Consider the following 72,089-nt stretch of genomic DNA (forward strand, 5'->3'; position numbering starts at 1 on the left):
GGAGGAAGAATTGGGCTGCCCGGAGAAGGAGGAAAAGATTTCTATGTGTCCTCCGAAGGCCAAACCCCTCCACTATATATAGAGGGAGAGAGAAGGGGGTGCCCCCCTTAGGGTTCCCACCCCCAAGGGGTGCGGCAGCCCCATCTAGGGCTGGTGGTGGCGGCCAGGAAAGTAGGAGGGGGTGTGGCGCACCCCAGATGGGCCTTGGGCCCATCTGCTTTAGGGTTTCCCCCTTCTCTCTCTACCTGCGCCTTGGGCCTTGGTGGGCGGCGCACCAGCCCACTCTGGGCTGGTTCCCTTAACCTTCGGTTACCTCGTACACTATTCTCATATAACCCTCGCGTCATCGAACCTTAAGTGTGTAGACCCTACGGGTTCGGGAAGCATGCATACATGACCGAGACACTCTCCGGTCAATAACCAAAAACGGGGTTTGGATATCCATGTTGGTTCCCACATGTTCCACGATGATCTCATGGGATGAACCACGATGTCAAGGATTCACTTAATCCCGTATGCAATTCCCTTTGTCTATCGGTATGATACTTACCCGAGATTCGATCGTCGGTATCCCCTTACCTTGTTCAATAGCACATCATCCCGTGGCTAACTCCTTAGTCACACTGAGCTCATTACGATGATGTTCTACCGAGTGGGCCCAGAGATACCTCTCCGTTCACACGGAGTGACAAATCCCGGTCTCGATTCGTGCCAAACCAAGAGACACTTTTGGAGATACTCGTAGTGCACCTTTATGGTCACCCAGTTACATTGTGACGTATGATACACCGAAAGCACTTATATGGTATCCGGGAGTTGCACAATCTCACGGTCTAAGGAAAATATAATTGACATTAGAAAAGCTTTAGCATACGAACAACACTAATGATATGCTTAGGATTGGGTCTTGTCCATCACGTCATTCTCTTAATGATGTGAACCCGTTATCAATGGCATCCAATTTTCCATGATCAAGAAGCCATAATCATCCATTGATCAACGAGCTAGCCAACTAGAGGCTCACTGGGGACACATTGTGATCTATGTATTCAGACATGTATTACGGTTTCCGGTTAATACACTTATAGCATGAATTATAGACAATTATCATAAACTAAAAATATAATAATAGCCATTTTATTATTGCCTCTAGGGCACATTTCCAACAAAAGTTTTGTAGGACATTAGCAAGTTTACCTCAAATGGATGACCTATGGCTTATCAATCCACGAGAGGTGTAGGATGAAGGTGGTCTCTCTCAAAAAACCATTCAATCAAATACAAGAAATCTCTAGTGTTCCCAACACACCCAATACAATGGTAAATTGTATAGGTGCACTAGTTCAGCGAAGAGATGGTGATACAAGTGTATTATGGATATTACATATAGGTTTTTGTAATCTGAAATTATAAAAACAACAAGGTAACAAGTGACAAAAGTGAGCATAAACGGTATTGCAATGCTTAGGGACAAGGCTAACATAATTGAATCATATAACCATCGCTCAACATGCGATAAAGAATCACTTCAAAGTTCTCATCAATAGTAGAGAACATAAGAAGAAATTTTTGTAGGTAGCGAACTCCTCGAAGTTATCTTTCCGATCAATCTATTGAGTCATTCCTATATGTGTCACAAACATACCTAGAGTTGGTACTAAAACAACACCATATGATACGCATCAACCAACTCTAATGTCATCTAGATACTCCAATGTCACCACAAGTATCCGTGAGTTGATTATTCGACATGCATCAAACAATTTCAGATTTATAAGATTCGATCCAACACAAAGAACCTCAAAGAGTAAGGCTCAATTCATCACAAGATAGAGAGGGAAGAACACCATATGATCCAAATATATTAATAAAGCTCACGGTATAGCAAGATCGTGCAAATCAAGAACATGAGAGATGGAGAGAGAGAGAGAGAGAGATCAAACACATAACTAATGGTACATACCGTCAGCCAAGAGGGTGAACTACTCCCTCCTCTACATGGAGACTATCGGGATGATGAAGATGACCTTCGCCGATGATTTCCCTTCCGACAGGGTGTCGGAAAAGGGCTCCGGATGAGTTTGCTACGGAATATAGGCTTACGGTTGCGGCACATAAGTTCTAGGTTTATTTCTGGCAGTTTTAGAATATATAGGAATTTTTGGCGTCGGTTTCACATGTGGAGTATGTGCTCGAGGGGCCCACGAGCTCGGAGTGAGCACCATATGGGGGTGCCCCACAGGCTCGTGGCTCCGTCGGCCACTCCCTGATAAGATCTTCGGCAGTCCATGGGTCTTTTTTGTTGGGGAACGTCGCATGGGAAACAAAAATTTTCCTACGCGCACGAAGACCTATCATGGTGATGTCCATCTATGAGAGGGGATGAGTGATCTACATACCCTTGTAGACCGTACAGCAGAAGCGTTAGAGAACGCGGTTGATGTAGTGGAACGTCCTCACGTCCCTCGATCCGCCCCGCGAACAATCCCGCGATCAGTCCCACGATCTAGTACCGAACGGACGGCACCTCCGCGTTCAGCACACGTACAGCTCGACGATGATCTCGGCCTTCTTGATCCAGCAAGAGAGACGGAGAGGTAGAAGAGTTCTCCGGCAGCGTGACGGCGCTCCGGAGGTTGGTGATGACCTTGTCTCAGCAGGGCTCCGCCCGAGCTCCGCAGAAACGCGATCTAAAGGAAACACCGTGGAGGTATGTGGTCGGGCTGTTGTGGAAAAGTCGTCTCAAATCAGCCCTAAAACCTCCGTATATATAGGTGGGAGGGAGGGGGCCTTGCCTTGGGGTCCAAGGACCCTCAAGGGGGTCGGCCGAGCCAAGGGGGAGGACTCTCCCCCTCCAAACCGAGTTGGACTAGGTTTGGTGGGAGGGAGTCCTCCTCCCTTCCCACCTCCTCCCTTTTTTTTCCTCTTGATTTTTCTTCTCTTGGCGCATAGACCACTTGTGGGCTGTCCCACCAGCCCACTAAGGGCTGGTGTGTCTCCCCAAAGGCCTATGGGCTTCCCCGGGGTGGGTTGCCCCCCCCCCCGGTGAACTCCCGGAACCCATTCGTCATTCCCGGTACATTCCCGGTAACTCCGAAAACCTTCCGGTAATCAAATGAGGTCATCCTATATATCAATCTTCGTTTCCGGACCATTCCAGAAACCCTTGTGACGTCCGTGATCTCATCCGGGACTCCGAACAACATTCGGTAACCAACCATATAACTCAAATACGCATAAAACAACGTCGAACCTTAAGTGTGCAGACCCTGCGGGTTCGAGAACTATGTAGACATGACCCGAGAGACTCCTCGGTCAATATCCAATAGCGGGACCTGGATGCCCATATTGGATCCTACATATTCTACGAAGATCTTATCGTTTGAACCTCAGTGCCAAGGATTCGTATAATCCCGTATGTCATTCCCTTTGTCCTTCGGTATGTTACTTGCTCGAGATTCGATCGTCAGTATCCGCATACCTATTTCAATCTCGTTTACCGGCAAGTCTCTTTACTCGTTCCGTAATACAAGATCCCGCAACTTACACTAAGTTACGTTGCTTGCAAGGCTTGTGTGTGATGTTGTATTACCGAGTGGGCCCCGAGATACCTCTCCGTCACACAGAGTGACAAATCCCAGTCTTGATCCATACTAACTCAACTAACACCTTCGGAGATACCTGTAGAGCATCTTTATAGTCACCCAGTTACGTTGCGACGTTTGATACACACAAAGCATTCCTCCGGTGTCAGTGAGTTATATGATCGCATGGTCATAGGAATAAATACTTGACACACAGAAAACAGTAGCAACAAAATGACACGATCAACATGCTACGTCTATTAGTTTGGGTCTAGTCCATCACGTGATTCTCCTAATGACGTGATCCAGTTATCAAGCAACAACACCTTGTTCATAATCAGAAGACACTGACTATCATCGATCAACTGGCTAGCCAACTAGAGGCATGCTAGGGACGGTGTTTTGTCTATGTATCCACACATGTAAATGAGTCTTCATTCAATACAATTATAGCATGGATAATAAACTATTATCTTGATACAGGAATTATAATAATAACTATATATTTATTATTGCCTCTAGGGCATAATTCCAACAGTCTCCCACTTGCACTAGAGTCAATAATCTAGCCCTCACATCACCATGTGAATTACATTGTAATAAATCTAACACCCATACAGTTCTGGTGTCGATCATGTTTTGGCCGTGGAAGAGGTTTAGTCAGCGGGTCCGCTACATTCAGATCCGTGTGCACTTTGCATATATTTACGTCCTCTTCCTCGACGTAGTCGCGGATGAGGTTGAAGCGTCGTTTGATGTGTCTGGTCTTCTTGTGAAACCGTGGTTCCTTTGCTAAGGCAATGGCACTAGTGTTGTCACAGAACAAGGTTATTGGATTCAGTGCGCTTGGCACCACTCCAAGATCCGTCATGAACTGCTTCATCCAGACACCCTCCTTAGCCGCCTCCGAGGCAGCCATGTACTCTGCTTCACATGAAGAATCTGCTACGACGCTTTGCTTGGAACTGCACCAGCTTACTGCACCCCCATTAAGAATAAATACGTATCCGGTCTGCGACTTAGAGTCGTCCGGATCTGTGTCAAAGCTTGCATCGACGTAACATTTTACGGCGAGCTCTTCGTCACCTCCATATACGAGAAACATCTCCTTAGTCCTTTTCAGGTACTTCAGGATATTCTTGACCGCTGTCCAGTGATCCACTCCTGGATTACTCTGGAACCTACCTGCCATACTTATGGCCAGGCTAACATCCGGTCTAGTGCACAACATCGCATACATGATAGAACCTATGGCTGAAGCATAGGGGACGGAGCGCATATGCTCTCTATCTTCATCAGTTGCTGGGCACTGAGTCTTACTCAATCTTGTACCTTGTAAAACTGGCAAGAACCCTTTCTTGGACTGTTCCATTTTGAACCTTTTCAAAACTTTATCAAGGTATGTGCTTTGTGAAAGTCCTATCAGGCGTTTCGATCTATCCCTATAGATCTTAATGCCTAGAATGTAAGCAGCTTCTCCTAGGTCCTTCATAGAGAAACTTTTATTCAAGTAACCTTTTATGCTCTCCAAAAGCTCTATGTTGTTTCCAATCAGTAATATGTCATCCACATATAATATTAGAAACGCCACACAGCTCCCACTCACTTTCTTGTAAATACAAGATTCTCCAACCACTTGTATAAACCCAAATGCTTTGATCACCTCATCAAAGCGTTTGTTCCAACTCCGAGATGCTTGCACCAGTCCATAAATGGATCGCTGGAGCTTGCACACCTTGTCAGCATTTTTAGGATCGACAAAACCTTCGGGTTGCATCATATACAACTCTTCCTTAAGGAAACCGTTAAGGAACGCCGTTTTGACATCCATCTACCAGATTTCATAATCGAAAAATGCAGCTATTGCTAACATGATTCTGACGGACTTAAGCATCGCTACGGGTGAGAAAGTCTCATCGTAGTCAACTCCTGGAACTTGTGAAAAACCCTTTGCCACAAGTCGAGCTTTATAAACGGTCACATTACCGTCAGCGTCCGTCTTCTTCTTAAAGATCCATTTGTTCTGAATAGCCTTGCGGCCCTCAGGTAGTATCTCCAAAGTCCACACTTTGTTCTCATACATGGATCCTATCTCGGATTTCATGGCTTCCAGCCATTTGTTGGAATCTGGGCCCACCATTGCTTCTTCATAATTTGCAGGTTCATTGTTGTCTAACAACATGATTGATAAGACGGGATTACCGTACCACTCTGGAGCAGCGCGTGATCTCGTCGACTTCAACAGAAACTTGAACTGGGGTTCCATGATCATCATCATTAACTTCCTCCTCAACCGGCGTCGCAATGACAGAGGTTTCCCCTTGCCCTGCGCCACCATCCAGAGGGATGAGAGGTTCGACAACCTCGTCAAGTTCTATCTTCCTCCCACTCAATTCTCTCGAGAGAAACTCCTTCTCGAGAAAAGCTCCGTTTTTAGCAACAAACACTTTGCCCTCAGATTTGAGATAGAAGGTGTACCCAACTGTCTCTTTTGGGTAACCTATGAAGACGCACCTTTCCGCTTTGGGTTCCAGCTTTTCAGGCTGAAGCTTTTTGACATAAGCATCACATCCCCAAACTTTAAGAAACGACAACTTTGGCCTTTTGCCATACCACAGTTCGTATGGTGTCGTCTCAACGGATTTTGATGGTATCCTATTTAAAGTGAATGCAGCTGTTTCTAATGCATAACCCCAAAATGATAACGGCAAATCAGTAAGAGACATCATAGATCGCACCATCTATAACAAAGTACGATTACGACGTTCGGACACACCATTACGCTGTGGTGTTCCAGGCGGTGTTAACTGCGAAACAATTCCACATTGTCTTAAGTGAGCACCAAACTCGAAACTCAGATATTCACCCCCACGATCAGAACGTAGGAACTTGATCTTCTTGTTACGATGATTTTCCACTTCACTCTGAAATTGCTTGAACTTTTCAAATGTTTCAGACTTGTGCTTTATCAAGTAGACATAACCATATCTACTTAAATCGTCAGTGAAGGTGAGAAAATAATGATATCCGCCGCGTGCCTCTACGCTCATTGGACCACACACATCGGTATGTATGATTTCCAACAAGTCACTTGCACGCTCCATTGTTCCGGAGAACGGAGTGTTAGTCATCTTGCCCATGAGGCATGGTTCGCACGTGTCAAGTGAATCAAAGTCAAGTGACTCCAAAAGTCCATCAGCATGGAGTTTCTTCATGCGCTTTACACCAATATGACCCAAGCGGCAGTGCCACAAAAATATGGCGCTATCATTGTTTACTCTAACTCTTTTGGTCTCAATGTTATGTATATGCGTATCGCTATCAAGATTCAATATGAACAATCCTCTCACATTCGATGCATGACCATAAAAGATGTTACTCATAGAAATAGAAGAACCATTATTCTCAGACTTAAAAGAGTAACCGTCTCGCAATAAACAAGATCCAGATATAATGTTCATGCTCAACGCAGGCACTAAATAACAACGATTTAAGTTCATCACTAATCCCGATGGTAGCTGAAGTGACACTGTGCCGACGGCGATTGCATCAACCTTGGAACCATTTCCTACGCGCATCGTCACTTCGTCTTTTGCCAGCCTTCGTCTATTCCGCAGTTCCTGCTTCGAGTTGCAAATGTGAGCAACAGAACCGGTATCGAATACCCAGGCACTACTACGAGAGCCGGTTAAGTACACATCAATAACATGTATATCAAATATACCTGATTTTTCCTTGCCCGCCTTCTTATCTGCCAGATACTTGGGGCAATTGCGCTTCCAGTGACCCATACCCTTGCAATAGAAGCACTCTGTTTCAGGCTTAGGTCCAGCCTTGGGTTTCTTCGGCGGATTGGCAACAGGCTTGCCGCTCTTCTTCGAATTGCCCTTCTTGCCTTTGTCGTTTCTCTTGAAACTAGTGGTCTTGCTCACCATCAACACTTGATGCTCTTTACGGAGTTCAGACTCTGCGACTTTCAGCATCGCAAACAACTCGCCGGGAGACTTGTTCATCCCTTGCATGTTGTAATTCAACACAAAGCCTTTATAGCTTGGCGGCATCGATTGAAGGATTCTGTCAGTGATAGCTTCTTGCGGGAGTTCAATCCCCAACTCAGCTAGACGGTTTGAGTACCCAGACATTTTGAGCACATGTTCACTGACAGACGAGTTTTCCTCCATCTTGCAAGCATAGAATTTATCGGAGGTCTCATACCTCTCGATCCGGGCGTTCTTCTGAAAGATAAACTCTAACTCCTGGAACATCTCAAATGCTCCATGACGCTCAAAGCGACGTTGAAGTCCCGGTTCTAAGCCATACAAGACTGCACATTGAACTATTGAGTAGTCCTCCTTACGTGCTAGCCAAGCGTTCTTAACATCCTGATCAGCCGTAGCGGGTGGTTCATCTCCTAGCGCAGCATTAAGGACATAATCCTTCTTCCCAGCTTGTAAGATTAGTTTAAGATTACGAGCCCAGTCTACAAAGTTGCTTCCATCATCTTTCAACTTAGCTTTCTCTAGGAACGTATTAAAATTCAGGATGACTGTCGCGTGAGCCATGATCTACAACACAAATATATTCAAAGTGGGCTTAGACTATGTTCAAGATAATTAGAGTTCAACTTAATCAAATTATATGCTAAACTCCCACTCAAAAAGTACATCTCTCTAGTCATTTGAGTGGTTCATGATCCACTTACACTATCCCAAGTCCGATCATCACGTGAGTCGAGTATAGTTTCAGTGGTAAGCATCCCTATGCTAATCATATCAACTATATGATTCATGATCGACCTTTCGGTCTCATGTGTTCCGAGGCCATGTCTGCACATGCTAGGCTCGTCAAGCTTAACCCGAGTGTTCCGCGTGCGCAACTGTTTTGCACCCGTTGTATGTGAACGTTGAGTCTATCACACCCGATCATCACATGGTGTCTCGAAACGACGAACTGTAGCAACGGTGCACAGTCGGGGAGAACACAATTTCGTCTTGAAATTTTAGTGAGAGATCACCTCATAATGCTACCGTCGTTCTAAGCAAAATAAGGTGCATAAAAGGATTAACATCACATGCAATTCATAAGTGACATGATATGGCCATCATCACGTGCTTCTTGATCTCCATCACCTAAGCACCGGCACGATCTTCTTGTCACCGGCGCCACACCATGATCATCCATCAACGTGTTGCCATCGGGGTTGTCGTGCTACTTATGCTATTACTACTAAAGCTACATCCTAGCAAAATAGTAAACGCATCTGCAAGCACAAACGTTAGTATAAAGACAACCCTATGGCTCCTGCCGGTTGCCGTACCATCGACGTGCAAGTCGATATTTCTATTACAACATGATCATCTCATACATCCAATATATCACATCACATCGTTGGCCATATCACATCACAATCATACCCTGCAAAAACAAGTTAGACGTCCTCTAATTTTGTTGTTGCATGTTTTACGTGGTGACCAAGGGTATCTAGTAGGATCGCATCTTACTTACGCAAACACCACAACGGAGATATATGAGTTGCTATTTAACCTCATCCAAGGACCTCCTCGGTCAAATCCGATTCAACTAAAGTTGGAGAAACCGACACTTGCCAGTCATCTTTGAGCAAAGGGGGTTACTCGTAACGATGAAACCAGTCTCTCGTAAGCGTACGAGTAATGTCGGTCCAAGCCGCTTCAATCCAACAATACCGCGGAATCAAGAAAAGACTAAGGAGGGAAGCAAAACGCACATCACCGCCCAAAAAAACTTTTGTGTTCTACTCGAGAAGACATCTACGCATGAACCTAGCTCATGATGCCACTATTGGGGAACGTCGCATGGGAAACAAAAAATTTCCTACGCGCACGAAGACCTATCATGGTGATGTCCATCTATGAGAGGGGATGAGTGATCTACATACCCTTGTAGACCGTACAGCAGAAGCATTAGAGAACGCGGTTGATGTAGTGGAACGTCCTCACGTCCCTCGATCCGCCCCGCGAACAATCCCGCGATCAGTCCCACGATCTAGTACCGAACGGACGGCACCTCCGCGTTCAGCACACGTACAGCTCGACGATGATCTCGGCCTTCTTGATCCAGCAAGAGAGACGGAGAGGTAGAAGAGTTCTCCGGCAGCGTGACGGCGCTCCGGAGGTTGGTGATGACCTTGTCTCAGCAGGGCTCCGCCCGAGCTCCACAGAAACGCGATCTAGAGGAAACACCGTGGAGGTATGTGGTCGGGCTGCTGTGGAAAAGTCGTCTCAAATCAGCCCTAAAACCTCCGTATATATAGGTGGGAGGGAGGGGGCCTTGCCTTGGGGTCCAAGGACCCTCAAGGGGGTCGGCCGAGCCAAGGGGGAGGACTCTCCCCCCCCAAACCGAGTTGGACTAGGTTTGGTGGGAGGGAGTCCTCCTCCCTTCCCACCTCCTCCCCTTTTTTTTCTTTTCCTCTTGATTTTTCTTCTCTTGGCGCATAGACCACTTGTGGGCTGTCCCACCAGCCCACTAAGGGCTGGTGTGTCTCCCCAAAGGCCTATGGGCTTCCCCGGGGTGGGTTGCCCCCCCCCCCCCGGTGAACTCCCGGAACCCATTCGTCATTCCCGGTACATTCCCGGTAACTCCGAAAACCTTCCGGTAATCAAATGAGGTCATCCTATATATCAATCTTCGTTTCCGGACCATTCCGGAAACCCTCGTGACGTCCGTGATCTCATACGGGACTCCGAACAACATTCGGTAACCAACCATATAACTCAAATACGCATAAAACAACATCGAACCTTAAGTGTGCAGACCCTGCGGGTTCGAGAACTATGTAGACATGACCCGAGAGACTCCTCGGTCAATATCCAATAGCGGGACCTGGATGTCCATATTGGATCCTACATATTCTACGAAGATCTTATCGTTTGAACCTCAGTGCCAAGGATTCGTATAATCCCGTATGTCATTCGCTTTGTCCTTCGGTATGTTACTTGCTCGAGATTCGATCGTCAGTATCCGCATACCTATTTCAATCTCGTTTACCGGCAAGTCTCTTTACTCGTTTCGTAATACAAGATCCCGCAACTTACACTAAGTTACATTGCTTGCAAGGCTTGTGTGTGATGTTGTATTACCGAGTGGGCCCCGAGATACCTCTCCGTCACACGGAGTGACAAATCCCAGTCTTGATCCATACTAACTCAACTAACACCTTCGGAGATACCTGTAGAGCATCTTTATAGTCACCCAGTTACGTTGCGACGTTTGATACACACAAAGTATTCCTCCGGTGTCAGTGAGTTATATGATCTCATGGTCATAGGAATAAATACTTGACACGCAGAAAACAGTAGCAACAAAATGACACGATCAACATGCTACGTCTATTAGTTTGGGTCTAGTCCATCGCGTGATTCTCCTAATGACGTGATCCAGTTATCAAGCAACAACACCTTGTTCATAATCAGAAGACACTGACTATCATCGATCAACTGGCTAGCCAACTAGAGGCATGCTAGGGACGGTGTTTTGTCTATGTATCCACACATGTAAATGAGTCTTCATTCAATACAATTATAGCATGGATAATAAACTATTATCTTGATACAGGAATTATAATAATAACTATATATTTATTATTGCCTCTAGGGCATAATTCCAACATTTTTTGGTCCATAAAAATCACCGTAAATTTTTAACGCAATTCGAGAACTTTTGTTTCTGCATAAAAATAACATCATGTTTGTTCCACATAAGATAGTGATAACCCCCAAGTATAGAGGATCGTTTGTAGCCTTGTTCGATGAGTAAGAGTGTCGAACCCAACGAGGAGCTTAAGGTACAATTAATATTCATTTTAAGTTCTATCAAGCACCAATACAACTCTAGGCATACTTAACGTTCGCTCTACCTAGAACAAGTATGAAACTATTTTGTACGTGTAAGGATAAGTTTGCAAGAATAAAACTAGAAGTACTTACATAGAATAAAACTATGAATAATTTTACGAGATAATAAAAGTTAGTTATTTAGTAGAATTTTTTTGTAGAACAACGAGGAAGATTGTCCATAGGCAATTGAATATAACATGATAGATATTTATCATATGCAATGAGCGAGAAGCATATGCTAACACACTTTCCGTACTTGGATCATATGCACTTATGATTAGAAATCTAGAAAGCATCCGCAACTACTAAAGATCATTAAGGTAAAATCCAACCATAGCATTAATTAACAAGTCCTCTTTACTCCCATGCACAACAACCCCCTTACACGGGTGTAAGTTTCAGTCACTCTCGCCGTCTACTATAAGCGAATCATAAACGTATTACAAAACCCTACAACGGTAATCCCACACGGTTGTGTGACACGGAGGGTGCCATAGGACATCACCATATTAACATACAACTCATATCAATCACACCATACCATAATCAACCCGTAGGACAAAAGGATCTACTCAAACAATCATAGGGCAACCACACATCATTGGGTAATAATATATAACATTAAGCACCATGTTTAAATAGAGATTATAGCGGGGAAAAGAGGTGTTACACCGCCGCATACATGGAGAGAGAGTCGGTGTTGACAGCGGTGAAGTTGTTGGTGTAGATGGTCAACACGATGGTTCCCTCGGCGGCGTTCCGCGCCACCAGGAGAGAGGGGGATCCCCATCCTTCTTGCTTGACCTCCCCGTAGATGGAAGGAGAGTTTCCCCTTTGGTCCATGGCCGTCATGGCTCCTGGGGGGCAGCAACCCCTTTGAGATTGGATCTCTCTCTATGTTTCGCATTCAGCTTTCTCGCGTTTCGCCATTTCTTAAATATCCAGATATCCGTAACTCTGATTGCTGAAATTTTGAGGAGATTTTTATCGAGAAATTATCTTTCTTGAGTCAAAAAAGGGCTCCAACCGACTTACGAGGTATTCATAAGGCAACAGGACGCGCCTATACCCCTGGGCGCGCCGGGTTGCCTTCTAACCACCTCGGACGCCGTATTGCATTGATTCTTCTTCCTAAAAATCACATATATTACAAAATAATCTTTTGTAAATTTTATCGCATTTTGACTTTGTTGGATCTTCTGCAAAATATGCACGCAAAAAGCAGAACTCGCTCGGCACTTGATAAGTATGTTAATCCTAGAAAATCATATAAATTGTTGCCAAACGTATATAAAGTTGTAAAATAATGACATGAAACATTTAAAAATTATAGATACGACGGAGATGTATCAAACAACATCAATACGGATTAGTTTCATTCAAATCATATAAAAATGCACCGAAACCATATAAAATTGTTGTAAATACGGCATTGATACTTTAGAAATTATCGATACCTTGACCACGTATCAATAGAGCCGGTACAGATGTGTGCCTATTTGTGGCAGATGTGCATCACATACTCTACCACCGTTCTTCCGCACTCTGGTTATCAAATGGTGATTAAGGGGGAAAAGATCACTGTGGACTTTGTCTATAGGTAGTTTCCACCCCCCCCCCACCGCTACAACGATCTAGTATGAAGGGACGCCCTATCACGGATCCACCTTCATTACAAGCCGGTTCGCCATCATTAATAACCTTCCGTAAAAAATCAACATATGTTGGATGGTAAACTTCACCCAACATCAAGAATATTATTAACATAAATATGCAAAAAGATATTAAATCGTACTCCCCCGTTCCTCAATATAAGTCTTTTTAGAGGTTCCACTAGTGGACTACATGCGGATGTATATAGACATACTTTAGAGTGTAGATTCACTCATTTTGCTCCATGTGTAGACCCCGAGTGAAATCTCTTAAAAGACTTATATTTAGAAACGGAGGGGGTAATACCGAACGATCTATTACACAAAAGGATTCATCCATACCCCGGAGAACTAAAGGAATGACTCACACATCAAGGGTGACAAAGAGATACAATAGATCATGATGAACGGGGTAATCCCACACAAGTAACTCAAGATTGAATCCACTCCAACTAATATATTACAAATGGATGGGGTGCGATGATGATGGTGGAGATGAGGAAAATGATAAAGCTCTGTGGATGCAGAGTAGTGACGGACGAGTCATCGACCGGTTCTCCCTCCAGAATCCTCCGGGCTAGGGTTCACTCCTTTCGTTGTGCTTTCGTCCGTCTCTGCCTCTTTGGTCCCTGATCCAACTTCACGAGATGGAAGTAGTCGATGAGGCGGGCAGCTATAGCACCTCATACGATCGCTCATGCGAGCGGTCACACTCGCATGATGATCGTCTTTGGCTCTAGAAGCGTTGTGGCTTGTGGGAGCCCATCGTTTGGTTCATTTGCTTCATTATTTTATGGTAGTTGATTATCACATGATTCCACCTTCATTTTCAGGGTTCCTTCCATAAAACTTTAACTTTATTTGCTCCAAAAGATGTTACCTGTGGAATACCGACAAAACATAGTGCAAGAACGCGATCAAACTCCTCAAACCCTACCATGTAGGCACAAAATAACTATCAAAATTATCACATAATTTGGACTCGTTGGTTTTTATATTGATATTTTTAGATCTCGGGTGAGTGTGATGTATATACGCAAACTCTATGGAATGTTGTTGCTTCTTTTCTCTAGAAACCCTACTCTCGCAACCTTTGCTTCTTTTGACCATTCCTAGTGGAGAGAAAAAGGTGTGTCCAACCCAACTGTGTGGGCTCCTTCATCCTCCACCCATCGATACGACAATGTGAGGATGGAGGAGCCCCAGATCACGGCGTGAGGCGTGTAGGTCTAGCATAGGTTGGTCTGGCGGCGTTGCATCAATCGAGTCGGCAACGTCTAGTCGAACAAAGTTTCCTTGGCCTGGCTTCATCTTGGCAGCGTCTTTTCGAGTGGTGTCGAGGGGCTCGGGATCTATATTCTTGTCATACCTTTTGGTTGGCGAGTCTAGTGTGTGGGTGGTGTTGTTTTTGGCGGTGAGGACAACAACATATCCGAGAATAATGTTCGGGCTCCAGTCCCGTCTCGAGGACGTCCATGGCGGTGTTGAGGAGCTGGCGGGCTCAGTCTTTTGTCTATCTTTTCTAGTTGATGGTTTTTAGGTGTTTGGTTGGTGGTTGGCGTCATGCGTGGTGTCATTGGTGGGTGATTGAAAACGTTGGTTCCGGATTTGGGCTTGTGGATTGAAGGCAACGGATCTGGTGCATGGCCTCAATGTTGTCGATGGGTGACAGTGGCTTCGGGGTTCGAGAAGAATAGGGATGATCCCTGGTCGACACAACACAACGGCAAAGGCTTTGTCGATGGCAAGCTTCTTCATCGACTCAGAACGCCATCATGGGCTATGGTTCTCCTTCGAATCCGGCCATATTCAAAGGTGAGGACGGCTATTGCAGAATTAATAAACGACTTAGATGCATTTTCCTTTTCTTGGAAGGTTTTTCTCCAATTATCTGTGGATCTGTGTTTGCTCTCCACCCTTTTGTCCAGTTCGGCGTGCATGTGTTGTATTTATCATATTTGTGATCCATAAAACACATGGTTATCCTAAAAAACGATGTATTATATGTGTTTAAGTTACACTAGAATGTGAAAATTACAATATTATATACTTATTCTTTGCATGTTATAGAAAATGCAATTTTAGTGTAATATTCTGTGCATGTTTTTAAGGGAGAATTAATTATGTGCCCTTAGTTGTGTCCCCCTCGGCAGGTTTGCTCCTAGTTTTTAAAAACACTCGGTCCTGCCCAAGCCACTTTGCTCTTGTTATCGTTTTGCCCTTCTGTCACAGCTCCGTCCAGTTAGTGTTGTTTTACGGTGTGTTGACTATCTATGAACTTTTTGTTGGACCATTTTGCCCTTGCTTCTTCACTCTATGGTGAGACGCAGCCAACTGGGACCCATCTCTTTCTCTGAGTTTACCTTTTACTTTCCTCCCGTCAGTCAAACCCTAGTCCCAGATCCCCCCTCTCTCTCATCCCCTTCCCCGCGCTCGGTGCCCCACCACCAAGGTTCGTGTAGGGCCACGGCGCAACTAGCCACGGTTCCCGATAGTGGCGGCTCAACGGATCCCGTCAGTGGCCAACCTAGGCAGCGGCGCCATGGATCTAGTAGGTGGCCAACCTAGGTGGGGGTGCCACGGGTCCCGTCGCTCGCCAACCTAGGCGATGACGCCACAGATCCTGTCGGTGGCCAACCTATGCGGCGACAGCCCCATGGATCCCGTCGGTGGCCAAGCTAGCCGACGGCGGTGCCATGGATCCCGTCGATGGTCAACCTAGGCGGCGGCAGTGCCATCAATCTCGTCGGTGGCCAAGCTAGCCGATGGCGACACCATGGATCCCATCGGTTGCCAACCTAGGCGATGGCGGCGCCATGGATCCCGTCGGTGGCCAACCTAGGCGGCGGCGCCATGGATCCCGTCGGTGGCCAACCTAGGTGGCCGTTGCGCCATAGATCCTATCGATGGCCACTGGAAGGAGGCTAGCGGGGGCTACAACAGCGGTGGTCGGTGCCCAACCTTGGCGCCTGTCGTGTGGACAAGGTCGTGGTGGCCGCGGTCGCACCGAGGTCGCTGGATCGGACTCCAATGCCACAAACGAGCTCATCATCCTTCTCTCATTCGACGGCTCCGTTTCCATTTGCTCCGGCGAGCTCATCCTCTTTTTTTTATGATCCGGCGAGCTCATCTTCCTCCTAGAGAGTGCGGCTTCTAAGCATTGGCATGATGTAATTAGCTAGGGATTTAACTAGTGATTGTGGACTAATGTGTAATTAGTTGTACTCGTATGTGGGACTACCATGTTTTGTGTTAATGAATGCTATTTTGATTGATTAATATTGTGTTAATAATTGTATGAAAATGTTATGGGAAATAGATGTGGTGTTTAAAAAATGTCAGTGTCCATTAGATATTTGGTTTTGTTCATCACGGGCTCACACATGCTAGTGAGATGAGAGAGGGATGGTTTCCTCAATGATTGGTCCTACTTGGGAGTGCCTTGGCATAGTGTGAAGAAGCACGGGCAAAATGGTCTAAAGAAAAGTCCACAGATAGTCAACACACGGTCAAACGACACTAACCGGATGAAATTGAGATGGAAGGGCAAAAACATAATACTAGCAAAGTGGTTTGGACAGAAACGAGTGTTTTTGAAAACTAGGTGTAAAAATGTCGAGTGTGACCCAACTAAGGACATAAATTCAATTATCCCTTTTTAAGTTATTCATTTCATTTTCTTTCTTATTAAAGTGTAGTGCCAATGCCACTAATCCATTCTTACTTGGAAACCTTCATTATTTTGATTTTGATTTTGATTCCTTTTTATGGGTAATACCAACTCCACTAATTCATCCCTTCTTAAGAAACTTCTTTTTTGTGTGTGTGTGTGTGCAAAAATCCCAGGATGTATATATAGATCATTCATCACCAGTTTTGAGAGAGAGAGATTTGATGGAAAACTTGCCATCAGGAGTAAGCATCCATCTTACACGATCTTTAGACATTCGATCCAAGCATCTCAAAGCGCATGCTATACAAAACTTGGCACAAGAACACTTTGAAAGTCCCAAGAGAAAGTCTGACATATCTGAATATATCGAGTTCAGTACAGCTCACAGAAGAAGGGTCAATTTATTCTGCCCGAATCCTGTCTGATATATAGAGCACCAAGCCGCAAGCTCGGCGAGCAATCTCGAAACGAATGAAACACAATCCAGCAGGTCCATATTATAGGCTATAGATAGAGGATAATAATGTACTGTAGTTGCTTCGTTGCGTTTTCTGATCAGCCTCGACCGGTCAAGCCAGCAACCAGCTCCGAGCTCCGTTCACTCGTCGAACACCTTGCACTCCACGGCGTTGGGGTCGGTCTTGCAGTAGTCCTCCAGGGGGTCGCCGCTGCCGCCGGTCCCGGCGCCCGGCCACTTGGCCGCCACCAGGTGCGCCAGATCAACCACGCGCTGGCTGCACACGCACACACCAAAAACCACTCACAGGTTAACATCATGTTTACAGATGCATGCATGCATGTAATTTCGCCGTTAACGATCTCGCCGCCGGCCGGCCGTGGCTCACCTGTAGCCCCACTCGTTGTCGTACCAGGCGACGACCTTGACCATGTCGTCGCCCATGACCATGGTGAGGGAGGCGTCGATGCTGGTGGACACGTCTGAGCAGCGGAAGTCGACGGACACGAGCGGCTCGTCGCAGACGTCGAGGATGCCCTTGAGCGGCCCGTCGGCGGCCTTGCGGAACGCCGCGTTCACGTCGTCGGCGGTGATGCCGGTCTTGACGGTGTTGATGACGAGGTCCACCACGGAGACGTTGGGCGTGGGCACGCGGAGCGCGATGCCGTTGAGCTTGCCCTTGAGCTGTGGCAGCACCAGGGAGACGGCCTTGGCGGCTCCCGTGCTCGTCGGCACGATGTTCAGCGCCGCCGCCCTCGCCCTCCGCAGGTCGCGGTGGGACGCGTCCAGCAGCCTCTGGTCGCCCGTGTACGAGTGCGTCGTGGTCATGGTTCCCTTCACGATTCCTGCACGCGCGCAACCACGGAGCAGTCAGAACTTGTTCTGATCAAGGTGAAAAAAAGGGTGACAAACAGTCAGGTTCTTACCGAACTCCTCGTCCAGGACCTTGGCGAATGGCGCGAGGCAGTTGGTGGTGCAAGAAGCGTTGCTGCAAGGAACAACAGAGTTTGATCAATTTGCTCCATGATCACTCCATCTCCATGCATGAGTCGCTGACTGGAGTACAAAAAGTACCTGATGATGTTGGCAACATCATGGTCGTAGTCGCCCTCGTTGACACCGACGACGTAGGTGGGGATGTCGGCACCCTTGGCCGGAGCAGTGATGATGACCTTCTTGGCTCCGGCCTGGAGATGCTTCCCGGCGCCGGGGCCGTCAACGAAAACTCCGGTACCCTTCAACACAGGACACGAGCAGGACGCGTTCAGTTTTCGTTTGCCGTACGTGCGATGTTCATAGTAGCAATGGGGTTTAGTTTTACTACCTCGATGACGATGTCGATGCCGAGCTCGGCCCATGGCAGCTTGAGGGGGTCCCTGTTGGAGACGACCTGGATGTTCTTGCCGTCGACGCTGATGGTCTCGTTGTCCACGATCTTCACGTCCGCCTTGAAGGTGCCCAGCATCGAGTCGTACTTGAGCAGGTGAGACGCCTGCAACCAAACCACACGACCCGGCCGACCATGTTCATCATTTCGGAACTGCTGCCCTGCTCCTCTACAGTCTACAGTACGTTGTTACGAATATACTTACGTTCCTGACGCCTCCGCTGTCGTTGATGACGATGACCTCGAGCGGGGAGTTCTCGCGTCCGTGCCAGCACCGGAGGAAGTTGCGCCCGATGCGGCCGAACCCGTTGATGGCCACCTTCAGCTTCGCCTCCGCCGGCGCCCTCACGGCGTTCTCGCCGGAAGCCTGCCACGATCAACGACCTGTTAGGACGGACACCCTACATACACTACACACCGATCGATCTGCTGTAGCTGTGGACAAGGTACGTACCCTGGCGACGAGCTGCGCGCCGAGGACATCGGAGAAGGAGGCCTCCCTGGCGGCGGCGCTCACGGAGCACGACCCAGGCCTCAGACCGGAGAAGTCGGCGAAGTCGACCCTCTGCCTGGAGGCGGCCTTGCTGTGCAGACGGGCACTGGCGGGGATGCGGGTGGCGGCGAGAGCTGCATGGGCGGCCATTGTTGACGATGCTGCTGCTGCTGCTAGGCGGAAAGGAGCAGGTGGTGCGCCGGCTTATTTATGTGGCCGGCGATCGATCGGGGAAGGAGGCGGCGTGATCACTGCTTGGGTTTGTGGCGTTGGGACGGGCGGGGGATAAGGCGATTGCATGCGCCGCAGCCACCCGTTCGGGCCGGGCGATATCCTCACCGGTTTGCCTGTGGACTGTGATGCGAGTCGGCGAGAAGGTGGGGTGTCCACGACGTGCGTAGGGCTGGTGTTTCCCTTGGACCTTTTGATCGGGTTATCCAGCTTCTTTTGGAGCCGTCGGTATGCAGACAGCAGATATTATTTGATCCAGTGATCAACAACCACGGGACAAGGGGAATGGGACGGGTTAGTAGCACACCTATGCTCCCTCAGTGTTTCGAAGGTCCTCATAAAGATAGGAAGCTTTCGTCGTAGGCAGGGCCAAACATATATATGCCCTTCTCTTCATTGCTTTTCTGAAATGCGTAAGTAATCACCTTCGAAATGGTACCAAAAGGCCGGCTCAAATCGTCTATCACATCCTGATGGAACCTATTCTTCGACTATACTTCTTCCTTCGACTAGCGTGCTTAGATAAAATACAATGATACCTATATCGCTCTTTGTTGAAATTGTAGTTTAGGTGGACTATATGCCTTTACATCTTCTCTGGCCGATCGGGGTCTCCAAAGTAAGCAAAAAAAGGAGTATTGACAGCTATCTTATGTTGTTTGTCGAGATTCATAGTGTATGTGTGTGTATATGAACGTTTGCGTTTGTACTGTCTTAAAAAAACTTTCTGATTTTCAAGTCAAAACCTTTTATTTTATAGGACTGGATAACGTACGTGTTTTTCTTACTAAAATAAAAAAAATATAGGAAAAAAACTTTTAATCTATTCATCAAAGTAAAAAAACATCAAAAGTAAAAAATACATCCAAATCTATAGACCAATTAGAGACGACTACAAACACTAACATCTATGAGTACGACACAAACCTTAACAAAACTAAAAAAAATCAGAAAACAGAGCCCTTCCGTCGGCAAGGGTCGTGATCCACCGCGCATCCATGGTCCTGAGACCACAGGAGACGAGGTAGGCCGGCGCCGGCAGGAGGCAGGAGAAACCCTATCACAGGGTGCACGGTACAAACGGTCATGTGTGGTGTCCTTACGGTGTTACTAGTTGCTCCACAACGTATCTTAATTGTCAACCGGTATTTTTTTTCTTTTGAATTGTTTGTGTTGCTTACCATGTATTGTTGGAATTATGCCCTAGAGGCAATAATAAATATAGTTATTATTATAATTCATGTATCAAGATAATCGTTTATTATCCATGCTATAATTGTATTGAATGAAGACTTATATACATGTGTGGATACATAGACAAAACACTGTCCCTAGCAAGCCTCTAGTTGGCTAGCCAGTTGATCAAAGATAGTCAGTGTCTTCTGATTATAAACAAGGTGTTGTTGCTTGATAACTGGATCACGTCATTAGGAGAATCACGTGATGGACCAGACCCAAACTAATAGACGTAGCATGTTGATCGTGTCATTTTGTTGCTACTGTTTTCTGCGTGTCAAGTATTTGTTCCTATGACCATGAGATCATATAACTCACTGACACCGGAGGAATACTTTGTGTGTATCAAACGTCGCAACGTAACTGGGTGACTATAAAGATGCTCTACAGGTATCTCCGAAGGTGTTCGTTGAGTTAGTATGGATCGAGACTGGGATTTGTCACTCCGTGTGACGGAGAGGTATCTCGGGGCCCACTCGGTAATACAACATCACACACAAGCCTTGCAAGCAATGTGACTTAGTGTAAGTTGCGGGATCTTGTATTACGAAACGAGTAAAGAGACTTGCCGGTAAATGAGATTGAAATAGGTATGCGGATACTGACGATCGAATCTCGGGCAAGTAACATACCGAAGGACAAAGGGAATGACATACGGGATTATATGAATCCTTGGCACTGAGGTTCAAACGATAAGATCTTCGTAGAATATGAGGATCCAATATGGGCATCCAGGTCCCGCTATTGGATATTGACCGAGGAGTCTCTCGGGTCATGTCTACATAGTTCTCGAACCCGCAGGGTCTGCACACTTAAGGTTCGACGTTGTTTTATGCGTATTTGAGTTATATGGTTGGTTACCGAATGTTGTTCGGAGTCCCGGATGAGATCATGGACGTCACGAGGGTTTTTGGAATGGTCCGGAAACGAAGATTGATATATAGGATGACCTTGTTTGATTACCGGAAGGTTTTCGGAGTTACCGGGAATGTACCGGGAATGACGAATGGGTTCCGGGATCGAGTTCACCGGGGGGGCAACCCACCCCGGGGAAGCCCATAGGCCTTGGGGGTGGCGCACCAGCCCTTAGTGGGCTGGTGGGACAGCCCAAGAAGGCCCTATGCACCATAGGAAGAAAATCAAAGAGAGAAAAAAAAGAGGAGGTGGGAAAAGGGGGAAGGACTCCTCCTTCCAAACCTACTTGGACTCGGTTTGGAAGGGGAGGGTTGCCCCCCTTGGCTTGGCCGAAGCCCTTGAGGGTCCTTGGACCCCAAGGCAAGGCTTCCCCTCTTCCCCCTATATATACGGATGTTTTAGGGCTGATTTGGGACGACTTTTCCACGGCAGCCCGACCACATACCTCCACGGTTTTTTCTCTAGATCGCGTTTCTGCGGAGCAAGGGCGGAGCCCTGCTCAGATAAGATCACCACCAACCTCCGGAGCGCCGTCACGCTGCCGGAGAACTCTTCTACCTCTCCGTCTCTCTTGCTGGATCAAGAAGGCCGAGATCATCGTCGAGCTGTACGTGTGCTAAACGCGGAGGTGCCGTCCGTTCGGCACTAGATCGTGGGACTGATCGCGGGACGGTTCGTGGGGCGGATCGAGGGACGTGAGGACGTTCCACTACATCAACCGCGTTCACTAACGCTTCTGCTATACGGTCTACAAGGGTACGTAGATCACACATCCCCTCTCGTAGATGGACATCACCATGATAGGTCTTCGTGCGCGTAGGAAATTTTTTGTTTCCCATGCGACGTTCCCTAACAGTGGCATCATGAGCTAGGTTCATGCGTAGATGTCTTCTCGAGTAGAACACAAAAGTTTTTGTGGGCGGTGATGTGCGTTTTGCTGCCCTCCTTAGTCTTTTCTTGATTCCGCGGTATTGTTGGATCGAAGCGGCTCGGACCGACATTACTCGTACGCTTACGAGAGACTGGTTTCATCGCTACGAGTAACTCCGTTGCTCAAAGATGACTGGCGGGTGTCAGTTTCTCCAACTTTAGTTGAATCGGATTTGACCGAGGAGGTCCTTGGATGAGGTTAAATAGCAACTCATATATCTCCGCTGTGGTGTTTGCGTAAGTAAGATGCGATCCTACTAGATACCCATGGTCACCACGTAAAACATGCAACAACAAAATTAGAGGACGTCTAACTTGTTTTTGCAGGGTATGCTTGTGATGTGATATGGCCAACGATGTGATGTGATATATTGGATGTATGAGATGATCATGTTGTAATAGATAATATCGACTTGCACGTCGATGGTACGGCAACCGGCAGGAGCCATAGGGTTGTCTTTATACTAATGTTTGTGCTTGCAGATGCGTTTACTATTTTGCTAGGATGTAGCTTTAGTAGTAATAGCGTGAGTAGCACGACAACCTCGATGGCGACACGTTGATGGGGATCATGGTGTGGCGCCGGTGACAAGAAGATCGTGCCGGTGCTTTGGTGATGGAGATCAAGGAGCACGTGATGATGGCCATATCATGTCACTTATGAATTGCATGTGATGTTAATCCTTTTATGCACCTTATTTTTCTTAGAACGACGGTAGCATTATGAGGTGATCTCTCACTAAAATTTCAAGACGAAATTGTGTTCTCCCCGACTGTGCACCGTTGCTACAGTTCGTCGTTCGAGACACCACGTGATGATCGGGTGTGATAGACTCAACGTTCACATACAACGGGTGCAAAACAGTTGCGCACGCGGAACACTCGGGTTAAGCTTGACGAGCCTAGCATGTGCAGACATGGCCTCGGAACACATGAGACCGAAAGGTCGATCATGAATCATATAGATGATATGATTAGCATAGGGATGCTTACCACTGAAACTATACTCAACTCACGTGATGATCGGACTTGAGCTAGTGTAAGTGGATCATGAACCACTCAAATGACTAGAGAGATGTACTTTTTGAGTGGGAGTTTAGCGAGTAATTTGATTAAGTTAAACTCTAATTATCTTGAACATAGTCTAAGTCCACTTTGAATATATTTGTGTTGTAGATCATGGCTCACGCGACAGTCACCCTGAATTTTAATACGTTCCTAGAGAAAGCTAAGTTGAAAGATGATGGAAGCAACTTTGTAGACTGGGCTCGTAATCTTAAGCTAATCTTACAAGCTGGGAAGAAGGATTATGTCCTTAATGCTGCGCTAGGAGATGAACCACCCGCTACGGCTGATCAGGATGTTAAGAACGCTTGGTTAGCACGTAAGGAGGACTACTCAGTAGTTCAATGTGCAGTCTTGTATGGCTTAGAGCCGGGACTTCAACGTCGCTTTGAGCGTCATGGAGCATTTGAGATGTTCCAGGAGTTGAAGTTTATCTTTCAGAAGAACGCCCAGATCGAGAGGTATGAGACCTCCGATAAATTCTATGCTTGCAAGATGGAGGAGAACTCGTGTGTCAGTGAACATGTGCTCAAAATGTCTGGGTACTCAAACCGTCTAGCTAAGCTGGGGATTGAACTCCCGCAAGAAGCTATCACTGACAGAATTCTTCAATCACTGCCGCCAAGCTATAAAGGCTTTGTGTTGAACTACAACATGCAAGGGATGAACAAGTCTCCCGGCGAGTTGTTTGTGATGCTGAAAGTCGCGGAGTCTGAACTCCGTAAAGAGCATCAAGTGTTGATGGTGAATAAGACCACTAGTTTCAAGAGAAACGGCAAAGGCAAGAAGGGTAATTCAAAGAAGAGCGGCAAGCCTGTTGCCAATCCGACGAAGAAACCCAAAGCTGGACCTAAGCCTGAAACAGAGTGTTACTATTGCAAGGGTATGGGTCACTGGAAGCGCAATTGCCCCAAGTATCTGGCATATAAGAAGGCGGCCAAATAAAAATCAGGTATATTTGATATACATGTTATTGATGTGTACTTAACCGGCTCTCGTAATAGTGCCTGGGTATTCGATACCGGTTCTGTTGCTCATATTTGCAACTCGAAACAGGAACTGCGGAATAGACGAAGGCTGACGAAAGATGAAGTGACGATGCGCGTAGGAAATGGTTCCAAGGTTGATGCAATCGCCGTCGGCACAGTTTCACTTCAGTTACCATCAGATTAGTTATGAACTTGAATCATTGTTATTTAGTGCCTGCGTTGAGCATGAACATTATATCTGGATCTTGTTTATTGCGAGACGGCTACTCTTTTAAGTCAGAGAATAATGGTTATTCTATTTCTATGAGTAACATCTTTTATGGTCATGCACCCAATGTGAGAGGATTGTTCATATTGAATCTTGATAGTGATACACACATACATAACACTGAGACCAAAAGAGTTAGAGTTAACAATGATAACACCATATTTTTGTGGCACTGCCGCTTAGGTCATATTGGTGTAAAGCGCATGAAGAAACTCCATGTCGATGGACTTTTGGAGTCACTTGACTTTGATTCACTTGACACGTGCGAACCATGCCTCATGGGCAAGATGACTAAAACTCCGTTCTCCGGAACAATGGAGCGTGCAAGTGACTTGTTGGAAATCATACATCCCGATGTGTGTGGTTCGATGAGCGTAGAGGCACGTGGCAGATATCGTTATTTTCTCACCTTCACTGACGATTTGAATAGATATGGTTATGTCTGCTTAATGAAGCACAAGTCTGAAACATTTGAAAAGTTCAAGCAATTTCAGAGTGAAGTTGAAAATCATCGTAACAAGAAGATCAAGTTCCTACGGTCTGATCGTGGGGGTGAATATCTGAGTTTCGAGTTTGGTGCTCACTTAAGACAATGTGGAATTGTTTCACAGTTGACACCGCCTGGAACACCACAGCGTAATGGTGTGTCCGAACGTCGTAATCATACTTTATTAGAGATGGTGCGATCTATGATGTCTCTTACCGATTTGACGTTATCATTTTGGGGTTATGCATTAGAAACAGCTGCATTCACTTTAAATAGGGCACCATCAAAATCCATTGAGACGACACCATACGAACTGTGGTATGGCAAAAGGCCAAAGTTGTCGTTTCTTAAAGTTTGGGGATGTGATGTTTATGTCAAAAAACTTCAGCCTGAAAAGCTGGAACCCAAAGCGGAAAAGTACACCTTCTATCTCAAATCCGAGGGCAAAGTGTTTGTTGCTAAAAACGGAGCTTTTCTCGAGAAGGAGTTTCTCTCGAGAGAATTGAGTGGGAGGAAGATAGAACTTGATGAGGTTGTCGAACCTCTCATCCCTCTGGATGGTGGCGCAGGGCAAGGGGAAACCTCTGTCGTTGCGACGCCGGTTGAGGAGGAAGTTAATGATGATGATCATGAAACTCCGGTTCAAGTTTCTGTCGAACCACGCAGGTCGACGAGACCACGTGCTGCTCCAGAGTGGTACGGTAATCCCGTCTTGTCAATCATGTTGTTAGACAACAATGAACCTGCAAATTATGAAGAAGCAATGGTGGACCCAGATTCCAACAAATGGCTCGAAGCCATGAAGTCCGAGATAGGATCCATGTATGAGAACAAAGTGTGGACTTTGGAAGTACTACCTGAGGGCCGCAAGGCTATTCAGAACAAATGGATCTTTAAGAGGAAGACGGACGTTGACGGCAATGTGACCGTTTATAAAGCTCGACTTGTGGCAAAGGGTTTTTCACAAGTTCAAGGAGTTGACTACGATGAGACATTCTCACCCGTAGCGATGCTTAAGTCCGTCAGAATCATGTTAGCAATAGCTGCATTTTTCGATTATGAAATCTGGCAGATGGATGTCAAAACGGCGTTCCTTAACGGTTTTCTTAAGGAAGAGTTGTATATGATGCAACCCGAAGGTTTTGTCGATCCTAAGAATGCTAACAAGGTGTGCAAGCTCCAGCGATCCATTTATGGACTGGTGCAAGCATCTCGGAGTTGGAACAAACGCTTTGATGAGGTGATCAAAGCATTTGGGTTTATACAAGTGGTTGGAGAATCTTGTATTTACAAGAAAGTGAGTGGGAGATCTGTGGCGTTCCTAATATTATATGTGGATGACATATTGCTGATTGGAAACAACGTAGAGTTTTTGGAGAGCATAATGGATTACTTGAATAAAAGTTTCTCTATGAAGGACCTAGGAGAAGCTGCTTACATTCTAGGCATTAAGATCTATAGGGATAGATCAAAACGCCTGATAGGACTTTCACAAAGCACATACCTTGATAAAGTTTTGAAGAGGTTCAAAATGGAACAGTCCAAGAAGGGGTTCTTGCCAGTTTTACAAGGTACGAGATTGAGTAAGACTCATTGCCCAGCAACTGATGAGGATAGAGAGCATATGCGCTCCGTCCCCTATGCTTCAGCCATAGGCTCTATCATGTATGCAATGCTGTGCACTAGACCGGACGTTAGCCTGGCCATAAGTATGGCAGCTAGGTTCCAGAGTAATCCAGGAGTGGATCACTGGACAACGGTCAAGAATATCCTGAAGTACCTGAAAAGGACTAAGGAGATGTTTCTCGTGTATGGAGGTGACGAAGAGCTCGCCGTAAAAGGTTACGTCGATGCAAGCTTTGACACAGATCTGGACAACTCTAAGTCGCAAACCGGATACGTATTTATTCTTAATGGGGGTGCGGTAGGCTCGTGCAGTTCCAAGCAAAGCGTCGTAGCAGATTCTACATGTGAAGCGGAGTACATGGCTGCCTTGAAGGCGGCTAAGGAGGGTGTCTGGATGAAGCAGTTCATGACGGATCTTGGAGTGGTGCCAAGCGCACTGAATCCAATAACCTTGTTCTGTGACAACACGGGTGCCATTGCCTTAGCAAAGGAACCACGGTTTTACAAGAAGTCCAGACACATCAAACGACGCTTCAACCTCATCCGCGACTACGTCGAAGGAGAGGACGTAAATATATGCAAAGTGCACACGGATCTGAATGTAGCAGACCCGCTGACTAAACCTCTTCCACGGTCAAAGCATGATCAACACCAGAACTGTATGGGTATTAGATTTATTACAATGTAATTCGCATGATGATGTGAGGGCTAGATTATTGACTCTAGTGCAAGTGGGAGACTGTTGGAATTATGCCCTAGAGGCAATAATAAATATAGTTATTATTATAATTCCTGTATCAAGATAATCGTTTATTATCCATGCTATAATTGTATTGAATGAAGACTCATTTACATGTGTGGATACATAGACAAAACACTGTCCCTAGCAAGCCTCTAGTTGGCTAGCCAGTTGATCAAAGATAGTCGGTGTCTTCTGATTATGAACAAGGTGTTGTTGCTTGATAACTGGATCACGTCATTAGGAGAATCACGTGATGGACTAGACCCAAACTAATAGACGTAGCATGTTGATTGTGTCATTTTGTTGCTACTGTTTTCTGCGTGTCAAGTATTTGTTCCTATGACCATGAGATCATATAACTCACTGACACCGGAGGAATGCTTTGTGTGTATCAAACGTCGCAACGTAACATGGTGACTATAAAGATGCTCTACAGGTATCTCCGAAGGTGTTAGTTGAGTTAGTATGGATCAAGACTGGGATTTGTCACTCCGTGTGACGGAGAGGTATCTCGGGCCCACTCGGTAATGCAACATCAACACAAGCCTTGCAAGCAATGTGACTTAGTGTAAGTTGCGGGATCTTGTATTACGGAACGAGTAAAGAGACTTGCCGATAAACGAGATTGAAATAGGTATGCGGATACTGACGATCGAATCTCGGGCAAGTAACATACCGAAGGACAAAGGGAATGACATACGTGATTATATGAATCCTTGGCACTGAGGTTCAAACGATAAGATCTTCGTAGAATATGTAGGATCCAATATGGGCATCCAGGTCCCGCTATTGGATATTGACCGAGGAGTCTCTCGGGTCATGTCTACATAGTTCTCGAACCCGCAGGGTCTGCACACTTAAGGTTCGACGTTGTTTTATGCGTATTTGAGTTATATGGTTGGTTACCGAATGTTGTTCGGAGTCCCGGATGAGATCACAGACGTCACGAGGGTTTCCGGAATGGTCCGGAAACGAAGATTGATATATAGGATGACCTCATTTGATTACCGGAAGGTTTTCAGAGTTACCGGGAATGACGAATGGGTTCCGAGAGTTCACCGGGGGGGGGGGGGGCAACCCACCCCGGGGAAGCCCATAGGCCTTGAGGGTGGCGCACGAGCCCACCTCAAGGAAGGGAAGGAAGGACTCCCACCCACCAAACCAAGTCCAACTCGGTTTGGGGGGGGGAGGCCTTCCCCCCTTGGCTCGGCCGACCCCCTTGGGGCTCCTTGAGCCCCAAGGCAAGGCCCCCCCTCTCCCACCTATATATACGGAGGTTTTAGGGCTGATTTGAGACGTTTTTTCCACGGCAGCCCGACCACATACCTCCACGGTTTTTCCTCTAGATCGCGTTTCTGCGGAGCTCGGACGGAGCCGTGCTGAGACGAGATCATCACCAACCTCCGGAGCGCCGTCACGCTGCCGGAGAACTCTTCTACCTCTCCGTCTCTCTTGCTGGATCAAGAAGGCCGAGATCATCGTCGAGCTGTACGTGTGCTGAACGTGGAGGTGCCGTCCGTTCGATACTAGATCGTGGGACTGATCGCGGGATTGTTCGCGGGGCGGATCGAGGGACGTGAGGACGTTCCACTACATCAACCGCGTTCACTAACGCTTCTGCTGTACGGTCTACAAGGGTACGTAGATCACTCATCCCCTCTTGTAGATGGACATCACCATGATAGGTCTTCGTGCCCGTAGGAAAATTTTTGTTTCCCATGCGACGTTCCCCAACACTCGCCGCGCTAGGGTTTTCGGCGGCTGCGGCGGCGGGGGGCTCACGGCTGTACAGCGGGGTGAGCGGGGTGCCGGTCTGCGCGTCCATGGTGGCAGGGGCGCTGGCGCCGGCGCGCGGTGCGAAGGAGGAAGAAAGAGAGAGAGTTCGCGCGCGCGCTCGAGTCTGCCGCGCGCGGAAGTGTGCACTCCAAATTACCAGCGCGGGATGAGGCTATGGACAGCGCGCCCAACTTGTTTTAGCGCGCGCACGATTTTTACGCGCCCGCCGGAGCATCCCGCCGCGTCGCGCGCGCTAAAAGGGGATATTTTTGGACGCGACGCTTGTTTTGCGCTGCTGTTGGAGATGCTCTAAGTGCACACCAAAACACCATACTCTAACAATTGGCACCCGTAGTTTTTTTAAGACGGTGTTTGGTCCATGGACTACACAAAATTTCTATCTCTTCAAGACTATTTGAACACCAAGAAATGTGAAAAAGTACATGATTTTCAAACAGACGAATTCTACACTTTGCATTTGGTAGAAAACAAAACACATAACATCCGCATGATTGGGGAGTGAGACTAGACAAAGATAGAATGAAAGTGTGTTGTACTATCCATATTAATAATTACCATTATTTAGTATGAATTACTTCAGAAAAATAAATAAAAAAGGGGCTTGAACTTACTTAAGATTCCTATGAAATAGGGATGGATGTCTATTGTGTGAAGTACAGTAGTAATTTTATAGGATACCAAATCAAACTTTAGACAAAAAATCACTAACATCCACAACACCAAATCAATTCCACTGGAATCACCATTCAATATATTTTCATACCACGTATATTTTTTTATTGTGAAAGTTTAGATTTTTTTTGAGAAACTGGGCAAATTTTATAAAGTTTGACATAGAGCAAAACTAGTATGCGAAGTACATAAAAACGGAGCGAGTACTACTAGAAATCGACCGAGGCCGCCAGAAGCGAAGGACCTGAAAGGATGATCAAAAGTCCAAAATCACTCGTGAACCAACTTTTATTTAAATGGTTAGGAGAACAACGGTGTTCCGTATCCATTAAAATTAATTATTTTAGATATTTTATGTGCATCCAGATGTTTCTGTCAACTAAAAAATGTCCATGACAACTTTATCAATCTTAAAATAAAATGCTGGTTTAATTTTTGGAAGGCACTATATGGATAGAATGTACTTCATCTGTTCCTAAATATAAGTCTTTTTAGATATATCATTAGGGGACTACATACGAAACAAAATTAATCAATCTATATTTTAAAATATGTCTATATACATCCGTATGTAGCCCCTATAAAAACTTCTAAAAAGAATTATATTTAGGAACGGAGCGGGGTGCCGGTCCGCGCATCCATGGTGGCAGGGGCGCTGGCGCCGGCGCGCGGTGCGAAGGAGGAAGAAAGAGAGAGAGTTCGCGCGCGCGTTCGAGTATGCCGCGCGCGGAAGTGTGCGCTTCAAATTACCAGCGCGGGATGAGGCTATGAACAGCGCGTCCAACTTATTTTAACGCGCGCACGGTTTTTGCGCACCCGCTGGAGCATCCCGCCCCAGGTGAGAGTGAAGTCTAGAAACACTCCGCTCGGCTCGAATCAAAAACCCAAACCCAGACCCAGGTTAAGCTCAACCCGGTGCTAGACGACCACGGCACGCACCAAACCTATTAAACCGCTTCACTCCTTCACCGCCGCCGCCGCCATTCGCCGCCGAAGGTCTGCCCCCCACCCGTCTTCCTCGCGCCCCCCGCCGCCGCCGCTCCCCAGCGCCCGGCCGAGCTCGCCAAGATGCTGCAGAGCAAGTCGTTCGTCAAGAAGACGAAGCAGGGCCGCGTCGTCAAGGTCCGCCGCTCGGCACCGCAACCACCGCCTCGCCGAGGCCCCGCCGGAACCCTAGCTAACCCCCTCCCCCCGTCTGCGCAGGTGGTCCGGGAGCACTACCTCCGCGACGACATCCCCTGCGGCGCCTTCTCCTGCCCCTCCTGCGACGCGGCCGCCCGCCGCCTCAACGCCGACGCCGCCGCCATCCTCGTCGTCGACACCAACGTCGTGCTCCACCAGGTGCGTGCCCCTGCTCTCCCGCTCCCGCTCCCGCTCCCGCCTCTCGTATCTAGCGTGCCTTGTAGGGTCGGGGGTTCCGACTGCTGATGCTCTGAGAGGTTGCTGCAGATCGATTTGTTGGAGAATCCGGCGATTGAGGATGTCGTGGTGCTGTCGGTGGTGCTGGACGAAGTGAAGAACAAGAACCTCTCCGTGTACAACAGGCTCAAGACGCTGTGCACCAACACGGCTCGGAGGTTCTTCGTGTTCACCAACGAGCACCACAGGTACGCCTGAATTCCACCCTTGGTTCTCCGAATGGTCGTTTTGGTCGATCAGTAGGTGTGAGTTTAGGCTCTGGCATATTTGCTTGCTTCCTATCTGAAGCAGAACTCGTTGAGATTTCTAGTCGATGGAGTGGTGCAGATAAACGAAGTACTAGCTATGAAAGTATAATTCCTGCATCTGATGTGTGTTCTCTGGCCACATTTCTTAGAGTAACTAAGCTGACGTGCAGTAAATTCTTCGAAGTGGGCCAAGTTGATTTTGTCTTTCCTAAAACTGTGTTCAAGTGGTGTGCCCTCTCAACTGCATTTATCTTTGCCACGTATGGCACTTAGACCTGAACTTGACCACTATTAACAAGATTGTATCGGCAAAATTTCTCTGCACGAGTTGCACTACAAATGTGCAAGTACTTATCTGCAACTAATTAGTAATTCTGCTTTTGTTCTTTGAGACGTGCATAAGCTGCCCACATCAGAACTTGCATCTGCTTAGCATCAGCGATGTTATTCTTCCCTGTTCATATGATTAGGATTACTCATTTACTGAAAAACGTACAGGGATACTTATGTCAAGGAGATGGTTGGAGAGAGTCCAAATGATCGTAATGATAGAGGTACTGAGTTGCTTAGTTATATTTATGTACAGCATATCCCATTTCCAGGGATTCTATATACACTTAAATACTTAATGTATGCTCTGCTCTTTACTCGCCACTTCTTCTCTATTCAGCAATCCGTGTTGCTGCTCGTTGGTACCAGAGTCACCTTGGTGACAGTGCCAAAGTGTTGCTGGTCACAAATGATAGAGATAACAAACGGAAAGCTACTGAAGAAGGCCTAAATGCAGAGACAGGTGCTAGTTGGATAGTCTGTTGCATGAAATTCATAGCTGAATCTTTTACAATACTGCATGAATGATTGTATGGTTGCCTCACAAATTATTTCTGGTTCCAGTTGAGTCATATGTACGATCGCTTGCGCAGCCTGGTTTGCTCGATTTGGTGGTTGTCCCAAGTAGCGGAGATGTTGCCATGGAAGATGTAGAAGATCTTAGACCATCCAAAAGGAAAATAGTTTACAATGAGGTATACCAAGCTATTAACTATGCAATTTTCATCTGCACGTTCTTGTTACAATAACCATCTAGTGTCAAATATAATATATGCTACCTTGATATTATTGCAGCATAAACCTATGTCAGAAATTACATCTGGTCTGCGCTGTGGAATTTATCATCAAGGGAAGCTTCGAGTTAATCGTTACAATCCATTTGAAGCATATGTCGGAAGTGAGAGCATTGGTGATGAGATTATTATCCGTGGGCGTTCAAATATGAACAGGTCCTTCGATGGAGATATAGTTGCTGTAGAACTGTTGCCACAGGATCAGTGGCACGATTCAAAGTCATTTATTGCTGATGATGATGGTATGTTGTTCATTTCTTGATGCATCTCATTTTTCTTATCTGATGGATGTTTCTGTTATTTCAGAAGATGATAATGAAGAGGATGTCAGGTTGGTTCCAAATAGCGCTGATGATGCTCCACGAAACACCACTTCCACGCAATCAACAGCTGGATCATCAGCTGCTTCTGTCCCCAGTCGTCCAGTTGGACGTGTTGTTGGTATCATCAAGAGGAATTGGAACTCGTGAGTTCTATATGATCTGAATGATATTTATCTAATTATTGTCACCTGATATGGAAAGATGACATCAGAATATGCACAATTCATTCAGTCAATGTGAATTATTAACCCAGAAGGATATATCATGCTCGTGTTTTTACGTTTACGTGCCTGCATAATGTATGTTGACCGAGTATTTTGACAGCATTTCTGCCTTGCTACTCCACGCAAGTTTGTTTCAATATTTCATGCATCTCTTACAATCTTTGGTTGGTTAGACATGACATACTATTTGTATGTTGCCAATATGGATTATGCTCATACTTGCTCAGTCCAGCAAACTATTTAGTTTATATTGCAACTTCAGTTGTTTTTGTGTATTGATGCATAAAAATGAAATACTTGTATACTGCAGGTATTGTGGATCATTGGAGCCAATGCCCATGCCTGCTGGTAGCGGGGGTGTTGCTCATGCTCTTTTTGTGTCGAAAGATCGAAGAATTCCTAAGATTCGGATCCAAACTAGACAACTTGGTAATCTTTTAAATAAAAGGATTATCGTTGCAGTTGATTCATGGGATGTCATGTCTCGATACCCATCAGGACACTATGTGCGGACTATAGGAGATATTGGCGATAAGGAAACAGAAACAGAGGCAAGTTTGTATACCTAATTTTTATTACATCGCTTTGTAGGAGCTGCAGTCCAGCCTACATTATCCAATTAGTTGCTGCATGCTAAGATCATGCATTTGATGCTAGCATGCTAACTGATATACACATAACACAGGTTGTCCTAATAGAGAATGATATTAACACAAGACCTTTCTCTACACAAGTCCTTGCTTGTTTGCCACCTTTGCCTTGGACATTGTCACCTGAGGATGTGGCTAATCCTAATAGGCAAGATTTGCGGCATGTGAGAGTCTTTAGTGTGGATCCACCAGGTAAGTTAATCATGATAAGTGTACCCTATTCTTTTGTACTGCCCCCGGTCCTTTTTTGTCTGCATATTAGCTTTGTCTGAAGTCAAAGTATCTCTACTTTGACCAAAGTTACGGAAACATGTATCAACATTCATAATGCCAAATTAATATTGTTAGATTCATTACGAAATGTAGTTCATGGAATGTATATTTGGTGTTGTAGATGTTGATACTTTTCAATATATATTTGGTCAACCTTTGTAAAATTTGACTTGACACAAATCTAATATGCGGAGTAAAAAGGACTGGAGGGAGTACTTGAATTGCATTCTTACCATTAAACTGCTATTTAGGTTGTAGGGACATTGATGATGCACTACATTGCACACCGCTTCCAAATGGGAATTTTGAAGTTGGAGTACGTATCCTTTATCAGTTTACCTTCTAGTACGCAGTTCAAGTCTGCAATGGATGTTAATCTTGTTCTCTTCAGTTTTTGTACTTGTACTTTACATTTGAGTTAATATTTGTCATCCAATTCCTTTTGTACTCCACCATATCTTCATAAATTGTGAGTAGGATCTGTTGCATCTACCTGGGTTTGAGCTCATCACATAAGCTTGATTGTCTAGTTATAACGAAATAACTAAATCACGTGATTTTGTTCTATATGCTCTTGCTTGGAACAAACTCAATTTCTAAATCCTTTTGGTTGATAGATCATTACTCTTGGTCCGTGGATTGCTAAGTCGACAGGGATGCAATTTCCTATTTTTTTTTGCGAGGAATGTTAATTTCCAGGAATTTCTCATGAAAAATTGGTCTGGGGGCATTCACAGTGGTTCATGTGGAATTGGGATTAAAGATTAGGTGGTGGGGGAGTTAATGAAGAGAGAGATGCAGGTTGTATCTCATACTAGATGCCACTAATTTGAGAACAACAATGTTGATTTAATGCTGAAGTATATGGCCAATTTAGATACAACACATTTAAATTAGGATAGTTCTATCTATACATTCGTTTAATGCATTCTCTCACCAATAGATACAAACCATTGCGAGTGCACTGAGCACTATTTTTGCATTTTTTGTTATGCTAGTCCTTGTGTCCAGGGTTCAAACTATTTTATCTCTGATCTTGACCTTGGGTATCGAAAGCTATATGTTGTCAACAGGAGATATATGGGATGTGTTTCTTTCTGGAGATTTTGCAGTTCTTGACTTGGACTGACCAGATATTGCTGATGTCACTAATTTTGTCCATCCTGGTACCCCTCTTGACGAGGAGGCCTCTCAAAGGGCAACTTCTGTTTATCTTGTTGGACAACGAATTGACATGCTACCAAAGCCTCTAACTGAAGGTATTGGTTTCATTTATATGGCATGCACACTGAATTACTGATTACTGAATCAACTGCGCCGAAGCATTGCATTGAATTTGATAATAGTACACACCTTAATGTTAATATGTATGAGCAGAAGTGACTCGTTGTTTTTCCAAATTTTGTTGTTTTTTAGATGTTTGTTCTCTTCGTGCTGATGTTGAGAGGCTGGCGTTCTCCGTCATTTGGGTGAGTCTAATTGTGTTTTTGTGATGTCAATTTGTCTGATGTACGAGGAATATATAAATGTGATCATTAAGTTTTTGCTCTTATTGAAAAAGGTTTGTTGTGTGGAGGCTATCCATAGTCCCTGTGTCCTACTAGCTCTATGACGAGTCCATACTATATTCAAGCTCAAATGGAATGAATTATTTTGCACAACTTTCGCTAAGCTTTTTCACAAGTGATTTGGGTCATTTGTCAATGCACCCTAGCCTTTTGGTCATATATATAATTTATTCTTGCAAACTGCACTTTATACGTAATTTGCGGTAATGCCATTTTCCTCGAAGAAAAATCTCCTCTGAGACTCTTGAGTGCAGAGTGCGGTGTGCTTAGAAACTTACCAACTTGTTAGATCCAAGTCATACAATATGCCTACATGTTGGATTAGGGCAATAGCTTGACATTTTTTATCCCGTGGTATCACGAACAGAGAATTACCGTCATCTGCCTTTGGCATTTCTTCTGTTCATCCTCGTGCGTTTTGAAGTGATTACATCTGTCCCTTCAAATGAGTATGCTAATTCTTGTATCATGGTGCTTTGGAATTTTTGGAATGTTATGTGTACAGGAAATGACACCTGATGCTGATATCATATCCTCAAGATACACAAAGAGTGTTATCAAGTCTTGTGCTGCAATGTCTTATGTGGAAGCCCAAGCAAGAATGGATGACAGGTGCTTTCTGGCATTCAGCTCTCTCAGTTTCCATTACTTATATGCGGAGATACAATTTTGTGTTGGTCTAGCAGGCCAAAAACGTTGTCATAAAATTTATCGGTTCATTCCTTGAAATTTCCAGCCGTTTGGTTGATCCACTGACTGTAGACTTGCGGAACTTAAATTCATTAGCAAAGGTTTGTTCTTGTGTTACCATATCTCGGTCTGCAATAAATATTCTTGTCTGTTACCATGTACTACTGAGTATTATTATTAAGCTTATGTCTTCAATGCTTATGTAGATAATGAGAAATCGGCGTTGCGAAAGAGGGGCTCTGACTCTTGCTTCAGCAGAAGTCAAATTCGAAATTGACAGTGAAACTCATGATCCCCTTGACATAGGTATTCAGATTTGTAAACCTGTTTCCTGTCTACTTCTATACTTCTATAGATGAAATACTTACACTCAATTTCAACAGGAATATATCAAATTCGTGAGGCAAACCAAATGATTGAAGAGTTTATGTTGGCAGCAAATGTTTCTGTTGCTGAGAAGATTTTGCAGCACTACCCCTTGTGTTCATTGCTACGGTACACATTTGCTCTGTTCTTTTTTATTGTCACATTCAGATCAGATTAAGGTTACCACTCTGGTAGTGCATTCAAGTATATCTGAATTTCTAGGAGAACCCTTTGAAAATATTGAGCAGGTCTTATTCATAATTGAATACAAATTTTGACCTGTCGACCTGTTCATTCAATCATAAAATAACCAATAGGCAATAGCACAGAAGAGTTCAGTCCAATGAGGTAGGATGCCTAAATTATTATGTGCTCCCTCCGTCCCAAAATAAGTGACTAAACTTTGTACTAACTTTGTAGTCACTTATTTTGGACGGAGGGAGTATGTGATTGTGACGTCTCCTGATGTTACCAAGTTGCATTTATATGATTGCTCATAAACTCATTCTCGATATTTGATACTCCCTCCGTCCCATAATTCTTGTCTTAGGTTTGTCTAGAAATGCATGTATCTAAACACTAAAACATGACTAGATACATTCATATCTAGACAAATCTAAGACAAGAATTTTGGGATGGAGGGAGTACAATATTTTCCATTTTGCACATATTGGTAGCTGTGAACAAAATACATTCAGCTGTTGACTGTCCTTGTCTTGGAATGGTTTAAGAACTTATTTGTGACTGCCATCTTCTTACACTATTATGCAGCAATTTCAAAGAATGTACCAGTTCTTTCCTACAACTGCTGTATAATTTAAATTACCTTCTCTGAGCATGTTAATTTTTGTATAATTGGCATCAGGCGTCATCCTAGCCCAACAAAGGAGATGCTTGAGCCATTACTCCGTACTGCCTCCTCTGTTGGCCTAAGTCTGGACGTATCATCCTCAAAAGCATTAGCTGAATCACTTGATAATGCGAAGGTGAGAATGACCTGTATTATTTTACTCTACGGTGTATTCACATTTAGGTGACAGTCCTAGGTAGCTGGGTAATATTTGTGTGGAGCGTTATCTCACCTGCCGTTAATGCTTCACATGCAGAGAGATGACCCGTACTTCAACAAGCTTATCCGGATTTTGGCAACTAGATGCATGACACAAGTATGGTAGCAATTTATATTTTTACTTACTGTTTTCAACTATATCTATATAACTTTATTTTTGCAATACACAGGCAGTTTACTTTTGCAGTGGAGATTTGAGCTTGTCTGAGTATTACCATTATGGGCTTGCATCTGCTCTGTACACTCATTTCACTTCTCCTATTCGCAGATATGCAGGTTAGTTTTTTTTCACTGTTAGGTGCCTTGATGCTCAATGATATTACCTGAATTCGACTGATGATTCTTGGACATAGCAAGTATTTATCCATGTTACTTTCTCCGTCTATGAGCTAATTAGTTTAGTCGGGAAGTTTAATTGGAATAACTATTTTCATGCACCTTTTGTACAAAGTGAAAGTTGTTTGTAAGGCATCGTATTTTCTGTAGACTAAGTAGAAGAAAGAAGAGGAGGAAACCTATAAACTGTGAGATTGGTGTCTGATTGTACATCTTTTCCATTGCAGATGTTGTGGTGCATAGGTTGCTAGCTGCTGCTCTAGATATTGCGAAACTTCCACCAGTCTTCCAGGATGGTCCACAACTCACAGGCATCGCTGACAGTGAGTGATCCAATGTACTACTGAAGTGGGTCTTTATATGTTTTGCAACATTTGATACTGACATTATTATCATATCAGACTTGAATTATAGGCACCGAAATGCCCAAATGGCAAGCAGAGCATCGGTTGAGCTCCACACTCTCATATATTTCAGGACAAGGTACATTTTAATTGTCAATGGCTCTTTTATTTATAAGTTACATTAGATAGTATGTTCTTCAAGACGAGGGTAGTAAGAAATGGCTCAAGTCTGTTATCATCTGAGTGACCATAGTGATTATTAATACTGCTCTACACTTCTAACTGTGCAGGCCTGTGGATACTGAAGCTAGAATAGTAAAGATCAAGGCAAATGGTTTCATAGTCTTCGTACCGAAGTATGGATCTCTCTTCACAGCCCCCCCAACCCCATTTCTCCGCCTTCTCATTTATTTGCCAAGTTAGAGTAACAATGAACGTCCTGCTCAGAAGTCACAAGTATAAAAAATCACACCCCAGCAATGACCTGATCAGTCATCTTAAATTAAATTAGTACCAACTTACTGATGGATCTGAGGTAACCCAAACCAGGATCTGTCAATTGCTATTGCATGGATTCTGAGCTTCAATCTTGTTTCTGGCCACTATGTTCTTAGAAATATGAGATGACAGGTCTGCTTAAACAAATTAGTTGGCTGTTTGTAGTTTAATACGTATTGAGATATCCGAACATTTGGTTGACACACTATGGGGCATTTTGATTCCCTACCCTTCCTCAGGGAAGCCAAAAATTAGTAATGCTCATGGAGATTAGTTAGCACCCTATGATTTGCTTGCTTTCTGTATCTGGTAATGCACCCCAAAATGCCCTACGGAAGTTTCCCAGTTTCTAGGCGTGTAAAAACTGATACAAAATGTGGCGAGCATTTTTGCTGCATGCCAAGATGGTGTGGGAAATTATGGCTGGCACGTTGATTTGATTGATTAGGCATCCATCCTGCTTCATAATTGCAGTATCATCTAAACCTGGCGGGTGATTTGCAATCTGTTTGCACCTTCAGATTTCTGATGATAGGATAAATTAAGTCTGCAGGGAATGGAATCAAACATGCCCTGTGTCATTTCTTCTTGTTCTCAATCTGGAGAGTTTTAATTTTTCCAAATACTTCCAAACAATAGTAGTTACTTCAATTTCAGCATCATCTGCACCGGGTATGCATTAGGTAGTGCCTTTCTTGTTCTCATTTGGTACTTTTACGCAACAGGTTTGGCATAGAAGGCCCCATCTATCTTACGGCGAAGGGAGACAAAGGGGCTGACTGGGTAGTAGACGAGGTGCACCAGAAAGTAACCAAGCCTGGAACAAACATAAGCTATGCTGTGTTGCAGAGTGTTATGATCCATATGGAAGTGGTCGAGCCTCAGCCTCACCGCCCAAAGCTACAGCTCACCCTCATATGAACAACAAATGTACAAATGAATTGTAACATTAGTGCATTCACCCTTTTTCCGCTACGGCATTGTACCAGGGTCCATTCTTCAATTCAACAAATTTTGGTGATTTTATGATATTGTCAAATCAGCCTGGAATTCCTCTTTACAGAGCTGTGTAAAAATCTCTTTATTGATGCTAAAAATCTATCATGCTCTGCTGCTTTGTGTTCACCAGTCGCTCATCTCTGGGCACTCTTATAATGTGCTTGAAACACACTGTAAAAATGTGATGATGCAAAGTTTTCTTGCTGAAGAGAGCCTCAGGACACGAGTGACATGAACACTGTCGACCAGAGTGTTAGCGCCAGGGCTGCAACCAGGTGCGTCCAGAGGAAGATGATGGAGCACTCCTCCTCCCCAACATCAAACAGCTGGGCTATCGTCCCTGCAACATAGGAGAGGAGGAACCAACGCCTCAGAGCATAGCACCCCTATGTCCGAATAAGCTGTGGTGGTAAGCCGACAATACCGACGCTCATGGCAGGGGGAACCGTGGATTGCAGCAGGAGAACGTAGCGGTACAGGGGCGATCTTGGCAGGAACCCGAGCTTGCTGGCGGCCTTCACCACCCCGATTCCGCAGGCGGGGAGGATGACGAAGCGTATCGCGATGATCGACACGACCACCAGTGGCTTCAGCGTGGTCCTGCCTCTGCCTGGCCGTGCAATTTTTTGCAGACATGAGCATGGAGTGCTTCAACGGAGAACGCTGTGAGGAGGTCTGACATAGAATGAACTTCACCTTTTGTAAGGTTTCCGCCAAGTATGAGGACGGTGCATGGTATCGCGGCGTCTCTGCCCCCAAGTTAGTTTGGGTGTTATCATCCAACAGAAGGTCAGCAGCAGATGGATATAAAAGATGCAAGATCCAACACAAGTGCTGCAATATATATATATATATATATATATATATATATATATATATATATATATATATATAGGGTCGCCCTATTCGTCACCCTGGGCGAGGAATAGTTATTCTTCACCCCCCTCTATTTTAACATCAATGCACCGTAATTTTACATTTCGTAAATTTTATCTTATTTTACACGTAAAAAGAGACCGTAAAAAAAAATAATCAACGTAAAAATATTTTATGTCAAGTAAAATTACGAACATACAAAAATAGTGCAAAAATAACATTAAATTCAATTTTTTCTGGTCTTGTGACCTATATTTTTGTTTTTCTTTTGTTAAATTTTACGTAATGATTCAATATAAATGTAACTATTTGTATTTTGAATGTAATTTTTTTATAAATTGATCGTAAGATTATCTCGGATGAATAATAAACTATTCTACACCCTTGGTGATGAATAGAGTTTACCCAAGTAACTTACGATATATATATATATATATGGACTTACCCAAGTAACTTTGCGGTGTCTTGGACTACTCGGAGAGGGCCGTCTTCCTCCGTGACGAGTGGTCTCAGCTTGTCGATTGCACCGACGGTAAACCCTATGAGCTACAGAGCGGTAGCAGTTAGATGTGAGTGAAATCCAGAGCTCATCTGCGTTCTCACTGTGTGGTGCAAAGCAGAGTCACATACTGCGGCAACACTGGGAGGTGACCACAGTTCATTCAATATCTCTAACAGCAAATCCTTTGCTCTTCTTAAGCAGCGCATGGGGCTACCGTCAACGTCGTTGGAAGGCAAGGTACAATAATGGACCTACAACCGGAATGCCGAAAATGTGAGGAGGTTTGTTCATCACTCTCATTGTTCAAATCTTTCCAAAGCAATGAGAGAATGCGATACTGCTTACCGAGTCGCTCTCGAATTCCTCGTGAAATGCCCCTGATGAGAGGGGAAGAAAAGCAGCATGACTGCCATTTTCGGCTTCGGCTTCGGCTTGGGCTTCTCCTGGGTACTCCTCTTTCCTTATGTTTGTTGTAGGATCAGAGCATTTCTTGTACAGCTGAGCTGATCTCTTCATGACGCTGTAGCTATGAGTCCAGATAAAGAAATTCCCTAGCTGCACGAAACGTTTCTGAATCCAAAATGTACCCTGACAGAGGAGCTAATCAGGCGCGGCGACGAGCTTACGTACCGCCATGGACAGCGAGACGTAGGAGATGCCGAGAGATTTGCAGGTGTCGGCGTCACCGAAGGGGCTGTCCTCCTGGTTGCAAATCGCCGGAACAATCATCAAAGGTATGGTTCCCCAGTTACCTGAAAATGCACATGTAGATTATTAGCACATACATAAAAGGCTTGGTCAGAAAGGTTTGCTTTTAATAATTATCTGAAAACTGAAGAAATAGATTCGCCATTTATGTATGACTGGTGACTTGCCTGCTGAGCTGCAAGCGATGACAAGCCCCTGAAGATGTGCTCCTGGCCGGAGGGCCTTCACGGCCAGCCATCCGAGAGCTGCTCCGACGAGGAATATGATGCCCATGTTCACTGGCATGAACCACCTTAACTCATCACCAAGTTCCAGAAATGAGCGATCAAATAGCACGATTATCATTCATCCGTGTGAATGTTGTACTAGTAGCAGATGATTCGATCGAACCAGGAAACGACGTCCTTGAGCGTGACGGTGCCTGCCAAGCTCGAGAAGACGAGGGACGGGACGAACACGGTGTAAACAACCTGCAGAATCAAGCAAGCAAGCAAATGGATTGACATCACTTGTTATGCCTTGTAATATATGTAAACCTCTAGCTGATGCCACATGCGTGACGACGACCTTGTTTATGTGCCGCCGGGCGTCGGAGGTGAGGACGTCGAAACGGGCGGAGGCGAGGCAGGCCCCGAGGAGGCCGGCGAGGAGGACCTGGAGGACGGGCAGCCATGCCACGGCCAGCAGGGACCAGAACCTCACCATCTTGCAGTCGCAGGAGGCGACGAGCGAACGAGAGAGAGAGAGAGTTCCCGCGACCGATGCTTCTGGTGAGGAACTGGCCGAAGAAGAAGAAGCGAACCCAAGCCGCCGTGCTGACTGCTGCGTTGCCGCATGCATGCGTTGTTGGCTGCTGTGGGTGGCCGCACGCGTTGCTCGTCACGCACCGCGTGTCACTACTCAACACCCAGGTGCTTCCATCTGCTATCTGTTGTTCCTCAAGGACAGCAAAATGACTTTTGCTTTGCTCGGGAATGGGAGCATCTATGTCTCAAACGATTTCTTATAAGTTATGATTAAACAAGAAAGAAAAAAAAGTTATCCAATCATACTCCTCGTAGCATTTTTATAAGTCCGGCTGTCCGTGAACCTTCATATTGAAGACAAATATAGAAATGATAGTAGAGTTCGCGGACACGTCTGGTCAGTCCGTCACGTAGGACACGACCTTATCCTGGATCATTTTTTTTCTCTTTTTTTCACCAATCACGTGCAAGTTAAACCAGTTGAAAGTTCAATTCTTTGATCTAAGCCTCGTCGGCGATAGTTTGATTGGCAGGCCCATTCTGTCCAAGCATCATGTTGTCTTTGGGTTTCGATCCCGAATATAAATAGTCACCCCTCTTCATCATAAGTTGGTTAGCTGCTTTGAGTGAAATTCTGATAAATAGTCCGAGCAACCCATCCTCATTGTGATTCGAGTGGATCTATGGTGAGAGAAAATCTAGTGCCTAATAGCCCAAGTAATTGAGCACCACCGAAGAACCCATTCGACTTTATGGAGGACTTTTTATTCTTGAAGACTGGGATCTTTCGGAAGATTGGATGTCTGTTCAAAACATCCAAAATTAGTTGTCGATTGTCGACGAACAAGTCTGTGAAGGTTGCGATATCTACCTTTAAGATCTATCATGAGTGTCTGGGCGAGGTCTACGTGATCTTAAGTTCTTAACTCAAAGAGAATAGGATTAAGACTTGGTATTCTGAGTTAAATATCCGCCCCTTCAACCAGACATAGAATTATCACAATAACTTGAACTGGTGCAACAAATCGAATGTATTCACCGAACCCCTGGTTCCGTATTCTTCACTTCCGTTTACCCCAAGTAACTTGGTGTTTTGAAGAATTGGATTCCTCCCCTCTCTAAATTAAACAATTTTACTGATTACGTATATGTCCTGTGGCATTTACTTTCGAAGTTATCATGATGAAGTTTATCTATCTTGTGTCGTAATAGTTTACTTATTCTATTTTGTCACTTGCATGCTTTACACTATCTTGAAGACTCTGATTGTATGCATTGTTTGGGTTTTCTTTGGTTTATGTTATTTTTGTACGGTTTAGCTTGTTGTACTTGAAAGAAAAGATTATCAAACTTGTAGGTGCTTCAAGTTTTCATGCCAAAAAACTATTTGAGAAGCTCTACACACGCAAAGATTTCAGTGCTTGAAGTTTTGAGTATTTTTAGCATTGTGATCTAAAACTCGTCTGTACACCTTTCTCTACATGATATTTTAGCATGAAAATTTGTAAGGACATACATAATTTGATCATTTTTTATGTTGCAAAGTTTTATTTTTTTTACTGTTCAAAGAGGGTGCCTAGGCACCCGGAAGCTATCACACCTTTTCGTTCAAATTTCCAGTCTGACGATCATGATCTTGGATCAAACTATTCGAGAACCATGACATGTTTGCCTACTATCCACGGGCCACCCGCCCATATGCGATGTCAATCCCTTTGATCTTGAGTAACACTTACAAACATATTTTTACCAACCGAGTTGAAGGACAACCCCTCGAATTCTCCCAAGCTGACCGTAATGCATGTGCAATGGTATTGAGATGCAACACCTTACGATGAAGAACCTTCCCTACCAACGCTCAAGATGGCACTGCCTCCTCTTCCTCTAGATCATCATCACAAGCTTAGAACTCCTCTGATAAATTCATCATGTCCATCTACTCCTCTACAGTCTCCTTTTCCTCTAGATCATCATCACAAGCCATGTCCACTGATCACATACATAAACCTAACCCTTCGGTCTACCTCTAACTACAAAGATGGCTAGAGACGCAAAGGTCTCTTCTTAATCATCCCGTGAGCGTAGAGATTCGACCGATACGTAGCGTCTCCCTCTGTAGATCACATATGAAAAAACACCGTCTTGCGCCCCAAAGATCGAATATCGCCCCATGCCCCGCCAGAGACACTCGAACCCTAGAAGAAGTTTTGGGTCTACATGTATTCTTGTGCTTCTTTATCTCCTTTTCTTGTCTAGACGTCTTGTAGTGTACGCCGTCTCGACTAGGAGACCAGACAGACCACGCCACGGTCCCCTACGGACCCATCGGTAATCGCTAGTCCGGGACACCGCTAGCGTGATTTCAGGCTGATTAGGGAGAGCGGGGGAAGAGAATAGAGGACAAGATACTAGCTTTCCGCTAGATCCAGTCAATCAGTTAAACCGTGAATCTCTTTGGTTGATACGAAAAACTTAACTACCTATCAACACGGAATTTTGGCTGGTTATATTGGTAATAATAGTTCAGCTATCTACAACTATATAACACATGCAATGGACTTTTCTGTCGTAATGGGTTTTCATCAATTATATTTGATATGGGGTATATCTCTTTTCATAGGCAAAGGCCATGCCATATGCGATTTTGTCATGAGATTGATAAAAAAATATGCATGATGATCAAATAATTGTTCCTTCATTGTTGCAAAAGGGTCATTTATAATCAATCCATTGGATATTGTTTACAAATAGTTATTATTGGAAAATTTCATTTGTGAGTTTGACGTGATAGTCACCAAGATTTTATTTAATTGATATAGTATTGTTCTACCTTGCATGTGCGAGTTTTCAACTACTAATTGTTCTATAGATTTGAGATAAACAATGCCTTTAGATGTAGTTTAAGTCTTTGTCCATAACATTTCATATCTATGTATATTAGTTTGGTGTTTAAATTAAGGATCCCCATAGTTTTGGTTTCGCCCCGGGACCCATAAATCCAGGACCGGCTCTTCCAGCAATCATCCCGCCATACGCAGATCAAAAGCAAGTGACACCTCAAACGCAACGGCTCTATGCATCCAAATAGCAGCGAGACAACACATATCATGTTGATTTTTGAAGAAAAAACATTGGAGCTCTCGTAGGCCTCTATATAGGAAGCTTAGTAATTAATTGTAAGGATATCCTCTATTCTTATATAGCTACAACCCACTAGCTAATTTTTCTCTTCATGTAACAATGCCACATCATTAAGTCATGCATGAAGTCATAATTTACTTTTTCCATTAATCTCTTCATGCAAAACATACCACCTCAAGCATTATTTTTTCTAGAGAAATAAGTCATATAAGAAAAATTTATATTTATTTTTATTAATTTTAGTCTTCTATCACTTATTCATACACTTTCCTAACAAGGCTCCCGCCGCAACGTGCGGGGCATCGTCTAGTTTGCTAACAAGTAAGGTAGAACAAGCAGTCGAGAATTCCGCATGCACCTCTGCCTTAGAGATACAACCATATTTTTTTGGGATGATACAAGAGACAATCATATTTTTTTTCTTATATAGCTACAACCCACTAGCTAATTTTTCTCTTCATGTAACAATGCCACATCATCAAGTCATGCATGGAGTCATAATTTACTTTTTTCATTAATCTCTTCATGCAAAACATGAGTAAATTGCCAAAAACTACCACATTTCACGCAAACGTATCCAGTGGCTACCACTTTACGATTTTTTGCGAAAAACTACCAAAAATTTACTAATTTGTGGCAAAAAACTACCATTTTTTTAACTGCCCGATTTAGCGATTTTAACCGTTTTTTGGCAATGCTGGCCCACATGTCAGGTCCCAGGCTGGCTAACTTTGCTGGCCCCGCGCAGACGGCCGTTAACGGCGCCTGCTCGCCGTCTCCGTTGAAGCTGGCGGTCAAATCCCTTCACTCTCTCCCTCCAGATCCGATCAAGTACCCTGTCGCTCCACTCTCTCCCTCCTCTCCCTGTCTCTCACCTAGGTGGCGGCCGCCATGGCGTCGGTGATTCCGGACATTGTTGGTGGCGACGGCGGCAACGACGGCGGCAGCGACGGTGTACGTTTCCAAGAAGTGGTTAACTGGTTGGGGAGCAGCAGCTACGCGACGCAGGATGGCTCGCAGTAGCCTGAGGCACCGCTGGTCAAGTCATCGCCGGCGCCTGGATGCTCTATGGTTTGCAGGTATGGCAAATTAGTAGAGTAGATGTGTTTGTAGGAGTTTTTTTTCTGCAATCTTAAATGTGTAGTTGTAGTTCAGCTATTAGAGTCGCTTAGGTATTTCATCTTATTTATGCAGTTTGGGTAATGAGAATTACATGAACACTCAAGAGAGCTGCATTGTGAAGGATTCTGAGGTTCAGATAAAGATAAATGATAGAAAGGCTCAGCTTGAGAGGAGCGGGATTCAAAGAGAGTCAGATTTGAACCATTTTGAAGGAGACACTTGAGTGTCTGAATTCTGTTCTGATAATTCAGTTCATTCTGATGGGAGTGCTGATGAAGTTGTTCAAATGGAAATAGATTCTGCCTCTGAAGAGGATAGACCATTGGAATTAACTGCTTTAGTGAAATATGTGAAGAATCCTGGTCCAACTAGCAGATGTCACAATGATGTAGAGCATAAAGAAAAACCAGATTGGTTTCCTGAACCAGATGAGTTTTGTTTTGCTGGTGATTTAGGCATAGGTGATGAGGAAGAAGAAGATGAAGTTGACCTACCATACCTCCTGAAGAAGGGAAAGAGTAATAAGAAAAAGATGAAGGATAGGGTATGGTTTGACCCCTCAATTCCCAATTCACATTTACTCTTGTGCAAGAGCTTGTGTTTTGAGAGTGGTTACCAGTTTAGAGAAGCATTAAGGGATTTTCATATGAGGACTTTGAGGTCTTTTCACTACCACAGGAACTCCCCAACAAGAATTATTGTTTGGTGCTCACAGAGAGAGCATGGGTGTGAATTTTACATGTGTGCCTCCAGGATAGCTTATGAAAGAACTTCTTTGCATTAAGAAGTGTAACATGGAGCACACTTGTCCATCATCAGCAGAGAACACAAAGGTTACTACTAAGTGGCTTGCCAAAGCAGTTGAGCCTTCTCTTAGAGCAGATCCAAGAGCACCTGTGGATGCACTTATTAAAAACAACAAAGTCAATTTTTCAGTTGATGTATCAAGGAGTGTGGCATATAGGGCAAGGAGGAAGGCTATTAAGGTTGTGCAAGGTGACCAGAAGGAGAAATACTATAGACTGAGGGACTACCTACAAGCAGTTATTGATACAAACCCTGGTAGCAGGTGTATAGTTACAACATTTGAGGACCCAGAAAACCCTGCACCAACTCCTAGATTTAAGTACATGTTCTACTGCTTGCATTCATCAAAGGAAGGATTTCTTAATGGATGCAAGCCCTTTATAGGTATATTTACAACTGTTTTTTCTTGAAAATAGCTTCTTAGAGAAAAATTATGGTATCTAATTTGGTTATGGATGCAGGGCTTGATGGTTGCTTCATCAAGCTAACCACGGGACAACAAATTCTTGCAGCCATAGGAAGAGATGGCAACAACAACATCTACCCCATTGCCTTTGGTGTTGTTGACAAGGAAGATGGTGATAGTTGGACATGGTTCCTAACCCAGCTAAGATGCTGCATTGGAAGTGGAAGCAAATTTGGAACCTACGCCATTATTTCTGACAGGCAAAAGGTATGCACCTATCTCTTGTATTAGTTCAGAAATATTGCTAGTAGTGGTTGACAAAGAAGATTCTGATAGTTACTAATTTATAAATAGGGTCTTCTTAAGGCTATAAATGAAGTGTTCCCTGATTCCCCTCAGAGATACTGCCTTAGGCACATATATGCAAATTTTCAGTGTGCTGGCTTCAGAGCAGCAGAACTAAAGAAGCTAGTAGATAAGGCTAGCTACTCATTCACCAAACATGGCCATGAATTAGGAATGACATTGCTGAAAGTAGAGTGTGAGGGTGCTTGGAAGTGGCTTGAGAAAATTCCAAAGGAGACTTGGTGTAGGTATGCAATGGATTATAATTACTGATCTTGTTGTGAACAACCTTAGCGAGGTTTTCAACAAAATGATCCTTGATGTTAGGGCCAAACCAATTAGGACAATGTTTGAAGGAATTAGGACTAAGCAGATGATCAAAAGGCAAAAGACTAGGGAAAAGACAGAGTACAGCAGGTGGATGATCACACCCAACTATTCAGAGAAACTGGAGGAGAATAAGAAGTATGCCAAATATTGTGAGGCACATAAGGCTGGTCCTGACATTTGGCAAGTGTCTAGCGGTGAGAAACAGTACTGTGTGAACCTTGCTACTAAATCATGTGACTGCAGGAGGTGGGACATGACAGGTGTGACATGCAGTCATGCAATAGCAGCAGTGAGCAAGGTTCATATGCACCCAAAGGACTTTGTGCATGAATTTTTCAAAAAACCACTTTATATTGAAGCATACAAAGACATTGTGTACCCTGTCCCTGGTCCCGAATTCTGGCCTGACACCCAAACCCAGGATATTGAGCCCCCAGTGTTCAAAGAAAAATTAGGCAGAAAACAGACAGCTAGGAGGAAGAGACAGTTTGAGGTGCCTGCACCAAAGGACACAAGTAGGATGGAAACAATTACATGCATCAATTGTGGTCTACAAGGCCATAGATTTACAAACTGTGGGAAAGCTCTGAAACCAAGTCTGCAGATGAGAAAGAACTTACACTAGGTCATTTAACATTTTGCATTATATGTTTCCTGAATTTAGGTTAGGTGTGGACTAATCAATAACTATTTTTATTTTTCCATGCAGGAGAATAGAGCAATTTTCAATGGTTCCTCTAGTGCTACCCAAGTACCTCCAGAAAGAGCACATCAAGACCAAAGTTCACACATCCCAGCCTCATCTGCTCCACCACTTGGTCCTAACACAATGAGAAAGAAAAAAAACAGCAGCTCCAAGAGCAACAACATCAACAGTTTCAACAGCAGCTCCAAGAGCAACAACATCAACAGTTTCAATAGCAGCTCCAAGAGCAACAACATCAACAGTTTCAACAGCAGCTCCAAGAGCACCAACAAGGGCATCAAGAAGGGGATTCAATGCACCTAGAACATCCACTGGAGCTATTGTGATATTATCAGGCAAGAGGAAGAGGAAACCTACTAGCAGGTTTGAAGCCTATTTTAATGGAAGTGGAAACCATTGAAACTGTGATTGCTGGGTAGTTCCACCATTGTGATCTGCTACTAAGATGAATTTGATGTACTAAGATTGCTGGTTTGTACTAAGATTGTGTGTTTGTACTCAGACTGTGATGTGCTACTAAGATGAATTATATTTGATGCTACTAAGATTGTGTGTTTGTACTCAGACTGTGTTTGTTTAAGATGAATTTGATGTAGGCCAATTGATTTAACAAAATTACAAAAAAAAGGGGAGGCCTGGGGCTCGAACACATCACCTCGGGTAGAAATGCTGCGAGCAATGCCAATGGGATAGTAATAGGAACTTATCAAGTTACTACTACTTCTCTATTTAGTGTTAGCGTGCGTGCGTGCGGCCGTGCTGTTTGCAAGCGGTGGCCGTTTCGGTTTCCGAGTCTGGCTGCTGTAAATGATGAAAAGACCACACACCCACCCACCGTCTCTTCGCACCACTCCCCCATCTCTTCCTACATAGAAACCGCCGCCCTCCTTCTCTTCGCTCTCCCCCATCTCCTCCCTCCCACACGACGCAACCGCCGGCGCAATGGACGTTACGATTGGCTGTAGAAGGCCATGCAAGATCTCGCCGACGACAACGAAGAGATCCACGAGCAGCTTCGTGAAATCACGGGCTGGTTCCCAAGCATCGAGATGATGCGGAACCACGCTCGTGGCCTGATCAAGGTCATGCAAGAGGACGAGAAGCTCCGTGCCTTCCCCCCCGGCTACTGCGTCCCACCTTCCGCCGTCATCCTTTGGGCGATGAGGGAGGTGCAGCGTACCACCGACCCGACACAGCTCACAAGGTGGTGGATGTACCGCTCATCGAGGATGACGGCACCGCAGCCGGATCCTACCCGTCTGGCCTCGAGGACGGAGAGGGTGACCGATGTTGTCCTCGCGCTGCCGGCGGCCGTCCTCGACCCTGAAGTGCAGATCATTCCGCCAGTCTTCACTGGCGGAAACAAGAAGAAGAAGAGGGAGACAAAGAAGTTGGTGGTGGGTGTGGTGCGCCGCTCAGAGCGCATCAAGAATCTGAAGAACAACTGAAGTGCGCCGCTCAAAGGCTGTTAGAAGTACTACTGGTTAGGTATGCTGCTATATATTCAGCATATAAGTTAGAACTAATGGAATCTGTAATCTGGTTAGGTATGCTGGTATATTTCAGCATATAAGTTAGAACTACTTTTGGTATGATCTGTTGCTGCTTGGATGGGAAGTACTTTTGGTATTTCTGTTGCTGGTTGGTATGAACTGTTGCTGGTTGCAGTGTGCATGTTGCTATATTTCTAATCTGTTGTGGTGTGCATGTTGTATGATGGTACTATCTGAAATTCAGTTAACAGTGTGTGAAATTCAGTAAACACTGTCTGAAATTCAGTTAACAGTTTGTGAAATTCAGTAAACACTGTCTGAAATTCAGTTAACAGTGTCTGAATTTTGGTAAACACTGTCTGAAATTCAGTTAACAGTGTCTGAATTTCAGTAAACACTGTGTAAAATTCAGTTAACAATGTCTGAATTTTAGTTAATATCTACTGTCAGTTTATATCTAATGTCAGTTTCCACTAGTAGCTACTATATTTATGAAACTATAAGCTACTGTCAGTTAACTAACTTAACTTACCATATTAGGTCTTAACATAAAAGTCATTACATCATAGATAAAAGCAACAAGTTCTTAAACCATAACAGTAGCTAGCTCATATCATCCATCTTGATTCAGGTTGTGAAACCACATGACACTTACCCAAAAATATACAGCTAACATCCAAGGCCAGCTATATATATAGGCCTATTACTTAACTGACCATAGTAGGTCTTCACTCATCCTATTGCCTTGATCCTCTCCATCTTTGGTGCAATGCCCAACTTTTAGCAGATCAGCAATAACATACTCCAGCTTCTTCTTCTCTTCCTTAAGTAGGTCCCTGTCCACTTGCACTTCCTTCATGGCCTTCCTCATGTTCTGAATGATATCTTCTTGGCTTTGAAGAATGCACCTCTGCTCCTTGGCAAGCTTCAGCTTTTCCATACTTATCTCAATCCTTGCCTGATCCTCAAGTTCTTTCTTCTTTTTATTTATTGCCTCACTGGTATAGTCCATGTCACGAGACATCTTGCCATCTTGATAGTCAAAAAGCTTGGATACATCTTCCACCAACTTGCTGTTGTTGTTTGATAGGAAGTCAATTTCCTTCTTTAGCTTCACCACCTCTTTGTCATGAGCTTGTTGATCCTTCACCTACCAAAGTTCTGCTCCTGATACATTTCCTAAAGCCTTGATAGGCACCTTTGTAAAATCTCTGGCCAAGGAGCATCCACCCACTTCACCACCCCACGGTTCACACCTTCATCCTACAGAACAGAACAAAATTCACTTAACAGCTACATTCTAAATTTCTCAAAACAGTTAAACTAAGCAAACACCACCATATCTAGCAGCAGAGATAAATTTAGTTAACTGTTAAATTCAGTTAACTGTTAAATTCAGTTAACTACTCTCCCAAAACTAAGCAAACATCACTATATCTAGCAGCAGACATAAATTCAGTTAACACTTAAATTCAATTAACACTTAAATTCAGTTAACACTTAAATTCAGCACCTTATTTAGCATTTAACAGCTCCACTAGCAAAATTTATACCTGCTGCACAGGACAACCCAGGAAGCGCCTCCCAGTCAAAGAACCTTCGAAAGCTACCATCTTCTTCGACCTCTGATGATGCATCATGCATGTAGGCTCAGATTCAGGGAAAGAACCACAGAAAGATGGATCCATCACAGTGTCAGGGGTTTTCTGCAAATGAAGCTTGGAATCAAACCAAAATAAACTTCGACACATTTTGGATGACCTAACCCTAACCTAACCCTAAACCTATCTCTGTTCCACCATGATGTACTTACAAAGAGTTGTTGATCCATGAAAACCATGCAGATGTCCTCGTCCGAGCTCTCCTCTTCTTTGCAGAACGACATCTTCAACTTCAAGCGACAACAATGGCGCTCGCGGCGACGGTGAGAGGGTGAGAGCAGGAGGAAGAGGGAGAGGGAGAGGATAAGTGAGTGAGGAGGGAGCAGAGCTGACCTATTTGACCGCCGCTTCGACGGAGACGGCAAGCGGGCGCCGTTAACGACCGTCTGCACGGGGCCGGCAAAGTTAGCCAGCCTGGCACCTGACATGTGGGCCAATTTTGTCAGAAAAACGGTTAAAATCGCTAAATCGGGCAGTTAAAAAAATTGGTAGTTTTTTGCCACAGATTAGTAAATTTTTGGTAGTTTTTCGCAAAAAATCGTAAAGTGGTAGCCACTAGACACGTTTGCGCGAAATGTGGTAGTTTTTGGCAATTTACTCTGCAAAACATACCACCTCAAGCATTATTTTTTCTAGAGAAATAAGTCATATAAGAAAACATTATATTTATTTTTATTAATTTTAGTCTTCTATCACTTATTCATACATTTTTCTAACAAGGCTCCCGCCGCAACGTGCGGGGCATCGTCTAGTTTGCTAACAAGTAAGGTAGAACAAGCAGTCGAGTATTCCGCATGCACCTCCGCCTTAGAGATACAACCATATTTTTCTGAGATGATACAAGAGACAATCATATTTTTCGATGATACAAGTGACAACCATATTCTTTCGTTCTGATTATATGAGAGACAACCATATAGCCTAGAAACATCCAACGAGATATTTTCTCACATGATAAATATAAGTGAACAATAATTTATCTGGCTATGCCAAACTAACCACCGAAGGTATGCAAGCCAATTAGTTTCCTTGGATGCAAGCGATTCCAAAAGCAAAACATACTAAAAGGGAAATGTTTGCTATATATTCAACTGGAAACTAATATCTAGATTTGTTAAAAAGTTATATATGTAACAAATGGTGTTTTAATTTAATCTATAGCACGAATATGCTTTAGTCCAATTTATCAGATTGCGCACTAAAGTACGATAGCTGAGATCATATTGTAAAAATGAGTTTACAAGTAAAAAGGTTTAGTATAAACCAATCTTAAATGAAAACTGATTCGTGTGAAACATCAAATGATACATGTTGTTGTTGGACGCTATGTATGATGCACTGATTAATGATAAAAATCTTTCACACATTTTGATAAACTAGGTCCTCCTTCAACTGTTAATCCAAAGCCTCATTATCTCTGTTATGACCATGTGGGTGGTACATACTCAGAACATGTGGTCAAGATCTTGGAGTAGTTGGTGTGTACATTACGTTGCTTAATTTGGCACCAAAGAAATATTCGTCTTCTATTAATCAACATACTTATGAATACAAAAATCTCAAGCAGAGGAGGACGACCAGAAAACAAATAAATACCCAAAAATTGGCGCCTCCACCAAGCGAGTTCCGAAAATAAACACCGATGATGCATTTCATGAAACTACACATTCTGGAGGGTGGGGGTTTACGGAAAGAGATGATTGTGAACGCTCATAGCTGCAGACGTAGGAAATCTGGAACATATCTCTGATGCCCTGCATGCTGAAACACTAGCATTACTAAACGTGATTAATGCAACAATCAACATGGGGTGTCACCAAGCCTTTTTTGAAAAGGACTCCATGGTGCTGAAACAAGCAATTTCTAACCAGGATTACGACCTAGCGCGTGTGGGCGCTCTGTTTCAGAAGATAAATTTTTAATTGAGAGTCAGTTTTGATAATGTAAATCTTCATGTGTGTCCAAGGTCTTGTAATAATGCAACGCATGCCTTAACTGTGCATGGAACTAGTTTATGGAATGATACTTATGAAATCTGGTTAGGACAATTCCTTGATGTTTTAAAGGGAACTGTTACGCGTCCACCGGCGGACATGTACTATACGTCCACCACCTCGATGGCCGTTGGATCTACCGTGGGCAGTCATCCGATCAATTTCCTGCCACGCCTTGTTTATCCTCTCCCCTACTCATTAATTCCCGCAACGACGACTTTGTTGCAGAAACCACTGCTTCGTCTGAGCCTCTACAGATCCGCGTCGTGCAAAGATCTGCATGAGAAATACGTGTAAAATATTTTCTGCAACAAAGAGTTTATTCTGGAAACAGAAGTAGAATATTTTTTGAAAGAAAGTTTGTTATATAAATATTTTTTGCAACAAGGATTGTGTTGCGAAAACATCTGTATAATTCTTTTTTGCAACCATGTTTGTTATAGAATATTTTCTGCAACAAAGATCATGTTGCAGAAATATTTGTAATCTTTTTACAGTAGAATCATGTTACATAAACATTTATATTTTTTTGCAACAAATGTCTAGTTGCAGAAAATTTGTGCAACATACATAATGTTGCAAAAACTGTACAACATACCTCGAGGAGGTGGGTCAATGGATGGTGCAGTTCGTGCGCGAGGACACGTGAAGGCAGGACGATGAACAAATAGTGGATGTCACAGGACACGTGGTTGGCAGCAGAGGAGGCGGACGCTTACACGTTATCAGCCGGACGTAGGGAAGTGTTTTCCATGTTTTAATGAACTCTTTAGGTGGTGATTTAACCAGCAGGTTACTATAATGGAAAACCATATGTTCCCTTGAGAAAAACAAATCACCTATTGTTTTGACATATTTGTAAATATACTCAGTAAACAATGCTAACCAAATATAATATCATAAAACCCTAAACCAAAAATTCAGTTAATCGATCCATTCGGTTCAATTCTTCTTTATACTACTGAAGTAATGATTCACAACTAACATATTCTTCACCACTCACAACCCGTCTTGTGTGTTCACATTAGCGAATCGGGCTTGGAGCTTATATGAAGGCCCACTTGAAGAACGGTCGTGAAAGTTTGATTTTTGGAAAATCTCAAACATTTTTTGAAGTTATGAATATTTTTGAAAAACGGCAACTATTTGAAATTTAGAAAAAAAACTAAAAAATATAAAACATTTTTTGTATTTGAAGAACTAATTTTGAAAATCCAAAACATTTTTTGAAACAGAAACAAAAAAGGAAAAAAAGAAACAAAAAATAAGAACCTTTTAGAAGTTTCCCAAAAGCAGAAAAAACTGACTGTTAACCTCTAGAAGGTTCCCAAAACCAACAAAACCATGCGAAGCCTGGGCAATTCGCCGCAGAGAAGGGCGAATAGGTTTTTCCAGCTAGTAAACGGGAAAGTTCTATTGGATGCTCGTTGCGTCATTATGTAAGGCTTCGCATAAGGATACGGCAGCGAACGATGCAGTGGGTCAGCCCATTATCTAGCATTCTTATCCATGTGTATAGTTCTTTTTCGGCTTTCGAAACATTCTAGAAGGTCCTGTATCGATTTTCTCTGTTTTTTATATTTTTTATTTCTTGTTTCCTTTTCTCTTCTTTTTCTTTTTTGGTTTTACAATTTTCTTTTTTAGAAGGTCCTGTTCTTGATTACATTTTTTTCAAGTTTCAAAAAATATTCCCATTTCAAAAAAATCAGAATTGCAAAAAATTATCATTTTTTCATTTTTTCTTCATAAACTCAAGAAATCTTTGTTTATTCGAAAAATATTTTTTTTTGCAAAAGAAGTTCAGAATGTTTCTACTCTGAAGTTTCATAACTTTTCAAAAAATGTTCATGTTTACGAAAAATTGTTCGGCATGTTTTTCTTTAAAATTTTCACAACTTCTCATTTTTTTTCTATCAGAATTTCAGAAAAACTCCCTGCTTTAAAAAATAGTTGATTTCTTTTAAAATGTTCATGTTTCCATTTTGGCAGTACTTTCCAATATCTTTCACAAAGGTTAAAAAATATTTGTATTTTCAAATTTTTTTGTGTTTTTCAAAAAAAATTCTTAAGGTTATTTCAATATTATTGGAAATATAAAAAATATTTCTGTTTTTCAAAAAATGTTTAAAATTTTGAAAATGTTCATGTTTCGATTTTTTAGGAGTTTCAAAAAAGGTCCCGGCTTCAAGAATTATTTACCAATTTTAAAAAATTGAGTTTTAAATTTTCTTCTGATGTTTTCTTTTTCATTTTCAACTTCTTTTTGGAATTACAAAATATGTTTCTATTTCATAAAATGTTCATGATTTTAATTTTATTTACGTTTTTCCTTATTGTTTTTCATTTTAGTTCCTTTTTTATTTTCTCTCATTTTCATTTTTGTTGATGAGAATGTGTTCACATTTTCTCTCATTTTCATTTTCGTTTTTGTTGCAAAAAATATTCGTGTTATTAACAATGTGTTTATAAATTCATAAAATGCTTGCACATTTTCAGAGTATATAGTTTAAAAATGGGTACACTTTTTTCAAACCAAGTTCACATTTTTTAAAAGTTTTTCGAATGTTCACAAGATTTTCAAAATCTGTTTGAAATTTAAATTGTGTTCACATTTCGTCAAAAATTCTTTTCGTGTCTTTGAAAATGTGTTGTATTTTAAAAAATCTATATGCTACACAGCACGTACAGAAGTAACATTCAAGGGGGAATATTCCGGAATAGTACGTTCTTAAATAATACAGCGATGCGTTATTATTCACATGTAGTGAGTTGCTCTGGTGGCTAGCAGCGCTGGTGGTGGAAATCGACGCCATGGGTTTGTTTCCTCGCTGCTTCACCTCTGTTTTTGCGATTTTTACCGCTGTAGATACAACTCGCGGTGCCTCTCAGTGGGCCGGCCCATCCGCACGCCTTCTGTGCGTCGCGCTCCCTCTTCGCCATAAAATGCGGCACATAGGAGGTCCCGTGTAACCGGCGCTTAAGGCAACAAGCGTTGGGCTCAAATACATTTTTGTTCTATTTTGGATAACTGACGAAACACCGACCCAACCGAATTTAGTTCAATTACGAAATGTGAAAACTGAATTTATTGGTATTGATTTGGTGTTCGGTTCATCGGCTTTCGTGCCCACACCGTCAATAGGTTACACTTCTCACCCGCAAAAAAAAGAGGAGGCTTCACTTTTTTGAGCTTGTGAGTCCAGTCCAAACAACAACCTACGCAACACGGCAGCTAGCTGATGGATCATACAGCCAAATTGGTCTGGCCATCACAAGCCAGTAGGCGTCTGGTCGACACCTCCAACTTTTACGCCAGATAAAAGAGAAGAGACAAGTTGACGCAGGGTTCCAATTATAATTTATGAGCGACAAGTAAGCTTCACCATCAGGGGCACCTCGCACGCCATCCCAAACATCCAACGGTGGGGATAAAGTGCAGGAGAGTGATAGCACGAGAGTGATGCGACTACATGCATGTACATGTCATATCCTTGGTGCATGCCGAGCAAATCATGCACACAACTTGCTCACACCTGTGACCACCTTGTACCGATGATAAGTACACCGGGAAGAGAAGAAGGAAGATCTTCACACGTCATGCTGGATTCAAGGAGCTCCACGAAATCCATGGCGGGGATAAGCTTAAGAGGATGACACGGGAGAAAGTGATTCCCGGGTCATAAACACTGACAGATATGCTTTGGCGCGGCAGAGACCACATACATTGCAACTTGCCATATCTAGGACTTTGTAGCACTAAACCTGAGCACGAAATTAGCTGGTGCAAACGTCCACATCACCTTAAATTCTATACTAGCTAGGATTCGTATAATTACTAATTAGTGTGCATTTTGTGGGGGTTCTCTAGAGTAAATTAGCACTTGTTCCAGGTTATAACTTATAACTGCCGGCCAATCAGCATGAGAGAGTTGACCGTCTGCTTGTTTCATTGAACCGGAGAACCCATTCCAATCATCTAGAACTAGAGTAGATGTCTACTACTCCCTTTGTCCAGAAACATTTGTCAGAAAAATAAATGTATTTAAATATATTTTAATTTTAAATACATCTATTTTTATTCATTTCTACGACATGTAATTCCGGACAGACGAATGGAGTATTTCTGTATTTCAGCGTAAGCTTCATTGTCTGCTCGCAATTATCTCGTTTCTTGGTCTCGTTCTACCCGGGCGCATACGAATTCTTCAGGAAAGCGAGACCCTGACGGCTCAACAACGGCGAGAACAGGAAAAAATGTAACGCAGAAAACGTGCTGGCCGACTGACCTGCAAAGGCATTCATGTCCCAGCCTGTCATCAATGTACCCTGTCGGTCTTGGATCATGCGCCCTGGTTGTCTTCACCTCCCGAGTGCGGCCGCCGGCTAGGAGGAGGAGGACCGTAATACATGTCCTCTTCGAGAAGTGACAATTTAAGAGCAAACGAGCGACCTGTTTTGGTTTGTTATATTGGTAAGCGTCCAGCACGCGTAGCATGACGACCAGCCCTCCACAAGTTGCTTTGAAAAGTATTATTATTTTGCGGGTGAAAAATCTATATTACTTGATGATAATGTCCTTAGAGCATCTACAGCCGGATCGATCAAACTCTCCTCAAAAGCCCGGACAGGCCGCTCGGTCATAAAAAATCGATCCGAACGGGTCTCTTAAACCGTCCTCAAACGTCCGGGCTGACCGACACCCTCATTTACAACCTAAATATGGGACGGATATGGGGGAGCCCGGACTGACCGACACCCCAAGTCGGACCCGACAACCCGACCCTATCGCAAATTGCACCAAATCCATCCCGCAGAACTGTCGGATCCATCTTGTGTTTTCCTCTCTTCTTCCTCCGCACGTCGCCCGTCTCGCAGCTCCGCCGCCATGCCGGTCTGTCGCCTAGTAGCCTCTGCCATCCCAGCCACTCGGTGAAAGGGATCATCTCTCCCGACCTCTCCGCACAGGACGTCATCGCCGGCCCGAAAGACACCGCGGTACGTCCGACAACTCTCTGGTCGTGCCTTGCGCCGAATGTGTTCGACAGTATCTCTGACCGGATTTTTTGGTCAAACTTTTAGGAGAAACGATGGATTCCGATGCTTCGTTCGGCGAGGAGTATGGACAGACGAAGCTTGATCAACTGATTCAAGATGAGCTCTTCAATTCACCGGATTCGGACGAAGAGGTGGACATGATGATGCTCATGAGCATGTAAGAGGAAATGGACCGAGATGTGGAGCACATTCTCAATTTCAAAGGCTCAATCAAAGGGAGAAGAGTCATCAATCGGGATAGAGTATGCAGAGCAAAGCGACTGCAAAAGGATTACTTTGATCCAGATTCAAATTTCCCAGCTGATACATTTTTTCGTCGTCGTTTTCGCATGCGAAAACCATTGTTCTTGCTCATTGTGGAGGCACACAATGACTAGTTCAAGCTCACAAGGGATTGTTGCGGTCAACTCTCTTTCTCTGCCAAGTAGAAGTACACGACTACTATGAGGATGCTTGCACTTGGTACTGCGGATAATGTCGTTGGTGAGATGGTCAGGACGGGGGAGAGCACATGCGTGAAAACTACTTTCAAGTTTACCCGTGCTGTGGTGGTGGTGTTTGTAGCAGAGTATGTGAGAGAGCCAAATAAACAGGACACAGAGAAGTTGTTGGCAACTGGAGAGGCCAGAGGGTTTCTGGAAATGCTCGGATCAATCGATTGCATGCATTGGCAATGGAAAAACTTTTCCAAAGGTTTGCGAGGAATGTACCAAGGTCACACACAAGAGGTCACCATCATACTAGAGGCGGTGGCATCACATTACTTATGGATTTGACATGCTTTTTTTGGAATGTCAGGTTCTCACAACGACATCAACGTGCTTCAACGATCTCCGATGTTCAGGACGCTTTGCAACGGGGAATCACCTCCGTGCAACTACACCGTCAATGACCGAGACTACAACATGGGATACTATCTTGCCGATGACATATATCCTAAGTGGAGTGCATTTGTGAAGACCATATCCGAACCACATGGCAGAAAACAACAGCACTTCGCAACAATGCAGGAATCAAACATGAAGAATGTGGAGAGGGCTTTTGGAGTGCTGCAAGCGCGTTGGGGAATTGTTCGTGGGGCTGCAATGATGTGGGAACAAGAAACTTTGTGGTAGGTGATGACATGTTGTGTTATGTTGCGCAATATGATTATCAAGGATGAGGGTGATGGTGTAGCCCAAACCAATGATTTTGAAACACCTGTAGTACAAGTTGTTAGAGCATATTTCGCCATATGTGGTTTTGGTAATTGATGACAATTCCTATGGACTAATGGTTGCCTTAAGTTATATTTATAGGATTTGTCCATAGGCACTTCTTGAAGTCCATCTGTTGGGTTCAAGGAGTTTATATGATGACCAAGGAGGTATTCAAGGTATTATCCAAAGAATGGTCATCGAGACACAAGGTTGATCAAGATCGTCAGACAAAGAGTAAATCAAGATGATCAACACACAAAGCGTACCAGATGTACCGAGAGGGATCAAGTGATCCCATGGTATGGTAAGCATTGTGCATTACGTGTTTGTGTACTAACCCATGCTCTTCGTGAGAGTTCTATATGGGGGTTAGGTGTGTGTCTATGGGCTTGCGTCACAGGAAGATCTCATACAACCCATGAAGGATGACGTCAAGTGGTGATCGTCATCAAGATTGCGGTGTGCAAGTTCAAGTGGATCAGCATGAAGGTATCATGCTTGAAGCCTGCCGTCCATTGTGGTGGCAATGGACTTGTGAAGATATACTGAAGAGCGGCTCACCCATGTTGTGTATGGGGGAGCAATCAACTAGTCTTCATCAAGGCAACGCAATCAAGAAGGTGGTCCATCTTGAGGAAACCAAGATCTTCGTCATCTAGCTTAAGAGGACGAGGTGCAAGGTATAGGTTTGCCCTTGATAGGTTTTCTGTTTTAGGATAGATTGTTGTTCTGTCAAGGGGGGCTCTCAAGTCAGTAGCTCGATCATATCGTTCGTTGAGAGCTCAAACCATTTCCATCCTTGCATCATACTTCTTGGCTATGTCTTGGTGTTTCTCCTTGTGAGTTTTAGAGCTTATGTTCATCTTCATGACAAGCTCGAGTTCATCGAAAACGAAGTCCATATGCATCTACTATGATGTTTTCGATGTTGGAGTTTTTGCCGGTTCTTCATTCATAGAGGTCTCACATCTCTATATCATTGGCATTCATAGATGTTGCTATTTGGATAGCTCTTGTCCTCCTGAATCCAACAAGCTTGGGTTTGCTCGATTCGGAGCTCGTATGCGAAAGTTATGGTTGTTTCACTGGCGAGCGGTAGTACCGCTAGAGCTGGCGGTAGTACCGCTGGCCCCAGCGGTAGTACCGATAGAGCTGGCGGTAGTACCGCCCCTAGTCAGCGGTAGTACCGCTCCACGAGTTTAGTTCCGTCATCCTTGCGGCTGTACTACTTCGGACTTTTTACGAAGACTTTCTTGGCGGTGGTTGGCCCGGTAGTATCTTTGCGCTACCATGTGCTCAGCGGTAGTACCGCTGGAGTGTCGGCGATAGTACCGCTCGGCTCGGGCTGTAAGTGGGGTTAACGGTCTGATTCCTTCCCCCATTATATAAAGGGGGTCTTCTCCCCCTTCGTCTAATCTATCCGTTGAGCTCGTGTTCTTCCCCCATTGTTGACCTTATTAGAGCTTGCACTTTACTTTGTGATAGCCATATTGTTTATTGTCATATATCTTGCTATCACTTAGTTGTTTATCTTGCTTAGCATAAGTTGTTGGTGCACATAAGTGAGCCTAGTTGTTGTAGGTTTTGTGCTTGACAAATTAAACGTTAGTTTTATTCCGCATTTGTTCAAGCTTAAACCGTAATTATTTTAAAGCGTCTATTCACCCCCCTCTAGGCGACATCCACGTCCTTTCACAAGTTGAAATCCCTGAAGATCGAGATGCAATGCAGCTTATGAATTTTCTGCAGATGCGTCAGAATCTTCGAGATCATCAGTTGCACACGCAACTACTCAATGATCTGGTGGACCATATGTGGATCCACAATGGAAATCAAAGAGCAGATGATTCAAATAAAATTGATGTAAACCCTTGTTATGTTCGGTACAATTTTTTTTTACGTGCGACGTTTATTATCGTATGATCTACCTGCATGGCTTTGTATGGATTTAAAAGTCCAGATATGAGGTATGTGGTGCACGGAGCGAAATATGACAGGCCGTCTGGATGCGTCCGCGGGTGTGCCCGGATGCATCCGCGGGCGTATAGGGGGCCAGATTTACCCAGTCCGGCTGTAGATGCTCTTAAATCATCTGCACCCGGTCGTCTCAAACTGGCCCGAACACCTGGGCGGTCGGACCTGTGCGGTCAAAAAAACTCTATCGAATGGGGCTCCTCAAACCGACGCATGAGTTGTCCGACACCCTTCTAATCCAACCCAAATCGTGAAGGATATGGGCAAGCCCGACCGCGTCCGTCACGTCAGCCTGACCCATTGTGGCCTACACAGACGCCACATGCATTCCCAATCCGGACAAACCCTAGACTGCACACCACCCCTGTCTACTCCACTTTCTTCGTATCCTCCTCTTCCAATCCGATTTACCGCGAGCGGCGACACCATCACAACCTCCAATGATGGCCGATCCGGCGGCGACTCCGACTCGGAGAGACTGATGTGAGATGCAAAGCTGGATGATGTGGAAGAGACCACCCTCGACACCGTAATGCGTCGGTTATGGCTGGATTGTGGCGGCAATAGAGGCTCATGTTTCGACGCGCCAAACCCCCGTCGCCCGGCAATGTGGTGTAGGCGGCGTTATCGACCCCTCTAGTCTGACACGCAACTCTAGGCGCTCAACAACACTACTTGTACGCCACCCCACAACACTTCCTCTGCCACTTTTGGAGAGCGTCCACAACCACCATTGTGCCCTCGCTGGCACGACGTAGAGGAGGACGCCTGAGTCGATGGTGTGGGCCACATGCCGCGAGTGGGAGAGGACGGGGAAGAGAGGGCTTCAACAAGGAAGGTGTTGGCCGCGCCCCGGCGGATCTCGTGGACACGCTTCTCATGTTGGCCCTCTGTCGCTCCCTCACGATGACAAAGACAAGTGTACGGCGGCTCTACCACAAGAATGTCAAAGCGCTCTGGCTCGCCATCGAGTTGCCGGAGCGTGAGGGAACAACTCATGAGGTGGCAAAGACCAAGACGTAGCGCCACACCGAGGAGTAGGGGCGCTTGCTTCGGAGGATGGTCCATATAAGTTTTCCGGTGGCCGCTTTGATACGAATTATGCCCGAAGAAGTCTCTTTGTTGCTAGTTTATTGATCTACATAGGTTATTTTTTAGGTTGCATGACTTGCATGGATATAAGGGTCCGGATATGAGGTACACAACTGCGAACACAACAAAACGAGGGATGACCAATCAGTGCATGTGAATTATACCTGGCCATGGAAAACCCGACCCGACCCATAGTTCTTGGGCCGGGCCGGTCCCTAACCTGAGAATCAAGCCTAAAGGTTGGGCCAGGCTGGGCTCAGGCTTGTGAAGACCCGTTTTTATGCCTATGTCGAGTTAGGCCTATCGGGCCGAGCCGGACTTCTTCAGGCTCGGGTCGGGCTTGGGCCCCCAAAAGTAGGGCCGACGGTCAAGCTGGGCCGGCCTGGGTCCGAGTTTTGTACCACTGGCTTTTTTAGGCCTGCACCGAGTTTTGGCATGGTATGATGTGGACATTTTTGGGAGTGTCCGCGACCGTTTATGCGGCCAAATTAGTTTATCGGGCTGTAAATGATCTTACAATCAGCAATTGTTTGCTCTAAAGCACTAAGAGGCCTTCCCCTAAAAACAGCACTCAGAGGCCCACAACTTGTTTTGGAGAGTTAGCCAAACGAATATTTGACATTATGCGTCCGTGTATGCACCATTTTTTTCTCCACATTTTAAGAAACCCATAAAATGTGTACATGATTTGCACGCCATCAAATATAAAAAAAAAGAGAGAAAAAAGTCAATTGAAAGCTCCCATGGATACTCACCTTTATTGATCGGATCCAAAAGGTGAAGTGTTCTCGGAACAAACTTACGATGAGATTCAATATGAAACCAAAAAGATCAACAAATTGAATATTTTGTACGAGCATGATAATTTCAAACAATAGGGGATTGTGGGGAGCTCACAACTTTGTGTTTGAACTTTGTTTAATCGGGGCGTAGATATTTTACTAGGTAGCATGTGTAATTGGTCTGCTTTATTAAAATTCCAATATTCTACCATTGCATTCTTTGAAGTCATTGGTCTGTCAAACATGAGTAGTGCGCATATGCAACGAGTAATATTTCAAGTCGTTGGTAGAATATGAATGACACTCTTATAAGATACCCGTGTTTCTCTTCCATGAGAGGAAGAAGAACATTTCGCTTGACTTGGGATGCTCCCGGGCCCATTACGTGGAAATGTCAGGAATTTATGTTTTAGAGGTAAGAGTAAGCACTTCCTCTGTTTTTATTTATTTTACATATTAGTTTTGTCTGAAATCAAACTTTATAAATTTTGATCAAGTTTATATAAAAATATATTAACAACCACAATAATAAAACAATAATATTGGAACCAATTTAATATAGTTTTGTACCATATATATTTTTTATTGTGAAAGTTTAGATCAATTTTTATAAACTTGGCCAAACTTTATAAATTTTGACATAAATGAAAGCTAATATGCGGTGTAAATAAAAATGAAGGGAGTATAAACTAGTCTCGTGCCTTTTCTTTTCTTTGTGGGGGCTAGTGTCGGAAAATGAAGTTTTGCCTCTCGGCCTCCATGGAGGCCGAATTTTGGCAAAATTAAAAATTCGAAAATTTTGATTTGAAAAAAAACTGAAAATTTTTATACAAGTAAACAAGGATGTGAGCCATATGTGTGTAAAACTTCAGGCTGAAATACTTTGAAAAACGACATGTACAAAAAACAAATTTATGGTCTGAAAAAATAAATAGTATCATGTGTTAAAAAATCTTAGATTTGTTTTTTTGCACAGCCCTCGGTTCAACGTATTTAGTCCTGAAATTTACACACTTGTGCATTATACTTTCATCTATGTATGCTCTTTTTTTTCAGAATTTTTGAAATATAAAATATGAAATTCATGAAATTTGAATTTTATATTTGAAGGCCTTCGTGGAGCTCGGCCTCCAAAAGAAATTTCCCCTAGCCTCGTGCTTTTATACTACTGATGAGGACATCAATACCATTGTTACACCTACAACCCCAGCTGTTATACATACTGGACCTGTTACTAAAGCTCGCGCACGCCAATTGAATTATCAGGTACTTTCGATTTTTGGAAATTATTCTAATGTTCATGAACATATGATGCTGCCTAAGTTAGATGCTTTTGTTGTACTTATGAATGAAGGATCTAGCATGGACAAGAAGGATATTCATTGGAGCGTGATCAAGCTTGGAGAAGAAGGTGCACGCGCGGAAAAGAACAATGGAGCTTCCACTCGTGATTTTCGCATTTTCGCACTTTGAAGCCACCATAAGGAGAGCATGAAGGCTTGGACGAAATATTGAAGACGCCATTTTATAAATTTCATCCATATGCTATTATAGGTGATGCCCCACCTTATTTTTGGACCAAGCCCATGTAATTTCGAAATACCATATTGTAGGTTGTTTTTAGAGTTCGTATGTGTGGAAAAACCGAGTTTAGGTTCATTTTTAGAGCCCATAAAATAAAACTTTAAAAAACAGAAGCCAAAATAAAAAAGGTTGCATTAGGGACCTGAGTGCCCCACACTTGTTTGTCGTAAATCCTTGTCCCGTTTGTATGCACTCCTGCTGTCATGCATGGCACCGACAAACATCACCAACAAATTCTAATTTGATTCTACTGATTGATGACTTCGTGTAGAGATTGAGTACATATATACGTAGCATTCAACAATTAATTCACAATAAAACAAAATAATGCAATTACGTTCTTTTTCATGTTGTCTATGTTGCAATTATGTCCTAGAGGCAATCATAAATATAGTTATTATCATAATTCCTGTATCAAGATAATCGTTTATTATCCATGCTGTAATTGTATTGAATAAAGACTTAAATACATGTGTGGATATATAGACAAAACACTGTCCCTAGCAAGCCTATAGTTGGCTAGCCAGTTGATCAAAGATAGTCAGTGTCTTCTAATTATGAACAAGGTGTTGTTGCTTGATAACTGGATCATGTCATTAGGAGAATCACGTGATGGACTAGACCTAAACTAATAGACGTAGCATGTTGATCGTGTCATTTTGTTGCTACTGTTTTCTGCGTGTCAGGTATTTATTCCTATGACCATGAGATCATATAACTCACTGACACCGGAGGAATACTTTCTGTGTATCAAACGTCGCAACGTAACTGGGTGACTATAAAGATGCTCTACAGGTATCTCCGAAGGTGTTCGTTGAGTTAGTATGGATCGAGACTGGGATTTGTCACTCCGTGTGACGGAGAGGTATCTCGGGGCCCACTCGGTAATACAACATCACACACAAGCCTTGCAAGCAATGTGACTTAATGTAAGTTGCGGGATCTTGTATTACGGAACGAGTAAAGTGACTTGCCGATAAACGAGATTGAAATAGGTATACGGATACTGACGATCGAATCTCGGGCAAGTAACATACCGAAGGGCAAAGGGAATGACATACGAGATTATATGAATCCTTGGCACTGAGGTTCAAACGATAAGATCTTCGTAGAATATGTAGGATCCAATATGGGCATCCAAGTCCCGCTATTGGATATTGACCGAGGAGTCTCTCGGGTCATGTCTACATAGTTCTCGAACCCGCAGGGTCTGCACACTTAAGGTTCGACGTTGTTTTATGCGTATTTGAGTTATATGGTTGGTTACCGAATGTTGTTCGGAGTCCCGGATGAGATCACGGACGTCACGAGGGTTTCCGGAATGGTCCGGAAACGAAGATTGATATATAGGATGACCTCATTTGATTACCGGAAGGTTTTCGGAGTTACCGGGAATGTACCGGGAATGACGAATGGGTTCCGGGAGTTCACCGGGGGGGCAACCCACCTCGGGGAAGCCCATAGGCCTTGGGGGTGGCACACCAGCCCTTAGTGGGCTGGTGGGACAGCCCAAGAAGGCCCTATGCGCCATAGGAAGAAAATCAAAGAGAAAAGGAAAAAAAAGAGGAGGTGGGAAAAAGGGGAAGGACTCCTCCTTCCAAACCTAGTTGGACTCGGTTTGGAAGGGGAGGACTGTCCCCTTGGCTCGGCCGAAGCCCTTAGGGGTCCTTGGACCCCAAGGCAAGGCTCCCCCTCTTCCCCCTATATATACGGAGGTTTTAGTGCTGATTTGAGACGACTTTTCCACGGCAGCCCGACCACATACCTCCACGGTTTTTCCTCTTGATCACGTTTCTGCGGAGCTCGGGCGGAGCCCTGCTGAGATAAGATCACCACCAACCTTCGGAGCGCCGTCACGCTGCCGGAGAACTCTTCTACCTCTCCGTCTCTCTTGCTGGATCAAGAAGGCCGAGATCATCGTCGAGTTGTACGTGTGCTGAACGCGGAGGTGCCGTCCGTTCGGCACTAGATCGTGGGACTGATCGCGGGACGGTTCGCGGGGCAGATCGAGGGACGTGAGGACGTTCCACTACATCAACCGCGTTCACTAACACTTCTGCTGTACGGTCTACAAGGGTACGTAGATCACGCATCCCCTCTCGTAGATGGACATCACCATGATAGGTCTTCGTGCGCGTAGGAAAAAATTTGTTTCCCATGCGACGTTGCCCATCAGTGGCATCATGAGCTAGGTTCATGCGTAGATGTCTTGTCGAGTAGAACACAAAAGTTTTTGTGGGCGGTGACGTGCGTTTTTCTGCCCTCCTTAGTCTTTTCTTGATTCCGCGGTATTGTTGGATCGAAGCGGCTCGGACCGACATTACTCGTACGCTTACGAGAGACTGGTTTCATCGCTACGAGTAACTCCGTTGCTCAAAGATGACTAGCGGGTGTCAGTTTCTCCAACTTTAGTTGAATCGGATTTGACCGAGGAGGTCCTTGGATGAGGTTAAATAGCAACTCATATATCTCCGTTGTGGTGTTTGCGTAAGTAAGATGCGATCCTACTAGATACCCATGGTCACCACGTAAAACATGCAACAACAAAATTAGAGGACGTCTAACTTGTTTTTGCAGGGTATGCTTGTGATGTGATATGGCCAACGATGTGATGTGATATATTGGATGTATGAGATGATCATGTTGTAATAGATAATATAGACTTGCACGTCGATGTACGGCAACCGGCAGGAGCCATAGGGTTGTCTTTATACTAATGTTTGTGCTTGCAGATGCGTTTACTATTTTGCTAGGATGTAGCTTTAGTAGTAATAGCATGAGTAGCACGACAACCCCGATGGCGACACGTTGATGGAGATCATGGTGTGGTGCCGGTGACAAGAAGATCGTGCCGGTGCTTTGGTGATGGAGATCAAGGAGCACGTGATGATGGCCATATCATGTCACTTATGAATTGCATGTGATGTTAATCCTTTTATGCACCTTATTTTGCTTAGAACGACGGTAGCATTATGAGGTGATCTCTCACTAAAATTTCAAGACGAAATTGTGTTCTCCCCGACTGTGCACCGTTGCTACAGTTCGTCGTTTCGAGACACCACGTGATGATCGGGTGTGATAGACTCAACGTTCACATACAACGGGTGGAAAACAGTTGCGCACGCGGAACACTCGGGTTAAGCTTGACGAGCCTAGCATGTGCAGACATGGCCTCGGAACACATGAGACCAAAAGGTCGATCATGAATCATATAGATGATATGATTAGCATAGGGATGCTTACCACTGAAACTATACTCAACTCACGTGATGATCGGACTTGAGCTAGTGTAAGTGGATCACGAACCACTCAAATGACTAGAGAGATCTACTTTTTGAGTGGGAGTTTAGCGAATAATTTGATTAACTTAAACTCTAATTATCTTGAACATAGTCTAAGTCCACTTTGAATATATTTGTGTTGTAGATCATGGCTCACGCGACAGTCACCCTGAATTTTAATACGTTCCTAGAGAAAGCTAAGTTGAAAGATGATGGAAGCAACTTTGTAGACTGGGCTCGTAATCTTAAGCTAATCTTACAAGCTGGGAAGAAGGATTATGTCCTTAATGCTGCGCTAGGAGATGAACCACCCGCTACGGCTGATCAGGATGTTAAGAACGCTTGGTTAGCACGTAAGGAGGACTACTCAGTAGTTCAATGTGCAGTCTTGTATGGCTTAGAACCGGGACTTCAACGTCGCTTTGAGCGTCATGGAGCATTTGAGATGTTCCAAGAGTTGAAGTTTATCTTTCAGAAGAACGCCCGGATCGAGAGGTATGAGACCTCCGATAAATTCTATGCTTGCAAGATGGAGGAGAACTCGTGTGTCAGTGAACATGTGCTCAAAATGTCTGGGTACTCAAACCGTCTAGCTGAGCTGGGGATTGAACTCCCGCAAGAAGCTATCACTGACAGAATCCTTCAATCACTGCCGCCAAGCTATAAAGGCTTTGTGTTGAACTACAACATGCAAGGGATGAACAAGTCTCCCGGCGAGTTGTTTGCGATGCTGAAAGTCGCAGAGTGTGAACTCCGTAAAGAGTATCAAGTGTTGATTGTGAATAAGACCACTAGTTTCAAGAGAAACGGCAAAGGCAAGAAGGGCAATTTAAAGAAGGGCGGCAAGCACGTTGCCAATCCGACGAAGAAACCCAAAGCTGGACCTAAGCCTGAAACAGAGTGTTACTATTGCAAGGGTATGGGTCACTGGAAGCGCAATTGCCCCAAGTATCTGGCTGATAAGAAGGCGGCCAAAGAAAAATCAGGTATATTTGATATACATGTTATTGATGTGTACTTAACCGACTCTCGTAGTAGTGCCTAGGTATTCGATACCGGTTCTGTTGCTCATATTTGCAACTCGAAACAGGAACTGTGGAATAGACGAAGGCTGGCGAAAGATGAAGTGACGATGCGCATTGGAAATGGTTCCAAGGTTGATGCAATCGCCGTCGGCACAGTTTCACTTCAGTTACCATCAGGATTAGTTATGAACTTGAATCATTGCTATTTAGTGCCTGCGTTGAGCATGAACATTATATCTGGATCTTGTTTATTGCGAGACGGTTACTCTTTTAAGTCAGAGAATAATGGTTGTTCTATTTCTATGAGTAACATCTTTTATGGTCATGCACCCAATGTGAGAGGATTGTTCATATTGAATCTTGATAGTGATACACACATACATAACATTGAGACCAAAAGAGTTAGAGTTAACAATGATAGCGCCATATTTTTGTGGCACTGCCGCTTAGGTCATATTGGTGTAAAGCGCATGAAGAAACTCCATGCCGATGGACTTTTGGAGTCACTTGACTTTGATTCACTTGACACGTGCGAACCATGCCTCATGGGCAAGATGACTAAAACTCCGTTCTCCGGAACAATTGAGCGTGCAAGTGACTTGTTGGAAATCATACATACCGATGTGTGTGGTCCGAGAGCGTAGAGGCACGCGGCGGATATCGTTATTTTCTCACCTTCACTGACGATTTGAGTAGATATGGTTATGTCTACTTAATGAAGCACAAGTCTGAAACATTTGAAAAGTTCAAGCAATTTCAGAGTGAAGTTGAAAATCATCGTAACAAGAAGATCAAGTTCCTACGGTCTGATCGTGGGGGTGAATATCTGAGTTTCGAGTTTGGTGCTCACTTAAGACAATGTGGAATTGTTTCACAGTTGACACCGCCTGGAACACCACAGCGTAATGGTGTGTCCGAATGTCGTAATCGTACTTTATTAGAGGTGGTGCGATCTATGATGTCTCTTACCGATTTGCCGTTATCGTTTTGGGGTTATGCATTAGAAACAGCTGCATTCACTTTAAATAGGGCACCATCAAAATCTGTTGAG

At 44.1% G+C, this 72,089-nt stretch overlaps 2 protein-coding genes and 1 long non-coding RNA gene across 3 annotated transcripts; 1 reads left to right on the top strand and 2 right to left on the bottom strand.

Moving 5' to 3' along the window:
• Positions 1 to 17,109: 17,109 nt before the first annotated feature.
• On the bottom strand, positions 17,110 to 19,480 carry LOC123449789 (glyceraldehyde-3-phosphate dehydrogenase B, chloroplastic). The gene is made up of 7 exons (XM_045127122.1): positions 19,082 to 19,480; positions 18,833 to 18,994; positions 18,565 to 18,732; positions 18,315 to 18,475; positions 18,167 to 18,228; positions 17,629 to 18,085; positions 17,110 to 17,517 (listed from the first exon to the last, which is right to left on the bottom strand). The coding sequence occupies exons 1-7, from the start codon at positions 19,268 to 19,270 to the stop codon at positions 17,382 to 17,384; spliced, it is 1,335 nt and encodes a 444-aa protein (XP_044983057.1). The 5' UTR covers positions 19,271 to 19,480; the 3' UTR covers positions 17,110 to 17,381.
• An 11,489-nt stretch (positions 19,481 to 30,969) lies between these two features.
• On the top strand, positions 30,970 to 40,270 carry LOC123449790 (exosome complex exonuclease RRP44 homolog A). Its single transcript, XM_045127123.1, has 24 exons — positions 30,970 to 31,200; positions 31,282 to 31,419; positions 31,528 to 31,685; positions 32,244 to 32,299; positions 32,416 to 32,538; positions 32,640 to 32,770; positions 32,871 to 33,111; positions 33,176 to 33,335; positions 33,727 to 33,967; positions 34,102 to 34,258; positions 34,591 to 34,659; positions 35,473 to 35,598; positions 35,756 to 35,808; positions 36,413 to 36,519; positions 36,644 to 36,698; positions 36,804 to 36,903; positions 36,981 to 37,092; positions 37,829 to 37,949; positions 38,070 to 38,129; positions 38,203 to 38,308; positions 38,596 to 38,691; positions 38,770 to 38,851; positions 39,003 to 39,068; positions 39,936 to 40,270. Exons 1-24 carry the CDS (start codon positions 31,147 to 31,149, stop codon positions 40,129 to 40,131), a joined length of 2,808 nt encoding a protein of 935 aa, XP_044983058.1. The 5' UTR covers positions 30,970 to 31,146; the 3' UTR covers positions 40,132 to 40,270.
• Positions 40,271 to 40,904: 634 nt separating this feature from the next.
• On the bottom strand, positions 40,905 to 42,016 carry LOC123449791. The gene is made up of 4 exons (XR_006632045.1): positions 41,933 to 42,016; positions 41,716 to 41,838; positions 41,531 to 41,631; positions 40,905 to 40,958 (listed from the first exon to the last, which is right to left on the bottom strand). It is a non-coding gene; the product is annotated as an uncharacterized LOC123449791 (long non-coding RNA).
• Positions 42,017 to 72,089: the final 30,073 nt, after the last annotated feature.

Source organism: Hordeum vulgare, chromosome 4H, assembly GCF_904849725.1.
Source record: "Hordeum vulgare subsp. vulgare chromosome 4H, MorexV3_pseudomolecules_assembly, whole genome shotgun sequence".
Classification (NCBI taxonomy): Eukaryota; Viridiplantae; Streptophyta; class Magnoliopsida; order Poales; family Poaceae; genus Hordeum; species Hordeum vulgare.

Bases quoted from the DNA above. Each gene is read 5' to 3' on its own strand.
- LOC123449789 (XM_045127122.1), bottom strand. From the start codon at position 19,270: ATGGCCGCCCATGCAGCTCTCGCCGCCACCCGCATCCCCGCCAGTGCC. The intron at 18,733-18,832 runs GTAAGTATATTC...GTTTGGTTGCAG, and splicing joins ACAGCGGAGGCGTCAGGAAC to GCGTCTCACCTGCTCAAGTA. The intron at 17,518-17,628 runs GTGAGCCACGGC...GTGCGTGTGCAG, and splicing joins GACAACGAGTGGGGCTACAG to CCAGCGCGTGGTTGATCTGG.
- LOC123449790 (XM_045127123.1), top strand. From the start codon at position 31,147: ATGCTGCAGAGCAAGTCGTTCGTCAAGAAGACGAAGCAGGGCCGCGTC. The intron at 34,660-35,472 runs GTATCCTTTATC...TGGACTGACCAG, and splicing joins GAATTTTGAAGTTGGAGTAC to ATATTGCTGATGTCACTAAT. The intron at 37,950-38,069 runs GTGAGAATGACC...CTTCACATGCAG, and splicing joins AATCACTTGATAATGCGAAG to AGAGATGACCCGTACTTCAA.